General features: G+C 42.9%; 4 protein-coding genes across 17 annotated transcripts; 2 read left to right on the top strand and 2 right to left on the bottom strand.

Annotated features, from left to right (window-relative positions):
- Positions 1 to 10,628: 10,628 nt before the first annotated feature.
- Positions 10,629 to 27,840, top strand: CORO1A (coronin 1A). Its single transcript, XM_014063452.2, has 11 exons — positions 10,629 to 10,715; positions 11,831 to 12,033; positions 14,747 to 14,869; positions 16,378 to 16,507; positions 16,604 to 16,788; positions 19,222 to 19,341; positions 21,565 to 21,669; positions 21,802 to 21,947; positions 22,704 to 22,761; positions 26,135 to 26,344; positions 26,919 to 27,840. Exons 1-11 carry the CDS (start codon positions 10,646 to 10,648, stop codon positions 27,021 to 27,023), a joined length of 1,455 nt encoding a protein of 484 aa, XP_013918927.2. The 5' UTR covers positions 10,629 to 10,645; the 3' UTR covers positions 27,024 to 27,840.
- Positions 27,841 to 32,003: 4,163 nt separating this feature from the next.
- BOLA2B (bolA family member 2B) lies at positions 32,004 to 38,810 on the bottom strand. Its single transcript, XM_014063443.2, has 3 exons — positions 38,657 to 38,810; positions 37,105 to 37,202; positions 32,004 to 32,282 (listed from the first exon to the last, which is right to left on the bottom strand). The coding sequence occupies exons 1-3, from the start codon at positions 38,729 to 38,731 to the stop codon at positions 32,180 to 32,182; spliced, it is 276 nt and encodes a 91-aa protein (XP_013918918.1). The 5' UTR covers positions 38,732 to 38,810; the 3' UTR covers positions 32,004 to 32,179.
- Positions 38,811 to 39,271: 461 nt separating this feature from the next.
- On the top strand, positions 39,272 to 44,695 carry SLX1A (structure-specific endonuclease subunit SLX1A). 4 transcript variants are annotated; one of them, XM_087713983.1, is made up of 7 exons: positions 39,272 to 39,451; positions 40,631 to 40,837; positions 41,225 to 41,276; positions 41,960 to 42,289; positions 42,573 to 42,706; positions 43,364 to 43,451; positions 43,707 to 44,695. In XM_087713983.1, exons 2-7 carry the CDS (start codon positions 40,665 to 40,667, stop codon positions 43,734 to 43,736), a joined length of 807 nt encoding a protein of 268 aa, XP_087570109.1. In that variant the 5' UTR covers positions 39,272 to 39,451; positions 40,631 to 40,664; the 3' UTR covers positions 43,737 to 44,695. The 4 variants fall into 4 exon arrangements, with proteins under 4 accessions (XP_087570109.1, XP_087570110.1, XP_087570113.1 ...); XM_087713984.1 differs by lacking the exon at positions 39,272 to 39,451 and adding an exon at positions 39,962 to 40,034; XM_087713987.1 differs by lacking the exon at positions 39,272 to 39,451 and adding an exon at positions 40,064 to 40,170.
- Positions 44,696 to 44,701: 6 nt separating this feature from the next.
- On the bottom strand, positions 44,702 to 65,826 carry LOC106546545 (zinc finger protein 24). Of its 11 annotated transcripts, none has more exons than XM_087713979.1 (6): positions 65,688 to 65,825; positions 63,928 to 63,969; positions 62,553 to 63,489; positions 61,065 to 61,179; positions 48,305 to 48,785; positions 44,702 to 45,963 (listed from the first exon to the last, which is right to left on the bottom strand). In XM_087713979.1, the coding sequence occupies exons 3-6, from the start codon at positions 63,363 to 63,365 to the stop codon at positions 45,948 to 45,950; spliced, it is 1,425 nt and encodes a 474-aa protein (XP_087570105.1). In that variant the 5' UTR covers positions 63,366 to 63,489; positions 63,928 to 63,969; positions 65,688 to 65,825; the 3' UTR covers positions 44,702 to 45,947. The 11 variants fall into 11 exon arrangements, with proteins under 11 accessions (XP_087570105.1, XP_087570104.1, XP_087570107.1 ...); XM_087713978.1 differs by having other exon boundaries at positions 62,553 to 63,462; XM_087713981.1 differs by lacking the exon at positions 63,928 to 63,969 and having other exon boundaries at positions 62,553 to 63,462; positions 65,688 to 65,826.
- Between the last annotated feature and the right edge of the window lie 4,198 nt (positions 65,827 to 70,024).

Here is a 70,024-nt window from a genome sequence, read left to right as displayed (position 1 = left end):
TGCAAGATCTGCCCCCACCGTTCTCTCTCAGCCCTTTTTTGCTGGCGGTAACAGCAAATGTACCACAACAAAGGCGGAATTCTGTTGCCGTGCAAAGGCAAATACAATATTCGCTCCCTCACTAAGGCTCCAGCCATCGCCACCCCCATGACAGGGCCACAGCTCTTTCATCCCTCTGCTGTGACAGGGCAACAGGAAGCTGCAGCAAAGGGACGGAAGACCCTCATGTGGGCTCCAGATCCAACACCTGTCCTAGTCTGTTAGTTTTGTGCTGTGGTATTATTATATCTTCCCTCTGTTAGCAGAGATGGTAAGGGTTAAATCTTGTCAGAGAAAAAGCTCTTCGATGGGGCACCCTCGAGATGTTCATTAAATAATTAGCTGGGATAAGTGGTCTTCCACCCAAACCATTCCCATGGGAAGTGATGAGAGTGCTTTGATGAACACCAAGACCAATATCAAAACCACACAGTCTGCATTGCCTGCCTCAGGCCTTCATAAAATTAGATAATAAATGGAGAGGTCAAATTGCTTGAGATTTAGTTCTGTGCCTTTTCCAGGCTGAGTGAAAATTATCCATGAGGCTCAACCAGGCCAGGCTTCCTCTGTAAAGATTTATTTATCTTACAATCTGAGGGAGGCATTTGTCTTAACATCTATACTTAACCATTAAAATCTATTGGGAAATCCAGATCTTGTCAGTGGCCGGATTCACACATTGTGTGAAAGTGTGAGACTGTGGTTTAGTTTACTCTTGACATTGCTTAATGACTTTGTGTGTGTGACATCAGTTAATTGTGATCTATCCAGTAAACCTTGATTAAAACACTGTGGCTTAACATAGTGCATAAATTGAGCTGCAAGCAACTCCTCAAACTCTTACCAAAATTTGATATCATAGAAAGAAAATGATCACAGCCATCAAGAGAAATACATTTCAGTTTTAATTAGTACAGTACCCCAGAGGGGGAAAAGACAGAGTACACATCATATAGCAAAAAGCCGTTAGAGACATCTGAAAAGCAATAACGAACTTCATATATTTTCTTCTTTCTTCTCCACCCTAAGATGTCAGCATGAAGTTGGCTAGAAGGCAGCAGGAGTTTCTTGCCTGCATCCCAAGAATTGAAAAGCAGAAGAGAATCAAACAGGAGCCTCAATTCTAAGGGCCCAAAGACTTTGTTTGTGGCCTCCAGCAAGTCCGGGCAGGTTCAAGGCAAGTGGGAGGGGGGAGATGGTTTCCTAGGGTGGGGGTAGAAAACACAGCAACTAAAGGCTTTGCTCACACTCTGCTTTCCAAATAAGTTTCCGTAGCCCTCCGGGGGCATTTCTCAGGCCGTTCCTCCCACAGGATACATGGCTTTATGTGAAATCACATCTCAGGAGGGAAAATACTGTCGGGCAGCGGCTCCTGCTGTCTGTCGGGTGGCGTCTGCTTCCGCAGGGCCCGCTGGAGGGCCAACCCATCCCAGGCGCCCTCAGGCAGAAGGCAAGGCAGCTGGAAGGCGACTGCTCCCCCCGCCTGCCCGGGCAGCCCCTCCAGCGGCTCGCTGCCCCAGCGGCCTAAGAGAAATATTTATTCAGCATTTTTCTTGTAGTTATATTTATGGTTCTACCACAAAACCGTGGATGACAAAATCGCGGTCGACGAAAGCGCGTATGTGACGTCATCACAGCGCGACGAAAAAGATCGAAAAAGATCGAAAAATGTAAAAATAAAGCTAAAACCTTCCCCTAACCCCCCCAAACCTAACCCTAAACCTAACCCTAACCCTAACCCTTAACCTAACCCTAAACCTAACCCTAAACCTAACCCTTAACGTAACGAAAAACCTAACGCTAACCCTTAACCTAACGCTAAACGTAACACTAACGCTCTAACCCTAACCCTAACCCTTAACCTAACCCTAACCCTTAACCTAACCCTTACCTTTATGTGAATTGGCTTGCTGTAATTTAATTTTTATTTCAATTTTTCGATCTTTTTCGTCGCGTTGTGATGACGTCACATACGCGATTTCGTCAACCACGCTTTTGTGGAACGCGCTTTTGACGGGTCACGATATTTATATGTAAGTTAAACAAATGTAACAGTTGACATGGTCTTGTGTTTGGGAGCTTCTGGTATGCACCACTGAAAGAACCACACTTGGTCTAAAACATGTTGTGTACCTTTGGATTAACGTAGTGTGAAGCATCAGTTATCCTTTTCAAGGGTTACGGTAAGGAGCAAGGGTGTATGCAGTCTGTGTTCTACCTTGAGGTTCTTGAAATGCAGGCAGTCCTTGATTTACAAGATTTCATTCAGTGACTGTTCAAAGTTATTGAAAAAAGTGACTTAGGACCGTTACAACCTTTGCTATACCATATGATCATGCTTGGCAACTCTTCATATTCATGACCATTGCAGTGTCCCAGGGTCACGTGATCACTTTGTGTGACCTTCTGACCAGCAAAGTTAATGGGGAAGACAGATTCACTTAACCGTTTTAGTAACTGCAGTGATTCACTTAACAGCTGTGGCAAGACAGATGGTAAAATGGGGCAAAACTCACTTAACAAATGTCTCACTTAACAGAAATTTTGGGCTCAATTCTGATTGTAAGTCAAATACTACTTGTACATTCAGCTTATTAAAAAATATTTATAGCCCCCATTGATGTGAGTTGTTGTGAACAGTGGATGGAAAGCCTGTCAAAGGCAATGTGTTGGGAGTTTTTAAAAGTTAAACAAAGTTAAATATAAAAATGTTTAATTTTATATAAGGTGGTCATAATGAAGTTCTTCTGACTTTAGTTCCATTACATGAATTTTAGTATTTGTAGTGCTAGGAGTGTTCTTCATTCAAATTGAACTGGAATGGTAAATATTTTTCACTTTGAGAGCATTATCTGAGGTGGAATCTAATACAATACATGAGAGGCAGTTTGGTGTAGTGGTTAAGGCATCAGGCGAGAAAACCAGGAGGTTGAGTTCTAGTCCTGCCTTGGGCAAGAAGGCAGCTGGGTGACCTTAAGCCAGGGGGGAAATGCTATCAATTTGGACCAGTTCACCCGAACCGTTGTAAAAAAATGCTGATTCCAATGCTCCGCTGTGATCCACAATTTATATTAGCTAGACTCGTCAGATTTTCTGATTTCTAGCTAATCCAAATCGCATGGCACAACGGATTCTCTCATTCCACTGTTCTACTTACAGGCGCCCTCGGTAGCAGGCTCCACCCACCCAGACATCATCATGTCCCATTTTTGATGCTCTGCACATGCGCAAAAGATTACATTTGGAAACCAATAGCAAAGGTAAGTTGATTTCACCCCTGCCTTGAGTCAGTCACTTTCTCTCAGCTCTGGGAAGGAAGCAATGGCAAAATACTTCTGGAAAACCTGGCCAGGAATCATGCAGGGAGTTGTTCAGCAGTCTCCAAAAATTGGACCTCTGTTAAATGGGAGGGAAAAATACCGTAAATTCAACCATAGTTGAATTTAAAATGTTCTTTCTCTCTCTTGCTCTCTCTCTCTCTCTCTCATCACTCACATGATTGCTTAGCAGCAAAATGCAAGCCAGATGTCACACAGAAGGCATCAATTGTCTTGATGTGAAGTCTGTGGTTGAAAGAGCTCTACATTCTAAATATGCAGCCTCCCATCTTCTTCTCCTAAGTAAGACTTCCCAGCAAATGTCTATTGGATCGCAGCGATTATACTTGCCGTTTTCAAATAGAATAAAGTTTGGTCTGTGGTTTGTGCTGCCAGGCACTGAAGAAGGTGATTCATCTGGAATGATTGCTTAACTGTGTTCCTGTTTCTCAAGGCTGAATTTAAAGAAAGGAAGATATTCCTCTTGGCAGTCTTGAATCCAAGGGCAGGAAAGATGGACGGCGATTCAGATATTGTTCAGTCCTGGAGCTGTACTTCCAGACTCAGGAAAACGTTTTGTCTTCCACCTTAAAATCTTGGTTCAATTTGATGTGCCCAAGTTGTCAGTTCTCCTACCAACAGTGTCAGCAATTGTGCTGTTTAGGTTTCCTTTGCAGGCGAGTACTGTGTTTATGCACACTCACTGCAAAACTATTTTCCTGTTATTCTATTTCAATGCCTTCAATGCAGGGGTGGGTTGCTGCCGGTTTTACTACTGGTTTGCAACCTTTACGCAACCTGTGCGCTTGCTCGCTTTGCCTGTGCACACGTACGCTGTTCAATTTAAATTGTTCTTCGTGCATGCACAGAACAATTTATAGTGAACTGTGCATGCTCAGTCACTAAAAACCAAAATGGTAGCAGCCCAGCAACAGTGAGGGAACCAGTTTGGCAGGCCTGGGTTGCTGCCGGTTCTACAACCCAGGCCTAATTCCACTACTGGTTTGGCCAAATTGGACCAAAGTGGGAGCAAACAACCTCTGCTTCAATGGTTCCCAATGTTTCTGGGTGCTATTTATGCCCTGCAAAAGCTCTTTCCTGTTTAATGTCTCAGTCCTGCTTCTTATTGTAGGTCAGGGTGATCCTCCCCGTGAGCTGCAGCCTTCCCCTGCCTGTCCTATTTGCGCATCCCAAAGTATGACAGCAAATCCTTTTACTACTACAATTTTAGTTTATTAAAGAGAAAGTTTACAAGCAGTAAAGCATGTTGGACCATTTCATCCCCATTTGGCTTTCCATACAACCATATAAAAGCAGGTTGAGGAGATGAGGAGCCAACGTCGCGACAATACGGACGTGCGGTCTCGATGCTCCGAGACCACAGTCGATACTTTTGCCGCTGGGTGGTCCAACCAGACCTAAACCGTCCCGCAGAGATGAACAGGAAGAATACGTCTTGCTGATCTCAGGGACATCGCAAAGTCCCTGATCAATGCAAGAGAAGTTCTTCAAGCTGGCAACAAAAAATCCAGCCAAGGCTGATAAAGTCAGGACAGCTCCAAAACGGAAGGATATGGAAAGAGAAAGTGTTTCCAGCTGGTGAGGAATTTTTACCATTTTAAAAGAGACTGCCTATAAAAAACTTAAAATTAATTTAAATTGGAGAACAGAAGAAATAAGCGGCAGAATTAAGTTTGGAATGGTTTTGGACAATGGGTTATCTTACTTTTTAAATGCTATGTTCATGGATGGAATGGATGCAAGCCTTTTAAAACGAATGGATTAAGTGTTCTTCTATTTTTTTTCTTTTATTATTCTCTGTAACCTATGGACTAAAATTCTCCTCTTTCATTACTGTGCGTGTTTTTCTAACTCATTCAAGAATTGGACCTTTTTAAAACTTGAAATACAAAAAAGATACAAAAAGAAACAAAGAAAATTGCAACAATAACACTGCTACTTGGAGGCTGGAGGTTTGTGTATTGGAAATGAAACACTTTTACTTTTCTTACTGATTATCCTGGCTTGGCACTCCAAGGTCTCGCTGCTTGTTTATAGAGAGTGATAAGAAGAAAAGCATACAGATGTCCCTTTGAAGTATATCTTCAACCAGAGAAAAGTGAAAATAAAACTTTATTGTGAATCTATGCTTAATCTTGTAAAAACTTTCCAAGCTAGAGCAGCAGTGTTTGTAGCTGGAGATAATGACACAATTTCAACAGCAGAAAGAAACTTTAAGCCTGCAAAGATATTCTTTGAAATCCAGAAATTATCAAACACATTTGAGAGACAGAGAAGAAGTTGGAAGACTTAGAGCATTTAACAGTAAAATATGATGAAAAAGCTGGAGATGTTTATCAAGTGGAAAAAGTAGAGAGGTTAGAATCCTAAAAACTGAAGAGGAAAATCACCATAAAGAAATTAAATTTGCTGATATTTATGGTGATTGGTTTTTTTCTGGAAATGGAAGGAATGGATTACTGAAAGAGGAATTAAATGGAGGGGAACTCTACCCCAGATGGCAAGACATAGAAGAAGAAAAACAAAAGAATTTATGGATTTAAAGAGAGAAATTTTATTAGCAACATCATTGATAACACTACTGACAATTAAAGATAAGCTGATTAAGGAAACAGAAGAACGGCATCAAAATTACATGAGAGATTTTATAAGCAAGGAGTTGCTAAGAGGAGTCCATACAAACTTGAATAAGGAGATGATTAGAGGACTGACACCACAAATGGCAGAAGACCTGAGACTGTTTTGCTACTGGAAAGATACAGATTGATAGATGGAAGTATATAATTTAAAACTAGTTAAACTTAGTGAAATTTAGTGACAATAGATATAGTTAAATAAATAATTGATAATGATAATAATGTATATAATGTGTAGTGTTATGATAAGTAATAATTGGATATGAATATTGAATGGTACCCATGAAAGGAAGATTAGAAATCCTTTTGGATTATATATAAAGGTTAATAAAAAAAGAACTAAGTTAGATTCAGTTAAGTTTTTATTAGGGGGATTATTAGGGGGGAAATGTTATGATACAGAGTATAGTCAAATAAAGGAGGGATAATGATAACATACATACATACATACATATATATATATATGCACATATACATACATACATACATACATACATACATACATATATATATATGTTGTGACTCAGCAGCAGTCACATATATTATGTATGGGTACAACATAACTGGAAACTGGATGTAAATTGTAAACAGTGATTTGGAAAGGAGGATTAGAAAATTTTGTTACTAAGTATTATGGATGTTCAGGTAGAATGAGACATAAGGATTCAGTGATATTGGAGGATTTTAGAAATAGTAAATGAAATGCCAGTATGTGGTTATGTATTAAATCTTGGTATATTTTATGATGAAGGACATTTAAACAATTATAGTCAAATGAAAATGGAGGTATGATGATGGTAACATGTATAAATATCTGAGTTAAAATACTTGAGTTAATATGAATTATGCTTGATGACTGTGGAAGAGATGCACGAAAGCCTTTTGTAACCAACTGATGCACTTTCTAAAGTATGTAAAGAAGGAAGATTTTATGCGTTGTGTTTGTTTTGAAAATAAAAAATAAAAAAAATATTTTTAAAAAGCAGATTGAAAAGATAAGCCCTACCCACTCTGATGATGTAACTGACTCCCCCCCCCAAAACAAACAAACAAGGTAAAAGCCGATTTCCCTCCTGCCGTGTCCTCTCCTTTGAAATCTTTCACAGGCTCTTTTTTTCAAATTCTTTCCACAATCTGAGTTGGAGAAGATGGCTAGAACATTAAAAGACAAGAAAATGCAGGCCAGGGTTAGGCCTAACCCTAGCCCTACTAGAATCACCTTTTGACAATAGATGACTGGTTAAACACGTTAAAAAATCTAGAGGCTATATCTGTATAGCTTAAATTTGGGGACAGGTTGTGACATTCAACTTGCTTGTTTCATTTATGATTCAGTATATTCGGCAAATTCAATACATAGATTAATTCAGAATGAGCTTAACTGTTTGGGGGAAGGCAGCTTTCATGTTTTCTTAATGCCAGGAAAATAGTACAGGTGGTCCTCAATTTACGACCACAATGGGGGCCAGAATTTCAGTGCTAAGCATGGTAGTTGTTAAGTGAGTCAAACTGAATTTTAGGACCCTTTTTGGCCACAATTGTTAAATCATTGTAGTTGTGTAGTTATGGAATTATTCATGCAGTTGTTAAGCGAATCCAGTTCTCTCCATTGACTTTGTTTATTGGAAGCCATTTGGAAAAGTTGCAAATTATGATTGCATGACCCAGGCCACTGCAATGATTATAAATACATGCCAGTTAATCAAGTGCCTGAATTTTGACTATGAGACTGTGGAAATGCTGTGACCGTTGAAGTACAGACTGGTCATAAGTCATTTTTTCTTAGTAATATTGTAACTTGAATGGTTGCTAAATAAATAGTTAAGTCAAGGACTACCTTTACTACTACTACTACTACTACTACTACTACTACTACTACTAATAATAATAATAATAATAATAATACTGCAAAGAAGCTGATGAAACTGTTGATCACATACTCAGCTGCTGTAAAAAAATCATGCAGACTGATTATAAATTGCGGCACAATTCAGTAGCGCAAATGATCCATTGGAATTTGTGCAAAAATTATAATATTAAAACAGCAACAAACTGGTGGGAACCTCAGCCTGAAAAAGTCACCGAAAATCAGATGGTCAAGATCTTGTGGGATTTCCGTATACAAACGGACAAAATACTGGCACATAATACACCAGACATCACACTGGTTGAGAAAAATAAGGTCACAATCATAGACATCGCAATACCAGGTGATAGCAGGGTCGCTGAGAAGGAACATGAAAAAATCGCAAAATATCAGGACTTAAAAATTGAAATTCAACGACTATGGCACAAACCAGCAGTGGTAATTGGCACACTGGGTGCTATTCCAAAAGCACTGGAATTACATTTAAAACAGTTAAAAATTGACAAAATCACCATCAGTCAAATGCAAAAAGCCGCACTGCTTGGATCTGCATGCATATTACGAAAATATGTTACGACGTCCTAGGCCCCTGGGTGGGGCCCGACTAGTAACCAATGCCAAATCCGGCGAAACAACTGGCCGCTGTGATACAATTGTATAATAATAATAATACCAAATAATAATAGTAAGTAATAGTAATAAAGAAATTGTGTGTTGTCCCGATTGTAATTGGAGCCCTTGGAGCAATAGCTAAAGGGCTACCTCGCTATCTGGAAATTCTAAATCTATCAGACTTGAACATTCTGATTCTACAAAAAACCAACCTACTTGGAACAGCTTATATCCTCTGACGTTACCTTAACAGTTCCTAGATCCTTAGTTAGGACTCGAGCTTTTGAGTTACCAACCAGCCCCAAAGGCTGTGAATCTCACCAAAGATTAACCACATAACAATACTCATTGTCATCAGGTCACTTGGTACCATGTCCAAGAATTGTATAAAAGTCATCAAGAAATCACAGCTTCCTGCAATAACACCAGCGGAACTGCAAAAAACGGCGCTATTCGGAATATCGTACATTTTAGGAAGATACTTGGTTGATACTTAGGATACTGGCAGCTGCCCGTATCAACCATTAGCACCAGTCAAAGGTATTTGTGTTGCGTTTTTGAATATTCGGTTGACAGAGTTTCATGTTTAATGAATAAAAGAGATAATAATCATCATCATCAGTCACACCCTCTTTTCCATGCCAAAATGAAAGTATATTATAATCATAATAATCCCATTGTCATCGGGGCACTTTGTACCATATCCAAGAATTTTATAAAACTCATCAAGAAATCACAGCTTCCTGCAATAACACCAGCAGAACTGCAAAAAAACTGCGCTACTCGGAACATCGTATATTGTAAGAAGGTATTTGGTTGATACCTAAGATGCTGGCAGCAACCTGAATCAACCATTAGCACCAGTCAATGGTATTTGTGATGCATTTTTGAATGTTCAGTTATATGTTGTTGTTGTTGATGATGATGATGTTATCCATTCAGTTTCCTGCAACAACACCAGCAGAACTGCAAAATACTGTGCTACTAGGAACATCATATATTTTAAGAAGATACTTGGTTGATACCTAGGACGCTGGCAGCAACCCATATCAACCATTAGCACCAGTCAATGGTATTTGCGACACATCTATAAATGTTCACTTGACTGAGTTTCATGTTTAATGAATAAAAGAAATAATTATAATAATACAAACTCTCAGGTCTTTATTACTGTAATTAGCATAGTCTATTTTTAAGATGAGCCGAGGTGGCGCAGTGGTTAAATGCAGCACTGCAGGCTACTTCAGCTGACTGCAGTTCTGCAGTTCGGCTGTTCAAATCTCACCGGCTCAGGGTTGACTCAGCCTTCCATCCTTCCGAGGTAGGTAAAATGAGGACCCAGATTGTTGTTGGGGGCAATATGCTGATTCTGTAAACCGCTTAGAGAGGGCTGAAAGCTCTATGAAGCGGTATATGTCTAAAAAAAAAAGATGGTGGGCTTCCTCTATAAACAGACACTCATGTACAAGTCGCCTTGTGGCTTGACCACTACAACATGTTCTATATGGGGTTGCCCTTGAAGTTCTACAATGCAGTGGTGCAAACGGTGATGGGAAAGCCTTGGTGTGCCCATCTACAATAGCCTTTTGTGAAGCCTCCAAACTGGGTGACATTTTGAGGCCATCACCTGACCGAGGTAGCAACACCCTGGAGGGCTAAAAACAGTTGCTTTTTAGTGTTTTGTGGGAAGCTCAGTTTTGCAGCTGGTACCATTTTCTGGAACTGATGTGGTCCTGCTTATCAGGGAGGGACAGAAATATCTGAAGCAGATCTTCACGCTACAATAAATACAGAAGTAAAATGGAACACCATGGGGTTTTCACGTAGCTAGTTAGAAAGTCTCTGAGCTCTGAAAGGCTCTTCTTCAAGCAGGAAAAAGAAAAGATCTTCACAGTTTGAAACTGTCCAAATGAAACCTGTACACAATTCTTCTTAAGAGGTAGTCATTTCCCCTCTCATCTTGCATGTCTGTACAGTATTCTGTGCAAATAAAGCAGCAATTCTGTGCCATCATCAGGTTGAAGGATGCTAAAGAAAGGCGGGGGGGGGGGGGAGGAAGAGAGGAAGTGAGGAAAAGTATGACAAGCAGAGGTGGTGAGCTTTCTGTGTGCTGGCCCTTTAAGAGATAGCCCTCCCAGCGCTGTTCCTGGGCGATGGCTTTTAAAAAGCCTGAGCGCTCTATTCCTAATGCATTGTGTGGCACATCAGCTACGGAAGGTGCAGGTGAGTGCACAGGATGTGTGTGCGTGTGTGTAACCGAAAGGATTGGAGTGTGTCTCTGTGTTGTGAATGGGGCTCTTGCTGACAGAGCTATGGGTTGCAAGGAGAATCTTGCGCTGTTGATTTTATCTTGGCTTTAGAACTTCGATGGGCAAAGCACAGAGCCCTGTGTGGCAGGGAGCATACTACTGTATTAGAATTCAGACAGCAGAAGCCCTTCCTCTCCAATTTAATTGGCACTTTGTCTTATTTAGAATTGGGAAGGCATTTTCTTTTCCACCCACATCAGCCAGCAGCCTTGGAAGTGGAATGCCGTTTCATCATTCCATTTAGATGTCATACTCAAGAGAGTAGCTTTCTCCCTCCTGATGCCCAGCTCTCCTTGCTGGGAATGATGGGGGTTATAGTCCAGCACGTGGAACTCCTCATAGAATGGTGAAATAAAGCCTGGGGTTTGGCCAGAGAGATCTGCAGTCCTTTTCCCCAATGGTGAAGCCAACTAGCTAGTCTTTTTAGAAATGTTTATTCCTCAAACGGTTTTCTTCTTGGAGTGGTTGTGAGAATGATATAAATTATCCCATACGCAATAGGCTCAGCTCCATTGAAGAAAATGTGTGGGTTTAAGGGTTGCATCTGTGTTAATTTATTTATAATTCTGAGATCTGGTGGAGCTAATTTGTGAATAAACGACCGGGCTGCATACTCATCTTCTGGGATCTTTGGGGTGGTTGGCCTGCATAAGACTTGAACGCAGCACTTTACTCAGATTTACTGTATTCTGAAGAGCTCTCCTATTCTGTGGGAAGCTTTTGGGCCTTGGAGAGTCTACCCAGGCTGGGGTGTGTGGCTTGCACAATGATCTTCTTCTGCAGCTGCATGACTTTAGAAGCTGCAGCTTTAATCAGATCTTCTTGATCCCAGTTGGTTCTTCTGCTTGGGGTTGGTGCTGGGCCGAGACGGAGAGGCCTTAGCGTGGTTGGCAGGTGGTGAAATGGGGCTCAGGGCCATCATTGATTCACGTGGACGCATGGTTTCAAGAAGGAAGTGGTGCTGCTGGTGGGGGTGGTTGCATGCTCCTAGTGATGACTGTAGGATGTTAACAATGTGCTGTTTTGCAGGAAACATGAGCCGCAAAGTTGTGAGGTCCAGCAAGTTCCGGCATGTCTACGGGCAACCGGTGAAAGCTGACCAATGCTATGATGACATCCGTGTTTCTCAAATGACCTGGGATGGGAACTTTTGCTCTGTCAACCCCCAATTCCTAGCCATCGTCGTGGAGGCCAGTGGTGGAGGAGCCTTCCTGGTCCTGCCATTGTCCAAGGTGACCTCCCCCACCTTCTTAAACAACCCCCCTTGCTTTGAGACCTCTTTCAAAGCTTTTCTGGTTTATCCCATGCCTTCTTCTCAGCAGCGCTCAAGGCAGTGTCTTGCCAAGGGATCCCATAGAAAACTGCAAATCTAACTTCTGCCTTCTCGCCCTTCCTCTGCTTTTTTGTGGTTTTTCTGGGGACTTGCACAGTGTGCAAGAAGGGGGAAGGGATTGGTGGAACTGCTGATTTTTTTTTACCTTAAATGGTTAGGACCTGTTACGGAAATAAGATGAGAAAAAAAAGAAGAAAAAAAAACGAAGAAGAGGAAGTGGCTTTGGTGGCAGCAGGAGGAAAAAGAACCAACATCGGTTGGCAATAATTAAAGTTCTCCTCTGTGCTTTCTCGTGGCGATTCTAGCTTCACACTAAACTCCATTTCTTCAATTGTTGATCCCCAAACTCAGCAATCCTGGTTCTCATCCCTGTGGTCCAACCCATTCAAAAATGAAAGCTTGCAAGTTAGTTCCTCAAGGTCTCCCATCCTCTGTCAATCTGAACTTTATATTTGGTAGCAGAGGATTGGCTTCCTCTCCTGCCTTCTGCAACGTGTAACTTCTCTTCCCCACAGCCAAGTTGTATGTTTTAAGCGTCTCCTTGGGAGGCCGCAGCAGCTACATGAAATTTCCTTCAAATTTGTTGACTACCGTTGTTATGAGTTACTCTAGCCGTTACATTTTTTACCCCTTTCATAACCAAAGTTTAGATGTAGGTCAAGAGAGTTGGTTGCTTTTCCAGACTTCTTTGGCAAGGATCTTGTGCTTGCCCCTAGGATATATCTCATGACTTCAGCATGACATGGAGAAGATTCAGAGACAGCAAGCAATAAACAGTGTGGGAAAGGAGGGGAGGAGGACATAAGAGACAGACAGCATGTAAACCAGGCTGGTGGCCATAAGATCTCTATTCTTTTTCCCATTTGGATAAGTAGCAGTAGATTCAAACCACTGGCCTAATGTTTTTCCTGGATTTCAGGTTGTGAATTCCAGCCTGGTCAGCTTTTGCTTCTTGGAGGCAATGGATGGGAAGGTCATGGAAGGAGAGGGAATGGGGGAAATGAAAACCTTAAAATTAAAATTGTGGAAATTGCTGAAAGGATAGCAAATGGTTGCAAAGTTTCTCATCTGTTGCCTCAGGTGTTTTAAGGGCTTTGCCAACCATTTAAAATAAGAAGTAGAAGCAAACTTTTAAAAAAAGTTTTAAAAAAAACCAGCAGTGAGTCCTGCTTCCAATTCTCTTAACAGAACATCTTCACAAGTGAAAAGTTGTGATTTGCTATGAAAATGATTCAGCATGTTAAGTGTCCTATAAACTGAATAGATTAAAAATAGGGACAACAGTAATGTCTGTGGATCCAGCTACGGTTAAAGGCACAGAAACGGCGCCTTGGTGAAAATTTGGCAACTCTATTGTTATTTTCCCTGAATGCAGAAGGATGTTGGGATTCTGGGAAGGGGGTGGGTTAGATGGCGCTGTGGAAACAGAGATCTATAAACACGTGCCTGCGAGAGAGCTAATTAAAGAAGAAAAATGGGGTGGGCGGGAAAAAAATTAAGAAAGAGATGGAAGGATCTTGGCAGATAATAACTGGAAGTAAAAGAGGAGGGTGCAAAAAATCCAGATGCCTAGTATGCTAAAAGTTTGATCTTGCAATTAGTCTGCTGCATGATTTTTCTGTTTTAAACTTTTAACGTTTGATGATAATTTATCTTCCTGTTAATATATTGTTGGGCAGCAACATGGCTGGGCCTCTGTCTTGTTCCCTCCTTGCTAAGGATCTCCCTCTAGCCCTGAGCCTCTTTGTATCTCTACCATTTCCCCACCCTTTCCAAATCCAAGTGGGATAACTCAATACTGACCTTAAGTAAAACTAAGGTAAAGATTTCCCCTCCAGTTGTGACCGACGCTAGGGAGTGATCCTCATCTCTTGTTTCAGAGCCGAAGAAGCCTGGCATGACTATACACTGAGGCTCATGGAATGCTGTTATCTTCCCACTGGTGGAACCTATTTATCTAGTTGCATTTGCATGCTTTCGAATTACTAGGTGGGCAAGAGCAGGGTCGAGAACAGGAGCTCACCTTGTCATGTGGTGCTTGGGTCCTAATCTGCCAAGTTTCCGGTTGACGAATCCAGAGTCTTAACTGCTAAGCTACTATATACTCGATCCATGCTGACTTTAGCACCCTCAAATTCTGAAGACAGACCTATTTCAGAGTGATTGACCTGAGTAATGCCTTTAGCTATGTTTTGTTTTATAAACCAGAGCTTGTGGTTTTGTGTGAAGCTACATTTTCTATCTCTCATCTGCTGGTAGAGACAGTAAGGATTAAGGAGATCGGGACAGGATGACGCTGGTTAACTTGTACTTGTGATAGGCCTTAAAACTCTGAAGGCATTCTTCCAATTCTGGATGTTTATGGGGGAAATGAATGTGACCAGCCTATTGTCTGCTCTACACTGATTCACCTACACTGATTCAATGAGCCCAGGAATAATTGGATCTCCTGGTTCTCACCATATGGCTTTTATGGGCCATGTTCTCAAAGTAAAATGTCTTATTTATGGAATACAGAAAACGGCACAAACACTGGAAAGTAAGAGTTGCCATTTGAAATAAACTTCTGATGCATCAGAACTAACATTCTCTCTATCTTCCTATTTTTGCAGACTGGTCGCCTGGATAAGGCCCACCCTGTGGTCTCAGGGCATACAGCGCCTGTGTTAGATGTAGAGTGGTGTCCCCACAATGACCATATTATTGCCAGCGCATCCGAGGACTGCAGTGTTATGGTAAGCGGTCAAATTAATAAAAGGAAGAAGGAAAGGGAAGGGACTGGGTTCAGGGCACCAGTGAACAGTTTGCCCAGACACCACAAAGTCAGAGGCACTTTATGTTCCTGAGGACATCATTGGTCACAACCTTGCCTTGTTGCTTACAAGAACATCGTTTAACAATTCTTGCTGGAATTGTTTTCCCTCAAAAAAAAAAAAAAAAAAATCAGGAGTATCCTTATTTATCCTCAAAATAAGGATATTCAATATATTATGCTCCATATAATTATCACAGCCAGAATCTCATTTGCCCAAAATTGGAAACAAAAAACCATTCCCTCAAGTACAGAGATCATAAAAATGGTGCTAGAATGCGCAGAAATGGACAAACTAACAATGTAACTGAGAGATAGAGACAGAGTACTACAAGACATGGAATAGGTGCAGTGGTGGGTTTCAAAAATCGTTCGAACCTCTCCGTGGGTGTGGCCTCCTTTGTGGGCATGGCTTGCCACCCATGTGACCAGATGGCAGTGGCTTGCTGCCCATGTGACCGGATATGAAGATGCCGACGACACTTGTCAGAACCACCTTAAATTATGCACTGGCATGCATAAGAATATGATGTAAACTTGTTTTTTAAAAGGCATCTTTAGTTTGCGTTAAAACAACTTCAACACATGTAATGTTCTGATTGCACCACAAACGTAGTAGTCGTCCTTACCTTTCACAGAGGCACTGAGTTTTATAAATATGAGCATGATAGTGTAGAATAATCATATCCAAGGATCAGTGGTGGGTTTCAAAAAATTTTGGAACCTCTCCTGTAGGTGTGGCCTGCTTTCTGGGTCCACTGGTGGAACTTCTAACTGGTTCGGTAGATTTGACGAACCGGTTCTACCGAATAGGTGGGAACTGGTAGGAACCCACCTCTGAATAGGTGATATAATTGGCTTGAAAAGAGTTGTAAAATCAATGCATAATGATTACATAAAAATATAATAAAAATATAAAGTATATATTCAGAAAGCAATAGAGATGTAAATATTATATAGAATATAATACAGAAGTGACAAGCTGAACGTCCCATTCTGGAAGATAAAGAGGAGTTTGAGAGGGCAAAGAGCAATGAATTGTGGGAGGAAATGAATGACATATATAGACAAGGACGCTTAAAGAAGTATCAAATGGAGGGAAACTTTATCCGAATGGGGAATTTGGACAGCACAGCAAGATTATCTGGGGATTCTTTACCAAGTAATACGCATCACAGTTTGCCTCCTATGCTCCAGAGTCACATGCATGCGATCTGTTCTCAGCAACATTTCAAGGCATCGAACTAGATCACCTCCAAAATATTAAATATATGCCCACTCTTGTCTGGGTCACCTTTAGGACTTGATCACACAGGCAGGCAGGTAGGCCGACGTGAGACAACATAATCTTTCTGGCAAAGTAGGGGGTGTCTTGTCTTTCCAGTCCTCTGACAATCTTCTTTACTTCTTGTCTTGTGTGTGTGTTTTTAGGTCTGGTCGGTGCCTGAAGGTGGCCTTACAAGGTCTTTGAATGAACCTCTGGTGACTCTCGAAGGCCACTCTAAGAGGGTGGGGATTGTGACATGGCACCCAACAGCCCAGAACCTTCTGCTGAGTGCAGGTAAGGAAAATCAGGCCCAAAGATGGGCCCAGGGCAACAACTGCAATCCGCCACCTTCCCATTCATGAGTCTTGTCCTCATCCCATTCTGCTACAGGCTGCGACAATGTGGTGAAAGTCTGGGACGTGAGTGTTGGACAAGCGGCCATTTCCTTGGATGAGTTGCACCCGGATGTCATCTACAGTGCAGCTTGGAACCAGGACGGCTCTTTGCTCTGCACAGCCTGCCGGGATAAGCACGTGCGGCTTTTCGACCCCCGGACCGGGGGCAACGCTGCAAATGTAGGAAAAACTTTCAGTCTCTGGAAAGTCTAAAACTGGCAGGTCCAGGATATAAATTAGATCAATATAATTGTCTGTAGTTAGCAGATTTGTCTGGTCCCCAAAACGGAGTGTCTGCTGTTCTTCTAATGTTGTTTACCTTTGGCCACTTTGGTTAATAGGTATTGAAGATCAACAATGTGGAGAGCAAAGTTTCTAGTCGGCGATGAATTAATTCAGTGATTTATATTTCAAAGTAAACAGTCAGAAGGTTGCAGAAACGTTGCCATCACTTATTCCTTGATTTTTGTACCTTCAAATTCACAAGCATGCTACTTTGACAATGCTTCCTTGCTGGCATTTATCCCTAGCCTTTTGGTCTTCATTTAACTAAAGCATTCATGAGAAAATCTCAGAACCTCTGTAGAGAAAAAGAGAGAGGCAGCACCATAACAAACGAGGGAGAACAGGCTGGGTAATCGCAGAAAGCTTGTTGACTGATGCAAAATCTGAAAATTCAATGAGGCAGAGATTGACTTTGGAATGGTTTATGTGAAAGCCTTAATAGAAGCAATCTGTACAGCTGGACCTTGATTTATACCACATTTGCAAATTGCGTTTGCTAAGCAATGCAACCATTAAGCAAGTCATCACATGACTGGATCCATTTTTGCTACCATTTTTATCATGATTGTTAGGCAACTCGTGGCCATTAAGCAAATCATATGGTCTTTAAGTGAATCCTACTTCCCCAATTGACTTTGCTTTTCAGAAGCGGATTGGGAAGATTGCAAATTGCAGTCATAGGATAGTGAGACAGTACAAGCAAGGTAAATGCAAGCTAGTTGCCAAGCCCCAGATTGCAATCCCATGATTGCATAGGATCGGGTACAATGGTTATAACTTTGGGGATGAGTCATGTCATTTTCCCCATGGCCATCATAATTTGAAACTGTCATTAAACAGTTGTAAGTCGAGAACAACTGTACCATAATAGGTTTTTTTATTTCTTACATGCCTTGATAAATTATTCTTAATAGTATGTTTGTTTATTAGTTTGTTTGTTTATTATATTTATACCCCTTTTCCCCCGAAGGGGACTCAGGGCGGCTCACAACTCAAACCAGGGAAGGGGGATACAGACAAAAAATTAAAAAACGACACATAACAATGCATAATTTAAAACACACAACAGTCATACCATTCGAGATGGGGGCAACAGCTCTTTAGCCCCAGGCCTGTCTGAACAGCCAGGTTTTAGGGGCTTTGCGGAAGGCCTGGAGTGTGGTGAGGGTTCAAATCTCCACGGGGAGCTCGTTCCAGAGGGTCGGAGCAGCCACAGAGAAGGCTCTCCTCCGGGTAGTCGCCAGTCGACACTGGCCGGCGGATGGAATTCGTAGTCCTTGACTTACAATTTATGTGGCTAAGATAGTTGTTTAATGAGTTTTTACCACATTTCCTTGCCACAGTTGTTAAGTGAATCACTAAAGTCATTAACTTAATACCAATAGTCCTCAACGTATTACCACAATTAAGCCCAACATTTATGTTGGTAAGTGAGAAATTTGTAAATTGAGTTTGCCACATTTTACGATTTCTCTTACCACAGTTGTTAAGTGAATCACTGCGGTTGTTAAATTAGTAAGATGGTTGTAAAGTGAATTTGGTTTCCCCCTTTGATTTGACTTGTCAAAAGGCCGTCAAAGATGATAACATGAATCTGGGACTCTGCAACTGTCATAAATGTGAGTCACTTATCAAGCATCTGAATGTAAATCATGTCACCATGGGGATGCTATAATAGTCATAAATGTGAAAAATGGTCATAAGTCCCTTTTTGCAGTGCTGTTGTAACTTTGAACGGTCACTAGATGCACTTTTGTAAGTTGAGGACTACCTATAACACAGTTATTAAGTAAATCTGGCTTCTCCATTGACATTGCTTGTCACAAGGTCACAAAACATGATCACATGACCCCAGGACACTGCAACCATAAATAAATATGAACCTTGCCAAATATCCAAAATTTGATCATGTGACCATGAGACTGCCACAACAGTTGTAAATGTAAAAAACAGGGATAACTCCCCTTTTTCAATGCTGTTGTAACTTTGAACAGTCTCTAAAAGAATAATTGCAAGTTGAGGATCACATGTATTTCTTGTTACTTGCATGCCTGCTTTTAAAGGCCATTTCTACTAGTGGGCATCCTCATGTCTTCCAGATTGATTCATCATGGAGAAATGTTTCCTTTTGTTCAGACAGCATTCCCCTCCCCACTCAGTATTGATTTGGGCAAATGAGATATTTTGTGCTGGGAGAGAAGGCTGGAAAATGACCCAACGAAATGGGATGGTTTCTCACTGTCAAGGAGTGGGTGAGACCTGGTCATTCAGGTATGGACTTCCCTCTGTTCTTGCAAGTCTCATTTTGTTTTATTTTCTCACCCTCAGGAATTGCCCCGTGCCCACGAGGGGTCTCGCCCTGTTCGGGCCACGACTGTGAAGGATGGGAAGCTTTTTACAACAGGTTTCAGCCGCATGAGCGAGCGACAGGTGGCCCTGTGGGATCTGGTGAGCAGAGAGAGTGGAGGATACCTTTACAGGTGTCAAGATTTGAATGGTGGAGGCCACCATTCACGTGATTTGAAACGTGGGCAGCCCTCACCATTCAAATAAGGCCAGTGAGGAAAAATGAGGGCATGGATATTGCCTAAGCCTTGCGTTGAAGGACAAGGTTGCAAGAAAGCCCGTTTCAACATCAAAATCCTCTTCCTTGTACATATTGTAATTCTTTTACAACAAGCAATTTCTTAAAGAATACAAACTAGACCCAAGGACATTGCAAGAGGAAATTCACTCTACTGGTGTAGGGATCTTCTGTATTTTGTATAGGATTTTGAATGCTTAGAGCTAAAGGTAAAGGTTCCCCTCACACATATGTACTAGTTCCTGACTCTAGGGGACGGTGCTCATCTCCATTTCAAAATACTTTTTTTATTTTCCATTTTCATAACATATAATCACATATATACTATTACATAGCCAATATCATATTGTATTAAGTAATAATTACATCAGTTCCTCATGCCATCAACTCCCAGAAAGATAAAAACCAATTATTAGCTCTTCTGCTCTCCATACACCACTTTCTTCTGCCTCTCTCCTCCCCCTCCTTACCTCCTTTCTTCCCTCCATCATCCTTTTCTACTCTACTTCCCCTTCCTTTCTCCTTCTCCTCTCTCCTCATTCCACTCCTCCTTATCCTCCTCATCTTCCCCCCTTACCCTCTCTCCTATCCCTCTCTTCCTATCTTTCTTCTCTCCTCTGCTTCCCACTCTTCCTCTCATTCACTTGGTGTGTTTCAGCTTCTGGGCAAACTCCATTCTATGTTGATGGTATTTATGCTTCCATATCAATATACTTAACATATCTTACTTTTAAAGAAAAAATAAGAGAAAACAGTATAGATGTGCAATCTTATTACTTTAAAATCTAACACCCCTCATCAAGCCTAATATACTTCCCACACCGGAAGTCGGTGCTCATCTCCATTTCAAAGCCAAAGAGCCAGTGCTGTCCAAAGACATCTCTGTGGTCATGTGGCCGGCATGACTAAATGACGAAAGCGCATGGAACACTGTTACCTTCCCACCAAAATGGTTCCTATTTTTCTACTTGCGTTTTTACCTGCTTTTGAATTGCTAGGTTGCTGGGACAAGTAACAGTTGCAGAAGCTGGGGCAAGTGACAGGAGCTCACTACGTTACGGGGCACTAGGGATTCGAACCGCCAAACTGCCGACCTTTCTGATCGACAAGCTCAGCTTCTTAGCCATTGAGCCACCGCCTCCCTTTTGAATGCTTAACATGCTTCATTTACTATCCAAGTCTTTAACAACAGCCCTGTAAAGCAGGTCAGTTATGATGCCCTGTGATTGATGGAGGGGCAGGCTGAAATTCTGCCCAGAGAATAAGAGGTTCTTGCTCAGGTGTCTAAATAATTATTCTTTTTTTTGGAGGGGTGTACCTTTATGTCAGTCTTGAATCCTAGTGACTGCCTAGACAAGTCCCTCAGTTTCCTTGGCAAGATTTTTTCAAAGTAGTTTGCCCTTCCTTCCTTCTTAGGGCTGAGAGTGAACGACTGGCCCAGGGTCAACCATCCGGCTTCATGCCCAAGCTGGGACTAGAACTCACGATCTCTCAGTTTCTAGCCGTGCCTTAAAACCAGTACACCACACTGGCTCTTTCCGTTGTTCTTTAGATCACAGAAACCCACAAGTATGTTTTGTAAGAACTTTATGATTTTTCTGTGAGTAGAACGACCAACGAATGAGAATATCTGTAGTTCAGGTATGCAATGAGGTGTCCTTGGTGCTCTCTGAGCTTGCTTGTTTTCTTGCAGACGTTTCATTAGTTTCAAGTAGAACTACAGCTAAACTGTAAGTGTCTGTGAGGAACTGGTAAGGAAATGGGGAAGGAGTGCAGGAGTGGATGAGATGAGGCCACAGAGCCCGGACATAGAAAGGAAGCAAGCAAATGTTCTAAGGAGATTTTGTCTTAATTAACTCAGTGTAACTCTGGCTAAGAATTTACTCTGAATTTTCAAGACTTTTATTCCAGACTAACACTACAAATGTCTTTCTAAAATCCTTCCTTCTTTCCTACTTTCATTCCTTCCCTCTTTCTTTCTTTCTTTCTTTCTTTCTTTCTTATTTATTTATTATTTATTTATTTATTTATTTATTTATTTTCTTCTCTGTCTCTCCCTCCCTCTTTTTCTTTCTTCCCTCTAATAGAGAAATCCTGAGGAACCATTGACACTTCAGGAACTAGATACAAGCAGTGGTGTGCTCCTGCCTTACTATGACCCAGACACCAACGTGGTTTACCTGACTGGCAAGGTGAGTCCTGGGTGCAGGGGAAAGACTGGCAGTGCCAAATGTAGAAGGAACATTTTGGATGAGCTCAGCAGGGGTTCACATGAGAAGTTCTTTAATCAGAAGAAATTCAAAAAACCTCAACATCCACTGCAGGGTGACAGCAGTATCCGGTACTTCGAGCTGACTGGCGAAGCGCCCTACGTGCACTATTTATCCATGTTTACTTCCAAGGAGTCGCAGCGAGGAGGGGGATGGATGCCCAAACGAGGGCTGGATGTCAGCAAGTGCGAAATTGCCAGGTAGAGAATGTGTGTTTTTCTCCCCTGCTTCCAGAAAGAGCTTCACAGGGATGTAATTAGGGATGGGCTGCTATAGGTTCACCCGGGTTCTGGAGAACCCGTAGCTAAATGTTATGGCCGGTTTGGAGAACATCCAAGTTCCACCCCTGGCTGGCCCCCCACAACCTCTCCCCTCCCCACCCAGGAGTCTCCATGCGGCCCGTTTTGGATGCGAGGTAAGTGCAGGGCCCACGCAGAGGCTCAGGGAGGGGGAAAACGGCCCCCCAGAAAGATACGGAAGGCTGGGAACAGGCCCGTTTTTGGCCTCTGGAGGACCTCCAGAGCCTGGGAGAAGCAGTTTTTGCCCTCCCAGAAGCTCAAAGAAACCCTCTGGAGCCTGGGGAAGGCAAAAACCTGGCCCCCGCTGTGGTACAGGAGGCCGACTAGGCCACGCCCACCCAGTAACTGGGCAGAGAACCTATTGCTGAAATTTTGGAAGCCCACCCCCGAATGTAACTGGTCTCCTCCCCCTATTTATCCCCCCCCCCCCCACCAAACATTGGTATTAGGCGAAGATGACAACTAGCAACGGTACAGAATCTCTGCAAGTTTCCTCCCTAAATAGAAAACTGACACTTTCTTACATCCTGTTGCAATCCATTACTCAAATTCCTTGGGCCAAGGGAAAATAATGCCTGGGACTTTTTTTTGTCTTAGATGAGACTCTTCCAAAGATTTTCTTTCTCCTTCCTTGAATAGTTTTTTTATTCCTTCTAGATTTTACAAACTACACGAGAGGAAATGTGAGCCCATTGCTATGACGGTGCCCCGGAAGGTAAGAGTGGACCGACCCTTTACGATCGGTAGGAAAAGACATTGGGAGAACAACTGAAAAATAAGTTCATAGCGAAGGGCTGGTTCCTCTTTGAGCCTAAGGAACCATCTTCCTAGGAAGCTACATTAGCACCATTCATCCGCTTAGGTGGGTGTCATCTGCTTCAGGGTTGCCAGGGGTTGTGTTTCTTGTGGATAATTTTGTGGGGAATTGCATACCGGCAGGAACCAACCTCCTCCTTTTCTCTTCTTTCCCTGTCCAGCAGCTTGCCAAGAGGATGAACTGATTGCTTTTTTAAATTAGGCTGAGGGCCACAGGTTGGTCAGTGCTGATCTGTAGCTCTCCAAAGTTTCAGGTAGAAGCATTACCTGTGCGCGAAGCATGCGCTTTGCTAGAGAAGTTGTTCCTTATCATGACTTGCTCTGCTTTGGCTTCTTCCTTGCAATTAAATCTCTGCTGGAGAGGAATAATTTCGCTGCCTCAATTGTCTGGATCGTTTTTCGTTCTGGGCACAGTAAAGAGTACAGGTAGCCCCAGGGGTGGGTTTCAACCGGTTCGCGGCGGTCCCCGCGAACCGGTTGGTCGGCAAACCCGGAAGTAAGTAACTTCCGGAAACGGCGAAGGGCGCACCCGCCCGTCCGCGTTCCTTACCCGGTTTTGACGAGTTCTGCGCTTCCACGCATGCGCAGGACGCATACAGCGCCTGTGCAATCCTCCAGGAGCAGCTGGAGCATCGCACAGACACTAGTATGCATGCGTGCACTGCGCGCGTGCACGAGGATGCCGCCGGCCCCGTTCCAACCGAACCGGTTGGAACGGGGCGAGAAACCCACCCCTGGGTAGCCCTCAACTTGTTTTACAAAGGTTGTAAAATTAGGCAAGGTCATACGATGACCGTCACAACTTACAACCCAAATTATGGACTCAATTATGGCCATCTGTTATGTTGGTGATAAAGCAGTTTGCTGTGTGACTATTCCTTATTTTACTTCTCTTTTTTTTTTGCAGAAATCCTTAATGTGGCAGTCATTAATTGGTGGTTGTTGAGAACCCATTGTTTGCTACAGAGCATTTTTTGCAAGAAACCGGGAGTAAATGCTGGTTTCCACCAAAAACATTGTTAACAGGAGCCAATCTGGGTCGGTCACCAGAAGCAGAGGTTTCGTTTCCTGAGCTTTCAGATTCGTGTTGGAGTCCATCTTCAGGGAACTTCTCTCTAGCCTCCAGCACGAGTCTGAAAGCTCGGAAACCTCTGCTCCCGGTGACCGACCCAGATTGGATCCTGCAACATTATCCAGGGTCATGTACATTTGCCTTTGTTCGAAAAAAATTGCAAATCATGGTCATGTGACCAGAGGCTATTGCAAACTGCTGTAAATGTGGGCCAGTTGCCCAGCGGCCCAAATGTTGTCACATGATGGGGGTGGGGAGGATATTAGAACTTTGCATTTGGATAATGCGCGGCTTTTTCAGGGTCTATTGTAATATTGAATGGTTGCTAAGCGACAGGTTGTAAGTCAAGGACTACCTGTATAGAATTACCTGGCCTCAACATAATTATGACGGAAGGAAGGATTTCTTGGGCATCTAGGCAAACACAAGCTGGGAAATTTAATAAGACAGCAGTAAGGCTGACAACTGGGGGAAAGAATTCCTTGATTTACTTGGAAGAGTGCAACAGAACGGGTTCACAGGTCATGCCAAGTAGTGGCTTTGTTAAAGAGGGTTGGTTGAGCAAATGAGAATGGCTGGGTGCACACTTAAGAAATCAGTTTACAAAACAGAACTGCTAGTTCATACAATATGCTAAGCTGAAACTCAGCAAACATATAATTCATGGTATATCCCAATGTTGGCGAACCTTTTTGGCACCAAGTACCAAAACGGGAGCGCACAGGGTGGGACACACACAAGCGCACAGGGTGGGACACACACCACCACACACACACACACACAATCACACAGAAGTAAGATCCTTGGCACATAGCACGGGAGCACCAAACAAAGACAGTGTCTGCAGCTGAAGCTTACTTTGCTAAACAGAATTGCGCGCATGCATGTAGGTCCACTGGTCTTCCAGTTTCTGCATGCATGCCCGTGCTAAAGACCTGCTGTGGCGCAGGAGCCAGGGAGCTGCTCTTCTGGTTTCTGGCACGTCCACATGCGCAAAGACCAGCACATGTACACATTGGAACTCAGGAGAACAATGGCGACGGCTGGCATGCTTGAAGATAAGGCTCTGCATGCCAATTCCGGCACGCATGCCATAGGATCGCCATCACGGGTATATGGTTTTGTGTGAATCGAGCCATTGCAGTAAAAGGAGCCTTATGAAGCCTATATATTCTTGATTTAGGAATTTTGTAGTCATAAGATGGGGAGTGGATCACCACTCAAATTTTTCCCAACCCGATACATTCCAAATATGTTGCATTTCTGGTCCAATAACTTTCTAGGCAGCCTGTTTATTAGTCATAGTTGGTAAAGAAGACTTCTTGTTTCTGGGACAATACAGTGCTTGGCAGTCTCTGCTACCATCTAATCTATCACTGGATCTTTTGGGTTGATTGTGCTTTTTTGTGCTTTCCTCCTGCTTTCGATCTAGTGGCATTTTTTTTTTAAATAGCTAAGTGCACCAATTCACCAAGAGAGCTCATCTGTTCCAAAATTATGAGTCTTGATTCAACACATACAACTTTTATCCCGGAATAAAAGTTGCAAAGCCACCTTCTCAATTTCTTGAGATAGCTGTAGCCATTTGCCCACTGAACAAGCAGCTTTCCTTTCTGTATCTTCACAATCTTCTAAGCAATTGTTTAATTAGCCCTCAGGCTGGATTTGGCTCCTGGTGGCTATACAGGTAGTTCTCAATTTAAAACAGTTTGTTTAGTAATTGTTCGAAGTTACAACAGAACTGAAAAAAGTGACCTGTGGCCATTTTTCACACCTAGGATTGTTGCAGCAAAGCCACCCACCCTGGTCATGTGATCAAAATTCAGAGGCTTTGCAATTGATTCATATTTATGATGGCTGCAGTGTCCTGAGATCATGTGATCTCCATGCAAAGTCAGTGGGGAAGCCATCCTCACTTAACAACTGTGTTTCTAACTTAACAACTGCAGCAATTCACTTAACAACTGTGACAAGAAAGGTCGTAAAATGGGGAGGAAAGACTCATGTTCTGCTTAGCAATAGAAATATTTGGCTCAACTGTGGTCATAAGTCGAGGACTACCTGGACCAAAGCTTGCCCCGAATAGAATGCTTACATTTGGGGTGTGCGGTGAGAGGCTGAACTTCTGTCTTTTAATCTGGATGGAAGAGGCTCTTGCTGGCTGTAGTGCTGAGCCTGTGTTTTTGTATGGATTCTGCAGTCAGACCTGTTCCAAGAGGACCTGTATCCTGACACAGCTGGTCCAGATCCTGCCTTGACTTCAGAGGAGTGGCTAGCAGGCAAGAACGCAAGCCCAATCCTCATTTCCCTCAAGGATGGCTACATTCCCCAGAAGAGCCGAGAGTTCAAAGTCAACCAGACTCTCCTGCAGGGGCCCAAAAGAAGTCCACACGAAAGGACACAGCAAGGGGTAAGGAGGAGAAAACCCAGAGGTCTAGATTAGGTCTTCTGGGATATTTGGTCCAGGATTGGCCTTGACAAGCCATTGGCCTTCATGGTCCTCACCTTCTTCTGGAAGACCACCCAATGTTCTGTACACCTTTGTGGATGGAGGGGAGGGGTGTCTATAACCCTGAGAGAAGTATCTGCCTTTTGTGGTCCTTCAAGGCTTTGGGGAGATATACCTGATGACCTGACATTACTGGAACAGCCCAGCTTTTTAGCCTTTGCCCCTTAAAGTCTTATAAATGGGAGAATCTGGGCCAATTTCAAGGATTTTGAAAAGATCCCTGTTCTCTACTATTGGTAGGGATATCGTGATGTTCTAGTTAGGCACCCTGAAATCATATTTTTTAAGATGATGATATGCCGGAATGAAGATTTGCATAGGGTTAGTGGGGAAATTTTAGAACAATGCCAAGTAAATGCTTGGAGTCAAAATTGTAAACGAAGGGAGTCACAGCAAGTACTTTTTCTAAATAAGATCTGCTCTTTAAGTCTTATCAGTAATCATAATAAAATTAATTACATAATGTGTCCTTTAGGGCCCAACTTTAGAACAGTTCTCAGAGGACCTGAAACGACTGCAAATTTCTGTGTCGGAACAGGAGCGACGCATCTTGGAGCTGGAAAGGATTGTGAAGGAATAGTTTCTCCCTCTCTGCCTGGTCTGGTACTTCATGAGCCAGAATCAGAGGTGGTATTTAGCTGGTTCGGACCGGTTTGGCTGAACCGGTAGCAGAAATTTTAACTGGTTTGTCGAACCGGCAAATACCACCTCTGGCTGGCCCCACCCCCACCCGTCTGGTTACCGGTCGCCCTGCCCGCCTGCCCACCCACTGCTTGCCCCGCCTGCCCCCTCACCCCACCCGCTTGCCACTCACCCCATCCAGTCACTCCTGTGTGTGGGTCCTCGCTTGCGCATGCGCAGTCTCTGCTCTAAGTTGCCTGCCTAAGCTGCTTCCCACGTGGTGCGTGCCTGCTGTGTCCCAACTGAGTGGTCCTGATCTGCCTCCTCCTGCCTACAGGTAAGCCTGCGAGTCGCCGTAGCCCTCCTGTCCCCGGAGCTTGTCACACCCCTGTCCCCAGGCTCGCCCCGAAGCCTCTGCCTGCTCGCCTTGCCCGGGTAATGCGCCATTCCCTGCCTTTGGCCTTGCTGCAGAGATTACGCCTGCTCACCACTCACCTTGGCCGGGTCAGGGAACGCCTCATTCCCTGGCTCCAGCGTTGCCCCGGGCCTCTGCCCACAGGCTGCCCGCATGCCCTCCGCTTTGCTCATCTTCCGTTCTGAAGGACCACCTCCAGAAGCCTCCAGCTGCCAGTAGTTTTCGGCTGTCTTCTGAGCTGTTCTGCTGCGACGCCATCTGTTTGGCATAGCAGGCTGTTCTCCTGGCAAGGTCTGGCTGTAAGTGGCACTGGCAGGCAATGGGGTGCATGTGCATGGCCAGCGCGAAGAACAGGGCGGTGATGGTGGGGCTTCATTTCACGCCTTTTTTTTTGGGGCCAGTAGTTTTTGGCACAAAAAGCCTGCAGCTGCTGCTGTCAGCTCAGTTTCAGCTGGCAAAGAGGCAGCGGCTGGAGGCTTCTTGTGCCACAAACTACAGGCCGAAAAAAAGGCCTGAAGGCCATCACTGCCGTCGCTGCCCTGTTCTTTGTCAGCTGCGCATGTGCACCGCATTGTCTGCCATTGCCCCTCATGGCCAGACCAGGCAGAGAACGGCCTGCTGTGCTGGAGGGACGGTGTTGCAGCGGAGCTGCTTGGAAGTCAGCCGCCGCAGTCTGTTAAGGTACTTCAAGATGGAGGGATGGGGGGAACTCTAAAGGGACAGGCTGCAGGAGGTGCCTTCCGAGCAGCTCTGCTGCAAAGGGAGGCAGAAAAGTTTGGCCAAGTCTTCTCCTCCTTCTCGGGCATACACACAGAGCGTACACACATCTCGTAGCGCAGTCCCTGCAAGTCCCTCCAGTGCCGTGATATATGTGGCTGTTTGCTTTGTGTGTATGAGGCCGAGGAGAGAAGCAGCCAGATTGAATGCTTAGCAGGAGAAGTCAGGTTGAACGCTAGGAGACTTGGCTGAACTTTTCTGCCAGTTCTGTGGCTGTGGCTTGGTGGTGGTCACGTGACTGAGTGGGCATGGCCAACAATGTCACTCACAGCAAGATGCCGCCCCATGAACCCCCACCAAGCCACGCCCACAGAACTGGTAGTGAAAAAAATTGAATACCACCACTGGTCACAATGGACTTTTTTTCACTGGCCTTTTAAAGTCCCTTTAATATTTTTTTTTAATGGGTGGATCCTCAGGGCATTATTAAGATTCATCCACCCTAATCTCAGGGCAGAAACTCAGTTTGTCTATTCCAGAGCCCTTTTTCTGAGTTAACAGATTCCACCTGCAAATATACGAAATATACATCTTTGCTTAGCCTTGGTGAAGGCATTCAGGATGATAGCTCATCTATTTACAACCTGTAGGCTTGTATCAACCAGGCCTTCAATTCTGGATCTTTGCTTTCTGGTTCCTGCTCTGCTTTTCTCCAAAGAAAACAGATTGTCTTCCTTTGGATTTTTTTAAAAAAATGCTGCATATCCCCTTACTTAATATTTTGCTTTTGAGGGCATGGTTGGGGGTGGTTCTCTTGTTTTAATAGGGCTAAAATATTTAACTGATTGATTAAGCATTTGGATCGACAGGTATGCATTTTAATTGGTTGGTCAGTCACTAAGGTGTGAAAAATGGTCATGTCACCTTTTAGCAAATTGACCTGCAAAGAATTTAACACAATCTAATCCAGCATTTTGTTCATGCCAAATGGAAAGGAAGGAAGGAAGCAGTTCTCCTCCCCATGCCTGATACTGAAAGGCTCCCTAAGCCTAACAGAGCTATTAAAATCCTGTCCCATTTGATTACTTTGTCTTCCATGGAATGGTCTACCCATCTTCAGATCTCTTTCTTTTTTCACCCATGTATTCGCCAATGATTTCTGGCCAATCCTTTAAATGTAATCGAATTAATTAACTAATTAACCCAGGACCCTATTAACCTAGATCACCTTTCACTTGATTTAAGTATGGGGGGCCCAATTTGAATAGTTGATCAATGGTCAATAGTGGCTTTTTCCCCTCTAAAATGAAATTAAAGTTAGGAGCAGAGTTTTCATCTCCCACAAAACTTTTTAACATTGGGAGGATTTTTTCCAGGTAACCATGGTTTATTAAAAGACATAAAGCTTTGGTGACTGCAGCTCACTTTGTAAGATGTATAGATTGTTAGACTGATTTAAATTGGAGGGAGATAAGAGGAAGAAGGGTAGAAAAATCATGTTGGTTATGCAGATACAGGTGATAATGAGAGGCTACAAGTACCCTATCAGTTGACAATTCTAATGTTAAAAATCTGTTGCTGAGACCTGAGATTGCCTGAATGCTTTAGAATTTCTCATTAAATAGTGCTGATAAAAATCCTGGTGTTTTTTGTTTTAAATATATTTTGAGATCTCTCATGGTGTCTTGACAGGCCAAATCCTTGATATTACTTTGTCCTTATTTTGAGTTCTGATGTTAGTGCCTATTAAGCTTATGCCTGTTAATAAAATTTATTGGTTGGAAAACCTGTTACCAGACTCCTGGTTTTTGCCACCACAGAATAATGCAGTTCTCCTCCTACAAAGGACATTTTAAGAAACGGAGAGCAGGGACAGATACTTCTCAACAAGAATTGGTTATGCTGTGTTTTTGGATCAGAATAAACAATATATTTTTGATGCATCATTTGACCCCCACTGGTAGCCAACATTCAGATCAGCAAGACTCAACACCAAACTATCAGGCAGAAAATACAGATAAGTCTTCACCTAACCACCCTATTTAAGATGGAAAGCAACTCCGCCCCTAAGTGAAATGCCACTGCCTTCCCACTAGAAAATCAGTTTCACACCTTCCATTTTTATTTGCCTTCTAACCACCCAACTTTTTGAAATGTCTTGCATGTGTTGAAAGCAATGCAACGACACTGGGAGCCAGTGGACACATTTATACTCTCTTGAGATCTCTTCCTCTCCAGTCTCTCTGCTATGTCAACGTTAGGGATGGGTGGGGAAAGCAAGCAATTTCTGTAGGCAATCTCCCTTGTCTGATCTTCCCACCCCCAATCTCCCCAATTTTTCACCGCCAGCAGAGAAAATCGGAGAAGGATTTCAAGAAAACAAACTGCTCTTCTAAACATCAAGAATACTGTGATTGCATCAACAGTGGGAAAACGTCAGCCTCTGCTTCGCTATTTGCTTTCCGCTGCCATTGAAATGGGGGGGGGGGGGCTTGGTATTTGGGAGGGGAAGTTTTAGTACAGGAGAGATTGTAAAAAGGGAGTTTTGTTCTCACTGTCTACTGCGCATGCTGGAGACTGGTGCTTGGTGTTGGTCAAGGCCAACCGTCCTGCATACCAACCTGATGATGCTCCTTGAAGATGACTCACATGACACCTGAGGGATTTGCAGATTGGACAATGGGATGGGGGTTACCGGGGGGGGGGGGTTGGTCACATATTGATATGTATGATTTCGCACGCTTTTGCCTCAGATCTTGCTTTGCTTAGCTGCTATCTTTTCATAACCAGTAAAAGTACTCTTAATTCTGCAAAATGGAGTTAAGTGGTTTCTTTCTTGGTTGCTGAGGGAGGCCGGCTTGACAACGTCAGGCAAAAGAGAGATTTATACAATTGCATTATTTTTGATATGTAGAACAACAAACGGCTACATTTTCTTGCAATCCCTCTATCTAAGCAATTTGCTTTGCAATGGGAGGGCGGAGAAATAAACAAAGGTTGGGTGTCAAACTTGATTTCATTGAGGGCTTCTTCAGGATTATGTTTGACTTGGGGGGTGGGGGTGGCCAGGGTTGGCATGGCCAGCTTGACATCACTCATGCCAGTGGCACCTGTGGTGGTTTGAGTGCTCTGCCAGCAAAAACGGGCTCTCGATTGAGCTCTGTTTTCAGCTGGGACGGCCTCTGCAACCCTCTGCCAGTGAAAACGTAGCTCGGGAGGGCCCTCAGAAACTCCATTTTCACTGGCAGAGGCGCCATGCGCTGATCCTTTGCTGTTTCCAGGATGGCCTCACGGGCCAGATCTAAGCACCCCTATGGCTAGATCTGGCCTGCAGGCCTTGAGTTAGACATCCCTGGCACAGGACAGTGCCTATTGACTGTAATGTTGATCATATGACAGAAGGACACTGTGAAAGTTGCAAATGGTATGTAAAGTTAGTTTTTCCAACACTATCATAACTTTGAATGCTCACTGAATGACTAAGTGAGAAAACTGCTTGTACTTTAATCGAGGAATCACCAAAATAGAAACTACACACCTATCAAAACAGGCAGGGTAGCTACTGCAAATAAACAGAAAACCTCACACTCACTGATGATACCATTAGTTGACTTATATCAGCAAGTGAACAACTAAATTCAGAGTATTAAGAACTCCAACAATGTTCATTTTCAAGATTTAAACATTGAAACCAAAGAACGCTGCCTTAATAGGACAAGGCTACCTTTTCCCCAACCAGTGCAAATCTCAATATTAAAAAGGGTCTGCAAGATTCTTGGTGTGGAAATAAACAGATGATACCAATAGTTAACTCACAAACTTTCTCCAGTTTTATTTTCTGCTTCATGCTTTTTCAAACTGTCAGTGCTTCCCCTGAAGCAATTCCCACCTTGTTAAGTTCAGTTCACAGCTGCCTCTCTTTACCATCTTGGAGTTTTTGGTCTCTATAGTATTTGCTGCTTTTGTCACTGAAGAAGCTTGTCTCACTTAGCTTCTTGTTCCTTTTCCCACTGTTCAGGAGTCAGTGTTCTCTGCTCGAATGCATGAATAAGCTTCAGCTCTTCAGATAAGAGTTCATTGACCAGTCTTAAGGCAAGACAAAGAAGAAAAAGAACAAAATCGGAAAATGGCAAAGGAGAATTGGGAGTCAGCAAATGCATTCCACCTCCACAATATTTTTAGACCTGAATTGCTAATTGTTTCAAGAATGCATTACAATTACAGGTGGAACTCAAAAAAATTAGAATATCGTGCAAAAGTTCATTTATTTCAGTAATGCAACTTAAATGGTGAAACTAATATATGAGAAAAGACTCATTACATGCAAAGCAAGATAGTTCAAGCCGTGATTTGTCATAATTGTGATGATTATGGCGTACAGCTCATGAAAACCCCAAATCCACCATCTCAGAAAATTAGAATATTACATGCAATCAATAAAACAAGGATTGTACATGGAACAATATCGGACCTCTGAAAAGTATAAGCATGCATATGTACTCAGTACTTGGTTTGGGCCCCTTTTGCAGCAATTACTGCCTCAAGGCGGCATGGCATGGAAGCTATCAGCCTGTGGCATTGCTGAGGTGTTATAGAAGACCAGAATGCTTCAATAGCGGCCTTCAGCTCTTCTGCATTGTTCAGTCTCATGTCTCTCATCTTTCTCTTGGCAATGCCCCATAGATTCCCTATGGGGTTCAGGTCAGGCGAGTTTGCTGACCAATCAAGCACAGTAATCCCATGGTCATTGAACCAGGTTTTGGTGCTTTTGGCAGTGTAGGCAGCTGGAAAAGGAAGTCAGCATCCCCATAAAGCTCGTCTGCGGAAGGAAGCATGAAGTGCTCCAAAAATCTCCAGGTAGACGGCTGTGCTTACCCTGGTCTTAATGAAGCACAGAGGTCCAAAGTCCTGTTGCTCCTTGGTCCAAAGTCCTCTTTTCTGATAGAGCAACTTTTGCCAAAAGCACCAAAAACTGGTTCAATGACCGTGGGATTACTGTGCTTGATTGGCCTCTCCATTCTTCCTCCATACTCTGGGTCCTTGGTTTCCAAATGAGATGCAAAAGTTTCTCTCATCAGAAAAGAGGACATGGGACCATTGAGCAACAGGACTTTGGATCACTGTGCTTCATTAAGACCAGTGTCAACGCAGCTGTCTACCAGGAGATTTTGGCCAGCAATCTCGCCTGATTTGAACCCCATAGAGAATCTATGGGGCATTGCCGAGAGAAAGATGAGAGACATGAGACCGAACAAAGCAGAAGAGCTTTGTATGCTTGCTTATACTTTTCAGAGGTCCGATATTGTTCTATGTACAATCCTTGTTTTATTGATTGCATGTAATATTCTAATTTTCTGAGATGGTGGATTTGGGGTTTTCATGAGCTATATGCCATAATCATCACAATTATGACAAATCACGAACTTTTGCACAATATTCTAATTTTTTGAATTTCACCTGTAGTTTGGTTCACATGAGCCAAATCGGCAAAGCTGACTTTGGCGTAAAGTGTTGTGTTATGCCAGCTTTACCTTCTACCTGCATTGGAGAAGCCCTTTGGCCAATAATGTATTTCTCCAAGTTCCAAGCTCAATTTTTCAAATTTAAATTCAACCTCTAATATGCATAAAAAAACAGATGGATGTTCAAAAACAACTTTGCATATTTGTCTAAGCCATAGTTTGATTAATCATCATGATTCAATGAATTCATATGTCCCTCCTTCCCTCCCCCAAAATAAACTCCATTATGATTTTGCAACATAATGTTTAGCAACCATTTGTTTAAAAACCATGTGAAGTAACAATGGCACTGAACAGTGATTTACAACTGTCATTGCAGCATCCCCACAATTATATGTTCAAAATTTGGGTCCTTGACAACTGTCATGTATTTATGATGATTGCAGCATATGATCAACATTTATGACCTTTCCAAATAATTTCCAACAAGCAAAGTCAATGGGAGAAACTGGATTCAATTAACAAGCATATTATTCACTTAAAAATTGCAGTAATTTGCTTAACTGTGGCAAAAAAGGGTCAGAAATTGGGTGCAACTCAGTTAGCAATCATTTCATTTCATTTCATTTATTAGGTTTGTATGCCGTCCTATTCCCGGAGACTCAGGGCTGCTTACAATAAAAAGGGAGGGGATATAAAAATAAAATAAAACAAACAATTTAAACAAACAATTTAAAATACTACAACAGCCGTAACCTCGATGGGGTTGGATAGTTCAACAGCCCCAGGCCTGCCAGAACAGCCAGATCTTAACTGCTTTGCGGAAGGCCGAAAGGGTAGTAAGGATCTGGATCTCCACAGGGAGATCGTTCTGCTTAGCTAACTAGGGTGAATTGGGGGAAATTCTGGCCCCAATTATGTTTGTAACTTGAGGACTGAGAACCCCATTTCTAGAAAGATTTCTACAAATGAAACTGTTCAGAAATTTAAAAGCAATACTAACAGCCTCTGAAGCCTAAAAAACGAAGGATGGAAGTGCCATCCTTCAGGAGGAACTCAGCTGACAGCTTGGCAAGTTCACCCAGAGTTCCTTTTACAGAAAGTTCTGTAAAATTACCAAATGTGCCCACTAGAAAGAAGAGCCAAACAGGAATTTTCAGTTAACAGAGACTGAAGCTGCGTGACAGGCGCAAAAAATCAGGACCATTCATAAGACTGCAGCATAGGAGATTCATTAAAGCCTCTACAAAAGAATCTGGTCAACTGAAGTTCAGCACTAAATTTGTGCCAGATAAAAGTCAAAGGAATTCAAGAGGGGCTGAATTTAGAGCACTTGTGGAAAGCAAGGACTGTGATGATGTACGTAATGCTGCCCCCACCTCTGCCTGCTCTTCCCCTACACTATGATAGCCATTTCTGTACCCAGCCCCCGGGGCTGTGGACTTATATCAGTCCGTTGCCTGTTAGGAACTGGGGTGCACAGTCAGTCTGGTGAGCAAGCAAAGCTTCATCTGCATAAAGGGGGGATCTAGGTTCATCTGCATAAACTAGGTTCCTCATGAAACCATTCCCATCCCCTTCTTGGTCTGTGGAAAAATTGGCTTCCACAAAACCGGTCCCTGGTACCAGAAAGACTGGAGACTGTTGCTCTAGATTGGGGCAGACATAAATTAACTAAAATAAATAAATCATACATGTTTCCTTTTGGCATTAGTAACAAATAGAATTGATACCATTCTGGTTATATGAACAGGTAGCCCTTGCTTAACAACTATTCAGTCAATGAATATTTGAAGTAAGATGGTGCTGAACGAATGATATTTATGACCACTTCTCGTAGTTAAGACTGCTGCAGTGCTCCTGTAGTCATGTAACCAAAATTCAGGCACTTGGCAGCCCGCCTGCATTTACAACTGCACACCTCCTCCTACCTGCCAATCCTGTACCCCTTCTCTGCCCTTCTGATCCTTTTATTCCATTGCTCTGGATTCTACTCTGCAAGGCAGAGGTTTGGGTGGCAGGACAACCAAAAGGGCAGAGATGGGGGAGGGGTGTTAGGTGAGTGGAGGCAAGCATGCCAGAGCAGGAAAAAACGTGAAGTCCTCACAATGGCAGACAGTCCCAGCCTAACAACTGCAACCAGGTGTACTGGAACTAAGTGCTGCAGTCACACTAACAAAGGCTTTGTTCAGCAACAAAATTTCTGGTCCCAAATAGGATTATTAAGCAAGACCTACCTGTAGTTCTTTCTTAATAAACCCAATTATGGGCAATTCTGTTGCTAAGTGATGCAGTTCTGTTGCTAAGTGATGCAGTCATTAAACAAGACCACTGCTACAATTGTTAAATGAGATATCACATGCCTGTGACTTGCAAATTTACCTGGCTGTCTGAATCCAGCTGTCAGGTGCACAAAATAGAGATCATGTGACCACAGGATGCTGCAACACTTGTAATTCCCCACTAGTTGTAAAGTGCCCAATCTTGGTCATGGGGACACTGCAACAGCCAGAGGTGTGAGGACCATTTTCAATCACATTGCAACTTCTAACGATAGCTAAACAGGCCTGTTGTTAAGCAGGGTCTACTTATAGTTTCAAATACATAATTCACTTTTTTCACACAACCATACCATTAATTATGCATTTCTTTGGACATTCAACTATTTTTCCTTACATGGTTAATAATGTAAGAGAAAATGATGCAGATAAATTGTTCATTTGTTATTAAAATATTTGGAAGGATCCAAATAAAAAAGAATGTCATAGAAATGTTGTGAAGTAGCCTGAACACAATTTTGAGTACTAAAATGCAATGTTGATATCTCATAATCATGTGAGATTTAGGTAGCATTTAAAACTAGCACAGCATATTAAAAGGCAGCCTTTGTATGATCTATGCTTTTGGGACGGGGGAATCGTAATTTTTAAATGCCCACTTTACTTTTTAAAGCGATTTAATTTATCCTATGGGTTCAATACATTTCTATTTTTAAACTGGATCTATACATCTAAATCAGGATAAGGAAAGTATGAGGAAAGTATCTAATAAATAAACTGCAGAAGAAAAAGCACATCGTATATATGAGTGCATTTACTTTTCTGGACAACCTAAATCAGTTATTACCTCACAGAACCACTGCTGTTGTAGGATCAAATGGAGGAAGTGAACATTATCTACCCTATTCTGAGCACTTCAGGGGAAGTATGAGATTAAAAATTAAGGGTAGATTAAACCAATAGAGGAGCAAAAGACAAAAAGAAGGTGACCGAAGAAGCAGGAAATCATGGAAAATAAGTGTGAAGAATGCCTGATTTTTGTAGTCCCCATTTCCTAACATTTTAAAGTTTTGTATAACTGTTAGGATAATTCCAACCACTAAGGAAATAAAAGACTATTCAGTCCGTCTCCCACTGACTAAACTAGTTGTTCCTACACTTACTCACCGATGTCGTTGTAACAGTGCTTTTCCTCGGAAACATGGAGAAACTACCAAAACTTTGAAGCTTGTAGCACAGCGCCCAGGAGTAGTATCCTCTACCTCCTTACAGGGTATAAAATAAAGAAATTATTTTATAAAGAAATATACATATATAAAATTTAGAATGTAACAATACATTTAATAACCTGCATACATTTTATTTACATCCAAACATAATGGGGAAGTAAATTTTTAAAGGAGATGTTAAAAAGAATATGAAAAGCTAGTTTATTATCAGGAAATTACAGGGAATAAAAATGGAAGGGATCTCAGAAAAGAGTGCATTAGTTTAACAAAATACTATTAGAAAATGAAATGTGCACCAAATAAGCTTAATAAGAAGGAAAAAGAGTCTCAAAACACCCCAAAATTTGGGTTAAAAATATCCATAATATACCGGTAATCCTAGAAATATCTATTTTAAAACAATCTACCACTGTATTTAAGAAGCTTACCAAATACTTAAAAGAATCATAAGGATCAAATCCTACTAAATTTAGGGGAAATTATTTCTGTGTCAACATGCTTAGAACAGGTCTTCAAATAGGCTCCTGTCATTTTGGTCTGGCCTAATGTTATAGGCATTTATTATTTCTCTTTCTTTTACCTGCATTACTGTGTTGAAAGTATGATGTTATTCCCATCACTCTGGGAAGACATTTTTAAATTAGTTGGCATGACAGCAGCCTATTAAAATAGCAAACACACTCATACCCCAGCAAAGAGCAAGATTTAAAGTTAATAATGTCAATTTGACACTGAGAATTAAAAAGAGTCATTTACTTCTGAAAAAGTAGGGGAAATTTAAAGCCATTTTTCCTCAAACTATTCTAAAAGTGCTTTTCAGGAGGCAACTGGACTTTCTTGTTTTTTTAGTTTGAAGACATTTCATTTCTCATCCAAGAAGTTTCTTCAGCTCTTCCATTCCCCACCATCCAGGCAGAGCTGAAGAAGCTTCTTGGAGGAGAAGGGAAAAGTCTTCAAAGAAAAAACAAGAAAGTCTAGTTGCCTCTTGAAAAAAAGCACCTTTGGGACAACCATGACCTGGATGACTGAGAATCTCTACAGACTTCCCCCCCCAACCTGGTGTACTCTAAAGTGCATTCTCGCTGGGAGGGGATAATGGAAAACACATTCTGAAAACACCAAGTCATGAAAACTGCTTTATCCTATCAGAGAAGTAGAAGTATCTTGCAGCCCTTCAGTGGAATAATTATTTTTAACAAGAGAGGAACATTTGCATTTTTCAATAGAACGTAGACTTTTAAGCGGCACAAAACTTTAAACAACAATGGCACACTATGATTGACGGAGACGAAAACTAAGCTGGAAAATGATTAAGGCGTGTAGTTAGAAAAATCAACGTAAAATAGCATTGCAAAAGAACAAGCAAGGGTCGCCATATGCTTTAGAGGGGTTTTTTTAATCAAATTTTAGAGCAGAAAGGATGCCAGACTTAAATCGAGCCCTTTAGACTGCCAGCTTTCGGGCAGTGAAGGGGAAGCTACCCCATTTACCACGTGCTCGGCCTCGAGTCCCTGAAGCAGCCTCTCGCGAAGGGCCTCCGCGCTGAGAGTTCTGGACGGCTCCATTGCACCCCCTGAATGAAAGAGAAGCCAGGAACTTTCATTTCCGCCCTTGGGTGACGTCACATCCTCTACGTTGCAGTCTGTAGTTTACGTAGCCAATCAACTTGCAAACCATCACTCCGATGGTTTCATCCCATTTCATCCCTAGAGCAACCAAGGGAAGAGTGATACAGCAGGCCAGCCGGTCCTAAAAGTTATCCTAAAATCCTTCTTCGATGAGTCCTGTGTGCTCTCTGAGTTTGCTTGTTTTCTTGCAGACGTTTCATTACCCAAACTAGGCAACATCATCAGTGCTAGTAAGGAGTGGGGTTTTCTATTCTATTCTACTGGCTTGCCTGTCAACTGTTGGTCTTAGAGATTCTTTGGTTGGGCTGCTTATTCACGGCTTCTTTGGCAGTATTCTTGATCGAGGTATTGTTTTCTTTATTGTTGGTCTGATGTTAATCTTGAAGTTATTCTATGCTGATCTGGGTGCTGACTGCTGGAGAGATGCTTGGGTCTTTTTGTTTCTTTTTGGGCTGGGAGACTTATCTAGAGATTGTTCAATGTTATTACAGTCTCAGAAAAAGTGATTTAGCAATAGCAATTAGACTTATATACCGCTTTATACTGCTTTTACAGCCCTCTTTAAGAGGTTTACAGAGTCAGCCTATTTTCCCTCAACAATCTGTCCTCATTTTATCGACATGGGAAGGATGGAAGACTGAGTCAACCTTGAGCCAGGTGAGATTCGAACTGCTGAACTACAGGTAACTAGCAGTCAGCAGAAGTAGTCTGCAGTACTGCACTCTAACCATTGGGCCACCTCGGCTCTTTTGCATGGATTATAGATTGTGTTAATGTGTATCTGTCTATTGATGGGTGATTTGTCAGGTCTAGAAACTGTCTGAGTTTTGGGACTTGGCTTGGTCTAGGATGGATTAAACCTTCGTGGTTTAGGAATACTAAACCTTCTTTGTAATTCTATGTAAATGTATGCATACCCTTAGAGTACGAACAGTATACAGAACACATACGTATAATTTTTTAAAGTTAATATTTAAAAAAAATAAATCTAAGTTTATACTCTGACTGCAAGCCACACTTTTTAAAATGCCACCTCGATTCGCATCTCTAGAGCTCCTTCCTGTTAATTAGCTCTTCTTACGTCATCCACTTGCAGTACTGCAGTTTTTCCCCGTGTGGGCGGGACATCTCGCTGCCTTCGCCAATAGAATGTAAGCAAGGGATCGTTTGAAGAAACGGGTCAGTCGCATGGAGGGGGAGATTGCTAGGCAACGGTCTACCGTTTGCTGGGATCGCGAGGGTAGGGCAGGTTCGAAAGGGGCTTGGCGACGAGAACGGGGAAGGCTGGGGCTGGAAAGGTGCAGGGCATGACGTCACCTGTCTGCTTTATTGGTCGCTCAAGCTGCATCCGAAGGGAAAGGAGACTCTGCTAAATAGTAAAAGCCACTATATGCAGGATTAGGGTTGCATTCCAGAGTCTGGGTTGCACAGTAGGCAGAAATTCAACAGGTGCTGTTTTCCCCCCCTCCTCCACTTGGGAATGCAGGAGTTTTAATTTCAGATATTTTGGTGTGGAATCCCGTTGGTTGGCAAAAACTCACATGCCTCCTCCCTGCCATGAAGATACAAAGGAGTCGAATTTGTGATTCGCGTGTCAAAATCCTAGCAGAATAGCTCGCAAGTAGACAAAATAACACTAGGAAAGAGCTTGACCGCAATTCCAACAGCACCAGCCAGATGACTGCTAGAAAGGGATGCTGGGAATTGTAGTTCGAAAACATTTGTGAGCTACCGATTCCCTGGCAGTTATCAGCCCTGTTTGATGGATTCTGATGATGGGTGGATACAATTATGGGTGTTCAGCTTTTCTAACACTTGTTTTTTTCTTTCATGTAGGTTTCTTCAGCGTGTCCTTCCTTTTGTGTGAGAGATGGTGGTGGAAGTATGTGGCTTCTTTGGGGTATATCTACTATACTGCACCAATCCCCGTTACCAGGGGAGGATCTACATTGGTTTCACTGTCAATCCCGAACGACGCATAGACCAACACAATGGTGGGAAGCGGTGTGGTGGGGCCTGGAAAACGAGTGGACGTGGGCCATGGTAATTCTTGAGTGTGTAAAAAATGCTACGTTCGCAAATAATTTCTGAAGTTAATACAGTTCCTTCTTAGCCCCAACCAGATGTAGGGGGGGAAACTTGGGAAGCTCCACAGGACTGTTTCCCAATCTTAGCCATTTTAAGATGTGGCCTTCAGCTCTCAGAATACCCCAGCCAGCAGGTATTCTGGGAGTTGAAGTCCACAAGTCTTAACAATGACTAAGGTAAGAAAACACTGCTGTAGAAGAAAGCGTTTTTTCACTATCTGGTTTTTCTTTTTTGTGATGAGATTTGAGTGAGGCAAAAAAAAATTGAAGGCTGAAATTTGAGCTTTTTGGGACAAGTGAGTTCCTGTCCTTTTGAGTTTTATGGATTTCTTTCTTCTTGCAGGGACATGGTGTTGATTGTTCATGGTTTCCCCTCTGATGTAGCTGCTTTGCGCGTAAGGCATTTCTCAGTACTTACTTATTTTATTTTCTTTCTTTCTCAGGATTCACAGAATATGACAAGCTAAAACATGGATAGCTAGGTTGAGATTCTGTGTGTTCACCAAACCTAACTAATTTGGGATTCAGTATCTTGTGGGAACACAGCCAATTGAGTATAGATAGTTTTTGACTTACAATCATTCATTTAGTCTGTTCAAAGTTGCAACAGCACAGAAGAAAATAACTTAAAACCAATCCTAACAGTTACTACTGTTGCAAGATATATCGAAATTGGTCATGTGATCAAAATTGGGTACTTGGTAATCAACATATATTTTTGATGGTTACAGTATCCCAGGGGTTATGTGATCACTATTTGCAACTTTACCAACTGGCTTCCAACAAGCAAAGTCAATATGGGAAGCTGGACCCACTTAATGACTGCATGATTCACTTAACAACTGCAGTAATTTGCTTAATCGTGGCAAAAAAGGTCAAAAAGTTGCATGTGACTCACTTAACAACTACCTTGTTTAGCAACGGTCCCAATTGTGGTTGTAAGTCGAGTACTATGTTACTGAAAAAGCCATAGTTAAACCCTAAGAGTAGATGGACAGATGTTTCCTTTCTGTTCGTTCCTTCCTACGTTTCAGCAACCCTTTTTGATTTATCCCTTCTGTCTCTTGCTAATTTCCAGTTTGAATGGGCCTGGCAACACCCTCACTCGTCCCGCCGTCTCAACCATGTCACCCGCCGCAAAACACGGGAGCGTCAGTTTGACTTCCACTTGCGTGTCTTAGCCCACATGCTGCAAACTGCCCCATGGTGCCGTCTGCCCCTCACCATACGATGGCTCAAGCAGCAGTACTGCCGAGAGTTCCCCCCAGGCTTGGAACCTCCCTTACACATGCCCATAGCCTTTGGGCCAGTTCGAGCTGTCAAAGACACTAAGCGTGCTGAACCATCATCTCCAGAGGAACAAGTGATGACCACAAAGCATTGTAGTGTCTGTCTGAAGACTTTTCAGGTAACAATCTGGAATGCTGTGTGTTCTTTAACAAACAAAAAGGCTAGAAGTTGAGCAGATCCTAAGAGGTGAAATTGTTCTGACAAAATGGGAGCTGAACTTCTAAGATGCCACCTCTAAGGCAGAATTGGATCTGAACTGGAAGAAATAACTTTGACCAAGGAAGGGTGGGGAAGAACTGGACTTAGGGACAAAATATGGTGGCAGTTAACCCTGCATTTGTTTAGGGAGCAGCAGGTTCCTCTGGATTGAAGTGCACTCTTTCTAAAATTCTTCTCTGCAGGATGGGGATAAAGACATTCCCTTGCACTGTTTTCACCCAACTTGTACCATGGCTGCTCATATATTTTGCCTGTCTCATCTTTTCCTGGAAAAGGAACCTAATCATATCCTGCCCATCGAAGGACAGTGCCCGGGGTAAGCAATTTCTCCCGTGCATTGGGGGAATGTGGAGGGGGTATAGATGTTGGTATTCTGTCCTTCCACCTGTTTCCCAATTATTAGCTCCATTTATTTATTTATTGGTTTTTATCCCACCTTTATAGGGACGCAGTGGCTCAGTGGCTAAGACGCTGAGCTTGTTGATCAGAAAGGTTGGCAGTTCAAATCCCTAGCACCTCGTAACGGAATGAACTCCCGTTACTTGTCCCAGATTCTGCCCATCTAGCAGTTCAAAAACATGTAAAAATGCAAGTAGAAAAATAGGGACCATCTTTGGTGGGAAGGTAACAGTGTTCCGTGCACCTTTGGGGTTTAGTCATGCCGGCCACATGACCATGGACACATCTTCGGACAGCGCTCTTCAGCTTTGAAACAGAGATGAGCACTGCCCCCTAGGGTCGGGAATGACTAGCACATATGTGCGAGGGGAACTTTTACCAATCTTTATTATTTTATAACTAACTTAAGGTGACAGTGAACATACCTAACACGCCTTCCTCTTCCTATTTTCCCCATAAGAGTCCTGTGAGGTGGGTTGAGATGAAAATGTGACTGGCCTAAAGTCACCAGGCCAGCTTTTGTGCCTGATGTAAGACTAAACTAACAATATCGTGGTTCCCCCCTTTTCCTCAGCTGCAAAAATCTTATCCTTTGGGGAGATCTGATTCGTCATCATAAAGGTTGCTATGGTAACATAGAGGCCGATCCCACCTCCTCTCAGGTAAAGCTCTTACTGTTACTTTTGTGTGGTCTATCTTGAAATGTTTACTTTCTGAATTAAGTTCAACAGTTTTTATGTCCTGTTTTAATTGAAACTTTGAATTCTGAGTTAATCTTTTCTTCTTTAAATCAACATTTTTTCTTTTCACCGATAACAATTTTGGTTACAATTTAGGCAATTTCTTTATTTTTCCTATATATATTGTACCTGCTTCACTTATATCATCACCCAATATAAATTACTTTTGTGCTGCAGAAACACTGGGCTGATGAACTGCAACCATGAAGGAGGAGACCTATAAATGTGACCAAGACCTATTTCCTTGCTGAGAGTGGATCAGAGGATCTCGACATGGTTCAGCTTCTCTTAGTCTGATATCCAAAAGGCTAAAAAACTAAGTAGGGCTGGATTCTCTGCTCGTGTGGCCCACCCCAGAATCATGTAACAAACAATATTTAATGTTCATTAAGTGGAATAATTAAATTGAAGGACCATAGTCATGCTGGATGTTTACGGATTGTGAGGCAGGAATGCTTGGGAAGTGCAGAATCATTAGCTTAGATGAGAAAAACTAGTTCCAACTTTCCATTTCCAAAATTTCTGGCTGCAAAGTACGTAAGTTTGGTGTTTTTTTAGACTGAAGGAGTCAGTAAACTTAAAACAAATATGTAAATAAGATAGCTATTGTTTTATACTGTATCTATAGTGCATTGAATGCTTAAATGGATTGTAAAAAAGACACTCTGAAGTGCAGAGATTCTTCAGATAACACATTTCTGATTTTATATGGCCTTTTTCTCATTTATGCAAAGCATTTAACAAACACTTTCAGTAATTCTTACAACTCTGTTTTTAGCTTGGCATTAACCAAATATTGCAGATGAGAGGGCTTACCTAAACTCTCTAAATAAATTCATGCCTCTAAATAAATTCATGGGGTTTAAAAGTCCATCAGTTGAACCATCAAGGTAGAATTATGTTTTTAATGAAGTTAACTGACGAGTCTTTGTTGATTATGATAGTGTACAAAATAAACAAGCTTGAAAGTCTGTATTATAAAGATAGCAGTTATCCTATATGCTAAAAAGACAGCCATAGAAACTGAAGAGTATATAAAAGATCATTCCTAGAAAATAAATATTCCCCACATAATGACCACATGATCAAGCCACAGGATTTGAAGTTACTCCAGATTTTATCTGTGGTGTACTGTTTTCAAAAAGGACCCAGCTTTAAAGAAAGGTCTCCCCCCCCCCTCACATGAAATATATGTACTGCTGTTAGAATAGGATCTTAAGCTTGAAAAGCCAAAATGATTTAACAATATATTAAAACGAATGTCTGTCTTTGTGAAAATTAATTTATGAATTCTGTAATCAAAAGTGTCTAAGCAGTTTTCAGACTGTTTGTTAAAAAGGGGGAAATAACTTATTATGTAAACAAATGTTGCACTGGTTTTCTACTGTACAGAATAAAAAATGAATCATTAAATAGCCAAGTCATTTTCACTTCACATTATTCCAGCATGGCCAGTTGTGAGGAATGCTGGGAGCTGGTATTTAGCAGCCACTGGAAGGCCACAGTTTTCTAACCTTGCAGTAAAAGTGTGATCATTCCTAAAGATTTGCCACAGCGCAATATAAAAATCCATCCCAGCAAGCACAATGTACAATGAGGCCACTTTGCTTTCTGTTTTCCCATCTGGCCTGCCTTCCCCAAATTGCACTGCAAAACCTATATCTACATCTGGGCAGCTTGACGTGCAATAGGACTGAAGTCTCCATGATGGGAATATATTCTGGATCTAAATTTGCATTTAAGAGCATACCAGGTCAGTGCTTCTAGGTCAATCAATCAGTCTTGCCTCTTACTTAAAACTTGGAATTTCTTTTATCCTGAGTTAATGGTTAGTATCGCTTTTCCACCTAGCTCCATCACTTTAGAAGTTAAATCTGTGGACTGCTTTCCCAAATGGCTGGCAAGTATCATTTTGCTAGCCTGCTTCATTACTGGAAGATGTTTTGCCTTTAAATCTTACTTCCTTAATGAGCATCATTTGTTTTGGGCATAAGTACAGCGAAGCAGAGAAAGGATTTTTCTGATTTTACAAGGCTTTAGCTGATACAAAAATACTGATCAAAATTAGCAATTTTCCCAGGAGCATCCACTCCCATTCTAGATCAAGTAAAATGTGGATGAATAGTCTTTTGATTTGGATTGAGTCTCAGTTCTCCTATCGTTACTGAATGGCATAAATATGTACAGATTTTCCTTTGTACATTCAACAGAACGGATGCCCCTGAGAGCTGTGTGTCCTCAGACTCATTTTGATCATATTCAAGATGTGGACAAACAAAAAATAGTCAACAATCCACACCACTCCTACCCTTGGTCTAGATTCCAAACCCTGCAGGACACAAACTGAGCTACCTTTATTCCCCGGTCATACAGGGCTTCTCAATCTGTTGCCCAAACTGGAAGCAGTAGATCCTTTTGTCAAGATCTTCCTTGGCTGCGAACAAAGTAGAGGACAGACAATCAGAATCATAAGAAAATCAAGACCGGTCCTCTTTCAAATGAGCCATATTTTTAAGCTGAAATTGGTCAGCCTTCAACACTTAGAAAAGCATTGAAGAGGACATTCAGGGAAAAAAATGATACAGTCACTTAAAACAAAAATGAAAAAATCAGCTTGCTTGTCATTCATTCATATATATTCTGGACTTGTGGTATAGGCAGTCCTCGATTTACAGCCAGTCGCTTAGTGACTATTCAAAGTTATGATGAACCCTCCAATAGATACTTACAACCCGGTTTTGATGTTCTGACATCAGGTGCCCCCCCTCCTATGATCACATGACTGCATTTTAGGCACTCAGCAACCGTCTGCATTTATGGTAATCCATGGTCAAGTGATTGCAATTTACGATGTTTTTGCTGGAAACTGGAGTTTACTTCTGGTTTCTGGCAAAACCTGCTCCATAGTGAACAACAGGTTCACAATGACTGTTCGCTTAATGTCCACATGAAAAAGGTAGTAAAATTGGGTCTGGGCGCATGGTGATTTGCTTTATGACCATCATGATTTACGACTAAAATTTCCAGGTTCAATCATGGTCATAACTTGTGGACTACCTGTCGGGTCTTTAAACAGATACTTTGCAAGCTCATTGGTTCTCTGATTCTAAAGATGCCAGAGGTTGAAACTAGGATGCAGAAGTTATTTTAAAAGGAAAAAAAAGCCACTTGCTCGGCTACACAACTACTTTTAACACAGGCTGCTATTAACCCAAGTATATAGACAGATTTGGCAGCATGCAATCACGTTAATAGGATCTAATGCTCTCATTTGGGGAAATACGGATCCCCTAACCTCTTTTTCTGGTTTTGCTCAGCATCCATGATCCTTGTACATAGAAAACACTTGTAAGGGTCCTTTTAATCAAGGACCCCATTAGATAATCAGGCAGGAAGCAGCTAATCCCTTTTTGGGGAAGTACAGGTACTTTGATTGACAGACCATAGCTGCAAATTTTGCAATGTGTGGTCTTGTATTTCCAGTTGCTATTCATCACATATTGTTTCCTTGCAAGATTAACTGGAAAATGGAGGCTATTAGCTCAGAAGTGGCTGGTGTTCTGCATTGGGTGATTTTTCTGGCCAGAAATTTTGTCTAACAACCGGCGTAGGGTCCTTTGGAGTTTAATAGTTAAATGCTTCTTCTCCTGAATCAGAATTGGCTAAATTTCTGGGGTGTATCTAATAAGAGTGTTTTTTAACTGTAGCAACTTAACAGCATAGACTTCAATTCCCAGAATTCTTCAGCCAGCCATGCAGACCAAAATCCATGCTGGTTGGGGAATTCTGAGAGCTGAAATCCACACACCTCTTAAAGCCACTAAGGTTGAGAAACAGTGGTTTAATACGTTGTACATAAAAACAACTCAAGTGTATTAATCAGTCAGGCCCCGTCAGGCCTGGGGATAAGGATAGTTACCCCTCCCGAATGATGAATGTATGTTGCCTATTATTTTATTATATGTTCTTATCTTATGTTTGTATTTCCCCTTCCCGGTTTTGTGTGAGCCGCCCTGAGTCCCCTCAGGGAAAAGGGCGGCCTACAAATACTAATAAAACCTAAAACCTAAACCTAAACCAGTCACAGTTCCTGTGTCCAATGAGGCTGATTTCTGGATAACTATGCAAAAGGACACTCAAGTAAGGCTGATTGATCATATTGGACTTTGCCTCCCACTTCTTTAATCACACAACAGCCCCCATCTCCTTAAAACAGGAGCAGGGAATCCTGTAGCCTTCCCATTGTTGATTTCTCCTGGCAGCATCCCTCACCATGCACAATGTTAGCTAGGACTGTAGTTCAGGATTCTCGAGGTCACTATATACCCCATCTGTTTTTCATCAGGTGTTTGTTTCAATCTCCAGCCAATGGGAACTTCATAGCTCCAATGAAAATGGTTTTTTCTCCATCCTAATAATCTTCTTTCTTCTGCAATCTGAATGTTTGTTACAGTATTTCTCAACCTTAATACAAATGGACTTCAGCTCCCAGAATTCCCCAGGCAGCATGATAGCTGGGTCATTCTAGGAATTGAAGTCCACATATGTTCAAGCCCGAGAAATACTGATTTATGATGATCCCTTAAGAAGCAAATGTCAATAAAGATTTATTAGGTCATGCTCCTCTTGCCCACATTTCCTTTCAACTTGCATATCTATTTTTTGCCTTAGTTTTAGCTCCTTCTTTTATCCCCAAGAACGCAAGATGGCCTACATGGGGATTTAGTGAATGGTGAGTTTTCCAACCACACAACCAAGAGAAGAGGGGTACCTACCATGAGTGGCGTCTCTGGTGATTCACAACATGTGAACGCCGTGTGAACCTCTTTCCGCAGTACGTGCACTGGTGAGGCTTCTCTCCTGAATGAATGAGGAGATGTTTTGTGAGGGTTGTGTTCCGGTTGAAGCTATTCCCACATTCTGGACATTGATACGGTTTCTCACCCGTGTGGATCCTTTCATGCCTGATGAGATCCCACTTCTTCCGAAACCTTTTCCCACATTCCTTACACAGATGTCGTTTCGTTTCTAGGTCGGTCGGGACTCCCCCAAACACTTCGTCCTTAATCATTCTTGTGGAAAGGCTGCCTTTCTGTGGCCTTTCTGAATCACACTTGCTCACATGTGATCTTCTGGGAAGATCACTGCTTTTTGGGAAAAGGACCTCCCCGAATTCTGGAGACATCCATCCTCGTTCCTCTGCCTCCAACTCTCCTTGGTGTAAATCCTTTGCCCCCATTCTGGCAAAACTGCCTTCTGATTGAAGAAAGAGAAGTGATAAGAAAGACCAAAATTTTAAGTACAAAATTAGTTGTACTTAAATGGGTTGTCTCAATTGCAATCAATATGCCAAGGTCCACAGGGTGTGTGTGCATTTGTGTTGTCCTAAGCATGCTTTTTGGATTTTTTTTCCCTCTCAGACTATATAGCTTCCTGAATTATTCTGGAAGTACTCTGAAGAATTCTCTGATGGGTTTTTTCCTTTTTCCTTTCTTTTGGAACGGATGTTAGAAGAAAGGTATAGTGGTGAGATGAGAAAACGAGTAAAGATGATACAATTCTTGTAGTACACACATTAACAGTGCTTTGCAGTTTCTTGGATTCTATTCCATGCTATTTTTTATATCTAAACTATATATACTGCTTTGCACAAGGAATGTACATTTACAAGTAGGGCTTCTTTAATGGTACCAAAGTCACCTGTGTCAAGACTTAACATAGGTCTCTGGTTAGTAGCACAAAAATGAATTGGTATTGGTTGACCATTTAATTTAACCACTCTTTTCTTGCTTTTAGCACATCACTTCCCCCTTTCCCGTTTTAAAGCCATTAATATGTTAGACGTTTTTGTACTTTTTTCAGTTTTAGATGCATTTGCTTTTTTATGTTTAAGTGGAATATATCTGCAAGAGCCAAGCATGCATGTTATGGAGTAACAGTATTTATTAATATTTGTGTTTTAAAGTTTTAGCTTTAATGTTAAGATTAAAATATCGATGAAGTGCTGTTTGGTGATATTGTTTGGGGATTGTTATTGTTAATTTACTATAGATTTGTTTCGCCAAACAGATTTTGCATAAAATGCAGTCCCACATTAACACCATAAATAAAACATTTATATACATTCTTAAAAAAAGAGACCAAAATTTTATAGTTTCTAAGTTCTAAATTGAGGTACCAAGGTATATAGTACAGGTAGTTCTTGATTTACGACAGCATCTCCATGTTTGGCAACTTGCTCATACACTATATTGCCAAAAGTATTCGCTCACCTGCCTTTACTCGCATATGAACTTCCTGTAAGTGACATCCCATCCCTAATCCATAGGGTTCAATATGACGTTGGTCCACCTTTTGCAGGTATAACAGCTTCAACTCTTCTAGGAAGGGTGTCCACAAGGTTTAGGAGTGTGTTTATGGGGATGTTTGACCATTCTTCCAGAAGCGCACTTGTGAGGTCACACATTGATGTTGGAGGGGGTTTATGTGGCCTATCACTTTGTGGCTGAGTTGCTGTCGTTCCCAAATACTTCCACATTCTTATAATACAGCTGATAGTTGACTGTGGAATATTTAGGAGCGAGGAAATTTCACGACTGGATTTGTTGCACAGGTGGAAGAATGGTCCTATCACAGTTCCACGCTGGAGTTCACTGAGCTCCAGAGAGCAACCCATTCTTTCACAAATGTTTGTAAAAATAGTCTGCATGCTTAGGTACTTGATTTTATACACCTGTGGCCATGGAAGTGATTGGAACACCTGATTCTGATTATTTGGATGGGTGAGCGAATACTTTTGGCAATATGGTGTATTTATGATGGTTGCAGTATCCCAGCTTCATGTGATCACCTTCTGACAAGTAAAATCACCAGGGAAGCCAGATACACCTAACAACTGTATTAATAATTTAACATTTGCAGTGATTCATTTAACAACTGTGGCAAGAAAGGTTGTACAATTGGACAAACTCACTTAACTAGCACACTTGGCAACAGAAATTTTGGGCTCAATTGTGGTGTTAAGTTGAGGACTACATATAGTGAGGAAAAGTGTTAAAGAACTGCCACCAGCCAGGATTAAACTGAAAAGCTAAAGTGCAGAGGCAGAACACTAACATACATTAAGACATAATGTGACTTACTTTATTTAGGACAACAATTAAGATGTTCACATTGTTGGGAAGTGGTTCATGATAATGTAAAAACTCACCCCTGCAGTCCACACATTGAACTAAGACATAACATGGTTATCTGGTTTTGGCTTAATGGATTTAGCGATTGTGGTTTGCAAATATGGGTTGTGGCCTAGCCTATGGAAATCCAGAGAGTTATCATTTATTTTTCAAACGGTTAAAATAGGGCATATCTTAGCAGAATGTACAAAATTGGCCACAATACAGCCCACTATAAAATAGTTTTCTCTTTTTCTTGCTTAGAAAATAAGCAAGGTTATCTCTGTATTTTCTGATTCCTTAAAAACTGTATTTCATTTGTTTCTAATTTGATGCATGCTTCTTCACAACCGGAAGTACTTTTAAGTTTGACAAATGACTTTTCTGCAAGCCTTATATTTACACTTCATTTATACTACAGATACTAAACTATTCAGAGTTCCATGACATCACCTGCCCTGAGGAATGTGCACAGAGGGCTTCCTCAGCTGTTTATTTAAAAACAGATTGCAAATATTCATTTCTAAAAATTATGATTAAAATAAAAATTATTGTTGTGGTCCACCAACGGCCTGCGGAGCTGGGAGCAGAGTCGGACAGTGAGGAGATTGGGGAGGAACATGGGCTGGTCCTGGAGTCTGGGGAAGGCTCAGAGGAGGGCTGTATGTCAGCGGCAGACGGGGGAGGGGGGGGGCAGGGCTATCTGTGAGTTATCTGCTGCCTCTGGAGTCTGATATCAGCGAGGCAGAGAACAGGGGGAGGCCTGTTCCCAGTGTGCACATGGGCAGAGCTGCCAGAAGGCAAAAGCAGTTAAGACAAAAGGGGTGACTCGGAAGGAAGACTTGGAGATGACTGGCCCCTCCCATAAGATAAGGAGCAATTTTGTTCGTTCTGGTCGGTTTAAACTCTAAAACTCCACTTGATTCTGTGCTCCCTTTGGCCTCGCAAGACTAATTGGCAATTAGGTCTTTGGCAGCATTTCAAGGAAGATCAAGGTGGGGGCTTATCAGCCTTACCCTGAAAGACTGTGTCATACTTCTGTCGGACTCTTGACTGACGGGTTGTGAATCATCACGGGCTGTGAATGAACATAATTCACAGCCATTTAAATAAAAAGTGTGTGATTTTTACTGTCTCAGGAAGCCTAGGTCAGACCAATTACGATTAAAATATAGGTATCCTCAATTTACAACCATTTGTTTAGTGAACCAGAGTACAATAGCACTGAAAAAAATGATCTTTGACTGTTGTATCATCTCCATAACCACCTGATCAAAATTTAGAAGCTTGGCAACTGGCATGTATTTAAGATGGCAGTATCCCCGGGTCATTCAATCACTTTTTGGGATCTTCTGAAAAGCAAAGTCAATGGGGAAGCCAGATTCACTTAACAAGTGCAGTGATCCACTTAACATCTGTTGCAAGAAAGGATGTGAAATGGGCCAAAACTCAGTTAACAGCATCTTGCTTAGACAGAAATTTTAGGCTCAAGTTGTGATAATAAATCAAAGACTAACAGTAATAGCATATCTATGGAATATCATTTCAGCTAATCAGAATGATATACATTGCCCAAGCAGAGGATATGACTCCTAAAATAAGTAAGTTATGGCCCCAGTGTTAAAGTCAGCATATTGGGAAGCTCAGATTAATAGTTATTATACATAAAATCATTTCGAAAAAAATAAGGGCAGCATTTAAAAAATTAAGCTGCTTCACATTTTGCCCTGGGATGTGAAACTTAAAAACAGTCAGAAGGTCCCTTATTCCTCATATAATGTTCTATATCAAATTTGTCCCCTTTCAAAAAAGACCATTGGCTTACCTGAATGGTCGTTCTCTGGGCGCTGCGGGAGAGTCCAAGCATGGGTTAACACAGTCCATCTGCCCTAGGACTGAGTATCTTTTTTCTTTGACCACGCCTCCCCTTTGCCTCTAATATCTCAGTTTAAAAACGAAGAACACTCCGTGAAGGACTGCCTCCACAGATCCTTGATGTCACCTTGAGGTAATCCTGATTCAGGGCGGGTTTGGACTCTCCCACAGCGCCCAGAGAACGACCGTTCAGGTAAGCCAATGGCCTTTTTCCTAGGCGCTGCTTGGAGAGTCCAAGCATGGGACATACCCAAGCTATGATGTCCCTGGGCGGGGAGAACCGTTAAGAGTCCGGAGCCTCCGCCACCCTCTGCAATATTCTTCGCCCCAAGGAGGCTTCGGCCAAGGCAAAGGTGTCTATCTTGTAGTTACGGATGAAGGCCGTGGGGGATGCCCACGTGGCTGCCCTACAGATGTCAATGATCGATGCCTGGGTCGCCCATGCCACAGATGTGGCCGCACTTCTTGTAGAATGAGCAGTCACCCGGCCCGGAACCGGCTTGGCTTGAGTCTCGTACGCCAGTTTAATATTGGCCCGCAGCCAACGTCCAATGGTATGCGACGATGCTTTATGCCCTTGCGACCCAGGATGAAAGGAGACAAATAACGCTTCCGAGCCTCTAAAGTCTTTGGTCCTCTTGACGTAAATGCCAACTACCCGTCTTACGTCCAATTTGTGCCACTCCCTTTCTCTGGGATGTGACGGTTTAGGGCAGAAGTTAGGAAGGATCACTTCCTGCGCTCTGTGAAAGAGTGAATTGACTTTAGGCACAAACATCGGATCAAGTCGCAATATGATCCTATCTGGGTGTATAATGCATAGGTCCTCCCTAACCGAGAGGGCCGCTAGTTCTGACATCCTCCTAGCCGAGGTGATCGTGACCAAGAAGGCTGTTTTAATGGTCAGATGTCGCAGAGATGTAGTTTGAAGTGGCTCGAACGGAGCTCCCGTCAATGCTCGAAGGACAAACAGTAAGTTCCATGACAGGTATCGGTGCACCATAGGAGGCCTGATGTTTGACGCACCCTTCAGGAACCTCTTCACCTGAAGGTGCTGGCTTAAGGTGCAGGAGGAACCTCTGGAGATAACGGTGGACAGGGCTGCCACTTGGCGGCGCAAGGTGTTGGGGGCCAGGCCCTTGTCCAACCCGTCTTGCAGAAAGTCCAGCACCTGCGGAATAGAAGCCTCAGTGTCTCACAATCCCTTGTCTTGACCCCATGTAGAGAATGCCCTCCAGGTGGCCTCATATATTCTGTTTGTAGAAGGTCTCCTGGACCTGAACTACCCGTCTTACGTGAATGGTTTGGATGACCTTGTCAGGACATTTTTCTTTCCTCAGGAGGTCCTGCTCAAGTGCCAGATGGCTAGTTGCAGCCATTGTGGCTCTGGGTGAGTTATCGCCCCTGGCTGAGGGAGATGATCTCCTGAGGAATCCTCCAGGGCTTTCGTACAGAGAGACTGACAAGGTCCGCGTACCAGGATCTCCTGGGCTAATGGGGTGCCACGAGCAGGATTTCCGCTTCCTCCTCCAGGAGCTTGGCCACTACCTGTGGGATGAGCGGGAGCGGGGGAAATGCATACAGGAGCCTGGGAGGCCACCTACATCTCAGGGTGTTCGTCCCCTCTGCCCCTGGAGACGAGTAACGGGAGTAGAACCTCGGCAGGTGGGTGTTGAGGCGGGTGGCAAAGAGATCGACCTGTGGTTCGCCGAACCTCTGAACGATCTGATGGAATATGTCCTGGTGCAACCGCCACTCCAAATGGTCTATCGTTTGCCAGCTCAATCAATCCGCCTCCCGGTTGCTGGTCCCTGAAATGTGGTCTGCCTTGATGGATAGCAGGTGCCATTCCGCCCACCTGCCCAGAGTCTCTGCCTCCGTCATCAGTGATCTGGAGTGCGTGCCGCCTTCTTTGTTGATGTGGGCCTTCGTTGCCATGTTGTCAGTGAGCAACAGCACGTGCCGGCCCGCAACCTGAGGGGAGAACTGATGCAGAGCGAGCCGGGCTGCCCGGAGCTCCAGCCAATTGATGCTGCTGGCAGACTCCCTCTGGCTCCACAGTCCCTGGGCCAGATGGCCCTGGCAATGCGCTCCCCACCCTTGAAGGCTGGCGTCGGTGGTTACAACGACCCTTTTGGGTTCTTTGAACAGGCACACCCTCTTCACTGCTTTTGACCTCCACCAGGTGAGAGAGTGAGTCACCTTGGGGGGGGACGGGGACATGGACGCGCCTGTGTGAATTGCTGTCCTTTGCCCTTTGCATGGGTAGGAGGAACCATTGTAGTTCCCTGGCATGGAGACGAGCCCAGGGAGCCACCTTCAGGCATTATATCATGACGCCCAGTAGCTGGGATAACTGGACAATCTGCACTGACCTGGATGCGCTGCAAATTCGCACTTTGTCCCTGAGAGTCCTCAGGCGCTCCGGGGACAGGAAAACCTTGCAAGAGTTCGAGTCCAGAATAACACCCAGGTGCTGAATTCGTGTGGTTGGCTCCAGGTGGCTCTTCTTCAGGTTTACTGAAAAGCCATGCTGCTGGAGAGTCCTGATGGTAGTCTGGAGTCCCGCTGCGCTTGGGCCTGGCTGGAGGAGTGAATAATGATGTCGTCGAGATAACACTCCAGGCGGATGGGACGGTTCCGGAGGTGAGCCGCCACTACGGCCAGCAGCTTCATAAATGTCCTGGTTGCGGAGGAAAGTCCGAAGGAAGAGCACGATATTGATAGTGCTCCCCTTCGAAGAACCTCAGGAACTTCCTGTGATGCGCATGCATGGGCACGTGGAGATAGGCCTCCTTCAGATCTATTGAGTTAAGGAGATCCCCCTGCCTCACACAATCCAAGATGGAATAGAGGGATTGCATTTTGAACCGCCTGTATGCCAGATGGAGGTTTAGGCGATTCAGGTCCAGGATGGCCCTCCACCCCCCGGATGCCTTGGGTACCAGAAATAAGATGGAGTAAAAGCCCTGTTTTGCTGCTCCCTGGATACCGGTTCTATAGCCCTTATTTGCATGAGATAACGGATTTCTGCCTGCATGAGTTCCCTTTTCAGGGAGCTCCTGGGCGAGGGCCAATGAAGGTCCGTTGGGGAAGTGACAGGAACTCCAGCCGGAGTCCCGTCCTGATCATGCATAAGACCCACTTGTCTGTTGTTATCTCCCCCCATTTGTCGGCGTAGTACTGTAGCCGACCCCCTATGGGGGGATCCCTGTGGTGGTCACTTCCTGCGACAGAAGTTCCGGGAGTTGGATTCGCCACAAAAGGGCTTTCGAAAGGAGTGTTGGTGTTGTTGCCTACCACGCAACCCAAAGGAACCCCTGTACTGACCTCTATCGCCCTGCTGGGAATAAGGCCTGGTATAGGAGGAAGAGGTGGAAGGTTGGGCGCTGTCCTGCGACCGAAATGGCTGCCTCCGAAAGGAGCCAGACCCTTTGCGATCAGACTTTTTGAGAGTTGCAGGTAAGATCTTTCTCTTATCTTTTGTCTCAATAGTAAACTTGTCTAACGCTTCCTCAAACAAGAGACCCCCCTTGAAGGGGGCAGAGGCCAGCTTCCACTTGGCCTTCATCTCCGCCTGACAATGGCAGAGCCAGAGCAAGTGTCGAGAGGTCACGTTGGAAGCCAGCGCCCTGGACGCAAATTTGGCTGCGTTCAGGGAAGCATTGGTGGAGTATTCGACTGCGGTGATGATTTTAGTTAGGTCATGTCTCCACCGAGATCTCGGGAGGGAAGCTTGGCTCTCAGCTGCCTCAACCAGAGGAGCGAGGAATGGATAAAAAATGATGCAGAGGTGGATGCCCTAACAGCCCAGACAGCCGCCTGATGAGTCTTCAGACACGCCTTCTCTGATTTTTTGTCTTCTGCCTTGAGACCTTCCAAGAGGTCCGCCAGCAGGTTGGAGTTAGAGGTCAAAGAGACCACTGGAGTGTCCACTTCTGGAAACTTCAGGGCCTCCTCCATCCTATTCTCTATGGCATACAGGGTCTTATCCCCCCCCACTGCGATTGGTCAGGGTGCCAGGTTGAATCCACTGCCTCTGAACTACGTCTAAGAAGAGGTCTGGGACTGGGATGGATTCCTGGACCGAGGGCGGTTCCTTGAACAAGCCCTCCTTATGGTCCTTAGTGGAAGTCCCTGCAGTCAAGCTCTTGGGGGTAGCACCAAGCTCAGTGGCAGCCTTCGCCTTATGAAGGATGGACTTGAAGAGAGAGGGTTTAAAGAGACCAGTGAAGGCAGGCTTATCTGGAGGAAGGTCCTCATCCTCCGACAGCTCAAAGTCCTGTACCTCCCCCTCCTCCACGACGGACTCCTCCATAGCAATAGAATTGCCACCTGTTTGGGAGTAGGCTTAGTTTTGGGAACCATTGCCTTCCTGCTACTTTTCTGCTTGATGCCTTCCGCGATTCCTTGGGAGATAGCTAGAGTTATTATCTCCCTCATCTCAGCAGAAAGGCCAGATTTTTTATTTCTCCTGCGGTGGGATCTGTTGGAGGCCCTCCGGCCTCCGCTACTTCCAGAAATGAAACCCTTCTGAGCGGGAGGAACATTTTGGAAAGGGTCCAGCTCCTCTCTTAGGGAAGAGCTGGGGGAGTCAGGATAACCCCAGGATGCCTCGGGGGATGAGTCCCTGGAGATGCTGCCAACAGATGAGGGAGACCCACTCTCCTGAGGGGAGTCAGGCACCCTATCCTCCCTCTGGCCTGGGGTTGGTTCAGGGATCTCCATTCGTTCAGGTGAAGGGTCTTGTCCCCTTGGCCTGGGCGATCCCACACTGGCCTTGTGGTGTTTGGCACTGTCACTAGCCCCAGGGGCCCCTGCTGGGCTCTTGCTAGTACCACCCTTGCCCCCTTTAGCCACTTTGGGGGAAGCTCCACCCTGCTCCTCTTGGCTGAAGGCCCTGACTGTGCTGCCTGGGCCTCAGAACCTCCGACTGGCATGGTGGCTCAGTAGCGGTGGTTATACAGAGGGGTTCAAAGGGTCGTAAATAGGCCCGAGCCAGCTGGCTGCGAGTGCCCACAGATCCGAGGGAGGAGAGGGAAGCCTGAAAGACAATACCCTTCCTCCAGCCGCCCTCTGCTGCCTGGGAGATGTTCCACCTGAGGGGAGACCTGCTGGTGACCCAGGCGAGGCTCTGGTCTCCTGGCGGCCGTCCGCAGCTGAGAGAAGAGATTGTGCTGTTGGTTGTAGGTAATGCGAGCCCGGTCGCGGCCTCGAGGCCTCCCAACCTGCCGCTGCTTGTGATTCCTGCGAGATTGTGGCCCATGACACTGAATCCGCGGCCGCCGCTCGCTCCGCTGACCGAGTACCTTCCACAGTTACATGCGGCTACCAACTGCCAGAAAATGGTGGCGGCTGCACGCGCCACCTCGCCCTTCCCATCGAAGGAAAAAGGCGCGAAGGGCTCTTTAAAATGGCCGCCGCAACCGCCGGAATGACGAGAGAGTCGGCACACTGGCCGGGACTCTGCAGCCTCAATCACCAGGATGATGAGGAGGTCGCTCACACTCGCTGGAGCTCCTCAGAGGCTCGGGTCGTGCTGCGCAATTTTCCAGGTGCTGGGAAGTGGGATGGAACTCTGCAACCTCCCTGTCATTCGCCCTCCCCTCGCTGGTCTCCGCCCAGTGAGGAACTCGTTAAACCTAGCGTTGGGCAGTTGCCCCAGCAATCTCTCAGCCTTAGCCTGGAGCACAGGTTTCCAGATTCACAACGTTTTCCTGGTGGCCATAGGATGGAATTCAAATTTTATAGATTCTTAAGTAGAATGGGAAGTTCAGTCTATCTGCCCTAAGGCCAAGGAACTCCCCAAACTAAGTCGTCTTGGGCGGACTGAGTTTTTAAACTGAGATATTAGAGACAAAGGGGAGGCATGGTCAAAGAAAAAAGATACTCAGTCCTAGGGCAGATAGACTGTGTTAACCCATGCTTGGACTCTCCAAGCAGTGCCTAGAAGAATAAGGTATCTTTTCTTCATCTCGGCGTAATTTTTATCCTTAATGCAGTAATGGTATTCTATTTTCTTCACTACCGGGTTGGTAGCGAGAGCACACGCCGGACCATAAGACTCACATTATCTTTAGAGGAGGAAAATAGGGGGGGGAAATCTGCCTCTGCCTCCCAGCATCCACGAGGTATTCATATGGCTAGCATCCTTTGCAGCAAACAGCAAACAGCCTGGTCAGCTTCAGCAAGTTATTGCAGCCCCAGCACATGGCTTGTCAGAACTCTGCTCCGTTGCGCCCACCAGTCAACTGAGCTGAGCCGCTGCCACCAGGGAATGCTGAAGCCTTCGCTGCAGAGCAGCTAACTGGTGGTTGGATCGGCCTCCCGGAATACCACTGTTCTAGGAATATCAGCTATTCTAGATGGTGGGGATCACCACTGCCTATCGCCATCGGCAATGATCATCCCTACTGCCTAGAACAGCTGATCAGCGGTATTCCAGGAGGCCAATCCAACAGCTGCTTGGCAGCGAAGGCTCCAGCGTTCCTTGGCAGCGGCGAACGGCAGCAGTGGTGACAGATGGGGGCAGCAAACCCCACTGCTACACAACACCTCCCACACACACAATATTCGCTCTATAAGATGCACATCTTCACCCACTTTGGGGAGGGAAGTACATCTTATAGTGTAAAAAACACAGTAATTTCCTCCTCTTCCCTCTTGCTTAACATAAGCAGTCCTCAATTTATGACTACAACGGAGCCCAAAATTTATATTGCTGAGACATTGAAGTGAGTTTTGCCCATTTTACGACCCTTCTTGCCACAGTTATGTGAATCAGTGCAGTTGTTAAATTAGTGACCCGGTTATTAAGTGAATCTGATTTTTCCATTGACTTGATTGTCAGGTGGCTGCAAAGTTGATCACATGATCCCGGGACACTGCAACCATCATAAATATGAACCAGTTGCCAAGCATCGAAATTTCAGAGATGTTGGCACGGTTGTAAGTGTTAAAAACGGATGTAAGTCACTTTTTTTTAGTGCTGTTGTAACTTCCAATGGTCACTAAATGAACTGTTGTAAGTTGAGTACTACCTTTACTAGCAGTCAACTACTTTATTCTTTAAAAGCAAGGTTACCCTTTAAAAAGGTCATTAAGTGAAGCCTGCTCAATTTTACCAAGTACCTTTTTTCTTTTGCCATGTTGTCACTACTGTAGTTAAATGAATGAATAAATCTGGCATCTCCCATTAACTGCTTGCCAGAAGCCAGCTGGGAAGACTGCAAATGCACCTGACCCCAGAATGCTGCAACTATTGCAAAACACATGCTAGTTGCCAAGTCCCCAAATTTTGATCACATGACTGCAAGGATGGTGGTTAAGTTTGAGGACCGGTCATAAGTCACTTTTTTTTAGTGCTGTTGTAACTTTTAATGGTTCCTAAAAGGATGGTTTTAATTTGAGGGCTACCTGTACTGGGTCACATTTTTTTTGGATCCGTTCCTTTTCTCAGAAGGTTTAAGAGAAATTAATCCAGGACCCAAATTAAGAGTTAACAGAAACCAGATTGTAATACTGTAGTACAAAAACTCACAGAATAAAAAAGATTAGCAGCAAATCTTTTCTTTCTGAAAAACTTTTATTATGATTATATTGCAAACAATTTCCGCTTTTTATAGGAAGAAGGGGGGGGTAATTATATTTGTCAATTATTTACAAGTCTCTGAAAAATCAGGCTGAATAATCCTGTCTTGGTTAAGTAGAAGGCTGCTTTAAATAACATGAAATTCATTTTCACTTATATTAAAAACTAGCTGATAATCCAGCGCTGCCCAGGTATTTATTTATAGGGGGGAAATGTCCAGACCAAACGTATTGTCTAATGTTGGATTTCCCCCTTTACCAGAGGAAGCCCCCTTGTGGAGTACTGTGAAGCCATTATCATGGCAACTCCACTGCGCTGTACAGTAGAAGCCATTCACAGCAGAAGCCATTTTAAGACACAACAGGCTGTGACAACAATCACAACAGAACAGTGCACCCCGAGGAGTTTTAGGGGTGTCTTACCCCCACAGTAGTTTTTTTTTCCAGAGAGTAAGTCATCTGTGTACCAAGTTTGGTTGAAATTGCTTGAGGCGTTCCAGAGTTATGCTGGAATATACACACATACAGCCATTTTCGTATATGTAGATTGCATATAAATGGCATAGAATTTTTTTTGGTAGTATCTCCAATATTTGGAAATTATAAAGACATCAAGAATCATAGATTTTGGAGGCATGGAGAAATAATATAATATGGCTTGACTTTTAGCAGTGGGCTGCTGAAATGTGCTTCTAGCCAGTCTGATTTTTTTCCCCGACAAAGAGGCAATAAAGAATTTTGAGCAATATGGTCAAATCTTTTTGGAATTCTTTTGTTCAAAACTTAATTTTCCAGGGCTTCCCCTGCTTTTTTATGTTATCACTGCATTATGTAGTAACACTGTTGAATATATAGTTTTTTTCTTTTCATATATTGTTTAATAGAATAAAACAGTTACCTTGAGAAATACTATTTTCATTGTCAACCTGTTCTTTGTGGAGATGTTTTGCTTCTGACTGGGACTGATCTACAGTGGGAGAATTAACTATCACCATCTCAATTGGTACAGTTACCTGAAATAAAGATAGACATGATTAGAGTAGTTAATCTAAGGACAGGATGTATATTAGAATTATGAGCATCTGTACTGGATACAATGGGTAGGCCTTTGAAACTGATGTTGAGTGCAGAACTTTGATGACGTTAGTCAAGTTTCTGGACCATATTGATGCACAAAGAAAAGTACTGCCCATACAATAAAAAAGAAAACTACACAGAAAAGATGGGATATGCAGCATATGTAATTCTTCAGCAGTCAAAACAAATAAATTGTGATTGCTTTATTCCAATAGCAGTACAATCAGCCCAAATAATGCAGATAGAGTTTGCTGATCAGTTTCTCCCACAATCTACCCAGCTTAGCTCATTTACACACAGTAATGGTGCATTTGCCTACAGAGTACAGAGTACAGAGTAACCAGCATGGAAATATATACTGATTTGTTCAGTATCTTCCAGTCAATCATAACTGATTACACACAGGGTAACAGTAAATTTTAAAGATTTTGGTTTGCCCTTCCCATCTATTTGATACATACTGCCTTTTGAATTGGGTAGGCAATTTTCTTCATTATTAATACTCATACACATAAGCTTGGGTTTTTTATTTGGGGGTGTATAGTCTTTCAGGACAGTCTTGTAAGAGGCCATCATTTATTATACATCTATACATGTAATAGGGGTAGACTTCCGAATTACAATTATAATAGCGCCTCTCTTGATAGTCATTCACTCATGATGACCAAAGCAGGTTGGTCACATCACCAACTTGATCTTATAAACTTTTTTGTGGCGGTCATTAAGTGAACCAACAGTTTTTCTATGAGCAGTTTTGCCAACAACTGGAAATAAATGCCAGTGTTTGGCAAAACCATCGTGAAATGCAGTCACATGACCAGATGCTGCAAATTTGGCCCAGTTGCTAAGTGCCTAAAGTACAATCACATGTCAGGTGGAGAATCAAATCTAGGTTGTATTTCCAAGTAGTTCCATCGGAACCTGGAACAGTTGCTAAGCAACCAGTTATGAGTTGAGGATTACCTATACTGATAGTTTCGCGGTGTACTATATTGCCCAATTCTTTACAAAAGCTAAAACAATACCCTTTTCTACATATATGTATGTATACTATAGGTATGTATAAATATTTTATGCATGTCTAGGTATAATTTTTAAAAAAATCTCCTATGAGCTGAACTTCCTGGTGACTTCATGAGATTTTCTTAGCAAGATAACGGGGGTGGCCTGTCACTGCCTTTTTCTAGGCTCTTGTTTTCAACTCACAGCCCTGACTTTTCTTGATCTCTCATGGCAGCAAAATGTGCTTTCCCTTTTGCCTATCCTGGCGGGTCCTCCATCCTCCCCAGAAAAACTAGCTATTCCTCACCTGTTGGGCCCACTTCTCTGTCTCCTGCTGCTCCTGCAGGTACTCCTCTGCCAAGGCCACCGCTTGATCACACGTCTCCGGACCGCGCTCCCTAATCCAGTCCTGCATTTCCTGTGGAAGGATGACAAGGAACTGCTCCAAGATGAGCAGATCCAGGATTTGCTCCTTGCTCTGGCCTTCAGGCCTCAGCCAGCAGTGACAGAGCTCCTGCAGTTGCTGACATGCCATCCGGGGCCCATCGGCAGCCCGGTAGCAGAAATGCCTGAAACGCTGGCGATGCGCCTCGAGGGCGAGATAGTCATCCAGCCTCAGAATGGCCACCTTCACCTTCCCATAATCAGCTTTGTCTTTTGCATCCAGGGTGAAATAGGCCTGCTGAGCTTGTCCACTAAGGACTGGCACAAGGCGAGTCACCCACTCTTCCCGTGGCCATTGTGAAGCGTCCGCCACACGCTCAAAGGTGGCCAGGTAGGCCTCGGTGCTGCCCCCTTGAGTCAAAGGAGGCAACTGCTGGCTGTCCCAGACTGGAGTGATGAAGGGAGCAGGCACCACCTCTAGCACCCTTTGCCACTGGCACTCCCAGCTCTGCGGTAGCTCTTCGGCCAGCTCCTGCTTCACCCTGGACACCGCTCTTGTGAACTCTTCACTGGTTGCAGATGGAATGGTGGCAGGGCAATTTCCTTCTCCCTCTTTTGCACTGTCACTTGCCTGGCAGGGAGTTTCCATTTTCACCTGGACCTGCAACGGACATCTCATGTCCTCTACCTCTTTTGAAAGAGCAGCCATGTTGTTTGGGTGTTGCTGTGCAGCCATTTTGTGGCCCGATGAGCTGCCAATGGAGCAGCTGTGTCTCTGCTGCAGACTCTTTCAAAGCGCTCTGGGGCCAGACTTCGGCAGGGGTTAGTGAAATCTGTAAGAAGGCAGTGTGGGCATACTCCTGTCAGAAAAAATGGGAGACTGATAGTTTCCCAAAAATAAGACTTTTAAAGTAACATTATTTTCAATTTATGCGACCAAATTTCCTTGGTTACTGTTTTGTTTGAAGTTTGCATTATAGCTTTGATGTAATGCTTTGACGTCAACATTCTCTTCATGCCTTTTTTTTAAATGCCATTTGATTGTATTTGGTAAGATTTATTCCTAATTATCTCTGAGGTGAAAATTTTCAGCTGCCATCCTTACCATAAAGGCAGTGTTAGTTAGAAAATATTTTGCTGGGAGATAACCATAAACACTGAAAAATTTATACAGCCTTTTAATTATTCTCAATGTAATAGCCATTCATCAAAACTATTTATCAAATATTTATCCCTTAGGTGCTCTGACTACATACCAAAAATATTTAAATAAAACTATGTGAAATTTATCTGGTTACCTTCTTAGCAGCACAAAAATACTAAACCTGGAGAAGAACGAGCTGTAAATGAAAGAGAAAACAAATGGTAATACTGTAGACAGATCTCATTCTTTAAAAATGTAAATAAAGATTTAGGGCATCAGAGAAAATACTGCTGGCTTCCTATTTGCAGGGTTTCAGTTTCTTCTATTGCCTTATTCTGCTTCCTATTTATTCTTTTATTCTTTTTTTTTAAATCAACAATCCATGCAGAGGTTATCCATAAAAAATGAGGTCAGTTCCCTGTCCCAAGGCTCTTACAATCTAAAAATAGGAAGGAAAATAACTAGGAAAATAAACAGAACAAGGAAACACAAGAAAACAAGATGAAGTTATTTCAAATGTAGATAGATGATCTTAGTTAATATGACTTAGGGGAAGGGGAAGAGGGTCTTTTGTCCCAAAGCTTTTGGAAAAGAGCTGTAGAAAGAGAAGCATTCTGTGATGCAGATCCTGTCACAAGGCATAAAAGGTGAAAGCATCTGAAATGGTTCAGAGAAATAAACAAAAGAACAGGCACATCTTGAGAGAGGAAAGGAATAATATTGGCAAGTCAAAGATTACACAGCAACAATAATAATAAGTTTAAATATTCAGTTGACTGAGTTTCATGTTTAATGAATAAAATAAATAAATAAGAAGATACTTGGTTGATACCTAGGATGCTGGCAGCAGCCCATATCAACCACTAGCACCAGTCAATGGTATTTGTGATGCATTTTTTAATGTTCAGTTGACCGAGTTTCATGTTTAATGAATAAAAGAGAATAATAATAATAATAATAATAATAATAATAATAATAATCTGTCACACCCTCTTTTTCATGTCAAAATGAAAGGGGAAAAATGCAACGTGATTTTCAGGGCAACGAAATGCACAAGGAGAGCAGAAAACAAAATAAAGGGAGGGCTCCTGAAGGTTATCACGACCATTGCCAGGCTACCATGAGTCCCGGGTCTGCCCAACGAAGCGAGTCGAGATCACCGTCCCGTCTCTTCCTCTGACACGGAGGCGACCCTTTTAGCAAGGCGGCTCTGGGAGGAGAGGGGTTAAATAGTGAAACAAACCCCCCTCCAAAAAAAGGGGGATTGAGTGGAAGGGCCCTGCTGGCTCACCTTTCGCTTTCATGCAGCCTACCTCGCGCTTCCCTCTTCGCCTCCGAGCGCAGCGGAAGAGCGGACTGCACCACTTCAGGACACGGATGGGGAAGCGCACACTTTTTAATGCTCGCGCTGCCAAAAACAGCTCGCCACAAACTCCCTGCAAGCAGAAGACTAACCCAACAAGGAGAGAAAGCGAGGGGTGGATGTGGGGGGACGGGGACCCTTGATTTCCGGCTGCAGCGATGCCCGACTTGCAGGGAGCTTTTTTGCGTTGCTTTTCAAAGCAAAAGCAAGTCAGCATCCTCCACCTGCATACTTGCACCGTATAGCGCGGTTCTCCCTCCCCTTCCACCACCCCGCTCCGCCTAAAACTAGCGCGAATCAATTTAGTAAGACCCGAATCTTCCGTGCACGGCGTGGGTAGGACACGCGTGCATTGACCAGAGAAAGCCCCAAACCAACTTCACTGCCCGCCCCCAAAGGGCGACCCTCCCGCGATCCAAAAAAGCCCCTCGAGCTCTGGAACCACGTGGCTGGTGGAGCGAAGCAAAGCGAGGCGTTGTTTCCCTAGTTTCTCCAGCCCGGGACTCTCGCCGCTGGCTTCCGTCTCTTTTTTCTCCCTGCCCAGGACTCACCGCTGTTGCGGTTCCCCTCGAGGCTAATAATAAAGGGGATCAAATTGAAGGCCACGTTCCGTTTCTTTCCATCTTTGGACGGAACGGAAAAGCGAGATCGCATCTTGCATCGCCTCCCTTTGGATGGCGCTCGCCGAGCCACTCTAGGAGCATGGCTGCGGCGTATATATTTTTTTAACTCTTTCACGTTTGCAACAGCAAACTGGGCCGCGCTAAGATGTGTAGACTTCAACTCCCAGAATTCCCCAGTCAGCCTTGAACTATTCCCTACGCTGGCTGGGGAATTCTGGGAGTTGAAGTCCATACATCTTTACGCAGCTCAGTTTGAAAAACACTGATGTAAACCTTCAGGTAGTGTGTGGCCAAAGTAACCAAGGTTTTCCTGACTCAATAACTTAATGATTTAGGAAACTTAGGACAGCACAAGTGATATGCTCCCTGTCTAATGCCTTCAGATTCAGCTGGACTGTAACACCCAGCCTGAAAGATTTCTATGGGTTTGCGAGGTGAGGGAGGGGGGACGGTGGGCATTAGAATTTACGAATGAGTGCTAACTAAAAAGAAGTAAAAGGAATGGAAAGAAAAATAGAAAAGAAAGAAAAAAGAAAAATATATAAAGAAGTGACTTATCGGTTCATAAGTATATGAAGTATATGCATTTTTAGTAACATATCATTTTCTCTTAAAATACAACTAATGATACCTTCTTCCCATACATCTCATCTCTTATTTGTAAGCAAGTGTAATGGCAGCCATTTGATCCCAGTTAGTAAAAGTCCATTAAGGGTAACCAGAGATAACATACGAATTTAACCTTGCTCAAATAAAGCATTTTTATATTCAAATAGAATAGAATAGAATAACAGAGTTGGAAGGGAACTTGGAGGTCTACTTGTCCAACACCCTGCTCAGGCAGGAAATCCTACACCACTTCAGACAAATGGTTATCTAATCTCTTCTTTAAAACTTCCAGTGTTGGAGCATTCACAACTTCTGGAGGCAAGCTGTTCCACTGATTAATTGTCTAAAGGTCAGGAATTTTCTCCTCAGTTCTAAATTGCTTCTCTCCTTGATTAGTTCCCACCCATTGCTTCTTGTTCTACCCTCGGGTTTTGGAGAATAACCTGACTCCATCTTATTTGTGGCAACCCCTGAGATATTAGAACCCTGTTATCATGTCACCTTTAGTTCTTCTTTTCATTAAATTAGACATATCCATATTCCTTTTACTTTTAACAAACTTCATCTTTAATCCCTTCAAATACTGGATTTTTTTAATATTTTTTTTTCTCCTTCTCATAAAATCTTTCAAAACTTTAACAGGACTTTTTTTTTCTAAATCTAATGTAGGATTATTATCCTATATCATTATTATCCTTATATCATTATCCAGGTCACTTTTTTCATTTATTTGTTATTTATGTATCATTTTTAATTATTAAGACATCAGCTGGTATCATTCTGATAGTCTGTAGTTTACCATCTTTTTCCACATCATTCTTTTAGTCTGTCATTTTTAAGTCCACTTTCAAAGCAATTTCAGTCTTGTCCAATAAAACTTATGCCTCTTCTATAATGTTTTAAACACAGGCTATATATTAATGGCACATTAGCAAAGCCTAATGGGCCATTGCTATGTTGGTTGGAGAATTTTGGAATTGGAATGTTGAAATCCACATAGCTTAAAGTAGCCATGGTTGGGAAACACCCAAAATGTATTTGGGCCATCTTTGTATATGGCTATCAGGGGAGAGTTTTATGAGGTTTACAGAAAATAGCTTCATAGTTGTGAAGGCAAAATATAGAATAATGGATACCAAAATACTAGAAGCAAATTCCAATCAAATGTTAATATTGTTGAACTGGAAAATGTTATTTACATCACTGATTCTAGATTTACGCTTAGGGCAGGAATCTGGTTTCAAGCACCCTTGGCTGATGGTTAGTTTCTGCCCACCATTTGAATAGATCCAACGGTTCATACTGTAAGGAAAAACTGTGATAGTGGAATTAATATTCTAGAGGCAGCACAACCATCACTCTGAGATTTTTTTGGAAGTTTTTAAATTTTTATTTATATTTTTACAAACATTAATGCGTAAACATTGTGGCACTGGGTGTTATACATTCTAATACAAATAAAACTAATAGCATTAGTCATAATTATTACTTTCAACCAACTTATATATTTCTAATAGTAATACATATTTATATAAAGTTTCAATCTGTCATTATTCTACTATTATTCCAGGTTTTCTCTTATTATTATTCTTATTTTATTTTATTATATAAAAGTGTATACACTAATATTCCCCTTTTCTTTTATTTCTATCTCTTATTCTAACTTTTACTCATGTCACCCTTTGTTTAAAAAAAAATTCTTTCTATCCTACCTAATTTCTAATCATGTCACCTACCTACAAAAAAAAGAAAGGAAAGAGAGAGAGAAATCAAATCAAATAAAAAAAATGAAAAATCGTCTATCCATCATCATTTTCCCGCTTCAATACTTTAATTGTTATGCTTTTTTCTTTTTGGTTTGTCTCCTATATTCCTCTCTAGGATCTTTATCTCTTTCTACATCTGCTTCTTGGCTGTTCAATCTGAGTATTTTCCCACCTCTACCCTCCTCCACTGCGTAGTTTCCAGAATTTCTGCCCATTCTCCTATCTCCCTTTCAAAGGTATCTTCCTGTATCTCCAATTCTCTTTTTGAGTCTCTTAATATATTTTTCCCCTGGTTTAATTAATCAGTCACTGTTATTTTCCTTGTTGTCTCCTTGTCTTCTTCTTTTATTCTCTGTTCTTCGTCTCAGTCTTTTCCTGCAATTCTATTATCAGCTCCTCCCATTCCTGGATGCCTTGGTCTTTGCTCATCATCCCTTGTATAGCATTTTCCATTTTTTCCATAATCTCCTTAAATCCTTTATCCATAATGTCTTTTGTGTTTTGGAAGAAAAAAAAAAAGACGCCACCTCCTTCAATGTTTCACTTGGTTCTTCCTTATAAAGCATCTTATTTTGTTTTAAAAAAGAAATTCCACTTTTGTTCAACAATCCAAGAGTTATTTATTCAGTCCTTAGGTTGCCCTGCAAGGAGTGCACTAATCACAGTTCTTTATTTCCCAAAGGTAAACAGTCAGTTCAATTTGAATAATCCCAGAGGTTATTAGAAGTCTTTCAGGGGTTCCTTTAATTAAGTAGCTTGCTTATTTTTGTATTTAAATCTCCAATAGTCTTGGGGTAGTTGGGAATATTCCAGTAAATATTTTCATAGTCCGTCTCATACATATTTCCAAGCTTGTAGTGCTTCCTTTTGTCAGCAGGTGACACTCTTAGCTTAAATTTCAGTATTACCACGGGGTAATTGTCATTTTAGTTATAAATCAATTATAAAAGCAGAATAAGTTTTATAGGTAAATAATTCCAGCATTTTAAAATGCCTTCCCAGTACCGCATCTTCCCAGTTTAAGAGTCCAATTTTCTATACATTTCATAATTTATTATTTTTCTCTCTAGTATCTTCCTCTTCCAGTCTGGTATTTATCAGAATGCTTAGACACTGCTTTAACAAATAATTCTGAGCAAAAAGTTCCAAATTATTCCTTGGGGTAAAAACCCTCCCCCAGTTCCGGTCATTGTTCCCCTGCTTTGCTCCAATACCAGTCTTAATTGCTGTTCTTTGGTTGTTACAGCTTTGTGGCAGCCATCTTTAAGCATTCTCGTCTCCTTGCCATGACTGAGAGGGAAAAAGAGCCCCAGGTCAGACAGGAGAGCTGCAACTCTCCTTGATCTCACAGGGCACCCCTCTTTGTTTCACCACCCCTGCAGGGCGGCTTTGACTCCTCCTGGAGCCCACCAGCACAGGAAGTCAGCACAGGGAACACGGAGACCTGTTCCCTGTGTCTGATATCACCGCGATGTCAACCGGAAGTCCTCTCTGAGGTATTTTTTTAGAATTAATATTCTAGAGGCGGCACAGCTATTTCTCCCAAGATTATTTTTTTAAATTCCTGTACTGAGCAGAGGTTTGGTCTTGGTAGCTTAAGAGTCTTTAAGAGGCCCTTTGCAGTTTCTAATTGTATGAAATACTGAATGCATTCTATGACACATGTTCTTTCATCACATGAAGAAACATTCATTGAATGTTTCTTCATGTGATGAAAGGGTTTGGACAAGATCAAGGTTGGTTTCCCTCCGGAAGTTGTAGGTGTTCCATTACTGGAGATTTTTAAGAACAGATTGGACAGCCATTGGTCTGAACCTCGGAAGAGGAACAGGCAACGCTGAGCATGCCAAGTGACATGGCTCCACGTGCCACTTTGGGCACACGTGCCAT

Source organism: Thamnophis sirtalis, unplaced genomic scaffold, assembly GCF_051295495.1.
Source record: "Thamnophis sirtalis isolate CommonGarterSnake01/CBP01778 unplaced genomic scaffold, rThaSir2_p1.2 scaffold_4, whole genome shotgun sequence".
Lineage (NCBI taxonomy): Eukaryota > Metazoa > Chordata > Lepidosauria > Squamata > Natricidae > Thamnophis > Thamnophis sirtalis.
Note: the sequence above shows the minus strand (reverse complement) of the source record. Positions and strands in the feature narration are given on the sequence as shown.

Bases quoted from the DNA above. Each gene is read 5' to 3' on its own strand.
- CORO1A (XM_014063452.2), top strand. From the start codon at position 10,646: ATGGCTTTTAAAAAGCCTGAGCGCTCTATTCCTAATGCATTGTGTGGC. The intron at 19,342-21,564 runs GTGAGCAGAGAG...TCCCTCTAATAG, and splicing joins AGGTGGCCCTGTGGGATCTG to AGAAATCCTGAGGAACCATT. The intron at 21,948-22,703 runs GTAGAGAATGTG...TATTCCTTCTAG, and splicing joins AGCAAGTGCGAAATTGCCAG to ATTTTACAAACTACACGAGA.
- BOLA2B (XM_014063443.2), bottom strand. From the start codon at position 38,731: ATGGAGCCGTCCAGAACTCTCAGCGCGGAGGCCCTTCGCGAGAGGCTG. The intron at 37,203-38,656 runs GTAAATGGGGTA...ATACCCTGTAAG, and splicing joins GACTCGAGGCCGAGCACGTG to GAGGTAGAGGATACTACTCC. The intron at 32,283-37,104 runs GTGAGTAAGTGT...TCTTGCCTTAAG, and splicing joins GCACTGTTACAACGACATCG to ACTGGTCAATGAACTCTTAT.
- SLX1A (XM_087713983.1), top strand. From the start codon at position 40,665: ATGGTGGTGGAAGTATGTGGCTTCTTTGGGGTATATCTACTATACTGC. The intron at 41,277-41,959 runs GTAAGGCATTTC...GCTAATTTCCAG, and splicing joins CTGATGTAGCTGCTTTGCGC to TTTGAATGGGCCTGGCAACA. The intron at 42,290-42,572 runs GTAACAATCTGG...TCTTCTCTGCAG, and splicing joins TCTGTCTGAAGACTTTTCAG to GATGGGGATAAAGACATTCC.
- LOC106546545 (XM_087713981.1), bottom strand. From the start codon at position 63,365: ATGGCTGCACAGCAACACCCAAACAACATGGCTGCTCTTTCAAAAGAG. The intron at 61,180-62,552 runs GTGAGGAATAGC...TCTTTATTTCAG, and splicing joins CAGAGAAGTGGGCCCAACAG to GTAACTGTACCAATTGAGAT. The intron at 48,786-61,064 runs GTAACTGTTTTA...TTCTTCAATCAG, and splicing joins TGAAAATAGTATTTCTCAAG to AAGGCAGTTTTGCCAGAATG.